Below are 62,132 nucleotides of genomic sequence, written 5' to 3'. Positions count from 1 at the left end.
GTTAGAACAAATGGGTTTGATTTTCATGTGATTCAAATAGCTATCCCTCTTGTCCATGGTTGAGAGCCAGCCCTTCTTTAAAGACAAGCCCTGGGACATAGGGGTCTGGGTTAAAATATGATAGGCTTAACTCAGCCCAGATCTTCTGGAGCCCTCCTGGAACCTACTAGGTTCTGGTGGCATCGGGTGATCTCTCCCTAAAGGATCCGTGACTGTTACAAGTGTGTACCGGCATCCAGCCTTACTCTGAAAGCTCCTAGTGGAACTTGATCACAGATAAGGAGGAAGAGGCTAGATTTAGGATACATTGGACCCCTAGTCACACTGCTAGTGCACATGTGTGGGGTCACTCTGGTGGTAGTTTGGTAAATTAGGTCAGCAGAGCATTTTGGATTGCCCATTACAAAGGAATGTCCTGCTTCCATGCCACTACCACAGTCTTCCCTCTCCAGAGAGAAGCTGTGAACAGACTCCAAGCTTTGAGGGATGCAGGGCCCACCCCCAAGCCCTACCCTGTCCCCTATTTCTCTTAGGTTCTCAGTGACCCACTGCAAACCTCCTAGAAACTCAGGCAGAACATGGTGCAGCAGAGGCAAATCTGCCCCTGACTCTCATTGTCCCCATTGTCTGAGACCAGGGGCTGCCTTACAGGCCACAACTGCCCTCTAGAAACAACAGGCTGGTCGATATGGAGAAGAAAGATTTATTGTTAGAGAAAGTCCAGAGTCCAGAGAAGGGAGGCTACATGCAGAGAGGAAATGCAGAGAGAACCCCCTGTAGACTGGGAGGCCCAGAGGGAGAAGGGAGCCTGGGCGTCCAGGCGCTGAGTCTAGACGGCGGTGGCAAAGCCCACCCTGTTGTTGCCCAAGTCATAGACGGAGTAGTAGGACCTGAGGAAGACGTCCCCAAGGATCCACAGGGGCTGGCCATTCTGGGAGGGCAAGTAGGTGGGCTCGACCCCCAGCGTGCAAAAGCTGTCGTCGTACTGCACAACACAGAAGGGCAACACTCATTCATCCGCTCCCACAGTGACGGGGCACTGCTCGGCCCAGAGCCCCAGGCCAGCAGCACAGATGCAGAAACAGGTGAGCCGAAGTTTCTGCCCTTGAGGGCTCACAGGCCAACTGAGCCTCCAGAGCCAGAGTCGGGCTGGTGGGGGATTCTGGCGTGGCCGAGGGCAGGCTGCAAAAGGCCTCCCTCTGCAGGGTCTCCTTGACTCCCTCCTGTTCCTGATTTGGAGCAGGTCAGCCTGGCGGTAAAGTCTTGGAACCAGACCAACTTGGGTTCAAAGCTTAGCTTCACCCTGACTAGCTCTGTGGCCTTGGGCCAGTTACTTAACTCTCTGAACCTCCAAGTTTTTGTTTGTAAAATAGAATCAGTATCTCGCTCATTGAATGTTGTGACGAGTAATCAGGGAAATGTAGACAAAGTGCTTCACTCAGGGGCTGACTCTCATAAGTGATCAACAAAGAGCCAGCGCCCCTCCCCTCTAATTAATAATAATCATTAATAATAGGTGGCACTCTGCTCTTTCATAGCCGCGTTCCAGAGACGGGGGGTTTAGAATCAATGGATGGGGAAAAGAAATCAATGCTGCAAGGCATCAGGAAATGGCGCGAGGTAAGGAGACCCAGCGTTTCTGGCTACCCACCCCTTCCTCCCACCCCTCACCCCCATCCCCCATCCCCCACCCTCCCGATGCAGGGGCCAGGACTTACATTGAGGATGTAGGAAGCGGGTGACAGAGGGAACTGCACACCGTTTATGATGAAAGTGAGGGTGGGCAGGTTCTGGATGCTGTTACAGTCCACGAGAAACTGCAGAGAGGAACAGGGCCCGGGATGCCTCATCTCCCCCCTGAGAGGACCTGCCAACCCCATCGCCTCAGCCCCTCAGGACCCGGGCCTGAGCCCCAAGCCTGCTTTGGGACTGGAGGCTGCAACACCAATACCGCTCGTGTTACACATGAGGACTCACGTGCAGAGGGTGGGATCTGGGGGGACCTGAGCATCTTTCTCACCCCCAAACATGACTCTTGCTTGAATTTTCCCCATGAGAGAGATTAAATCTACACCCCTTTCTCTGCAAGTGTCCTTTTAAAACACGCAGGTCTGTAGAAAGCATGGCCCATCAGTCCACCAAAGTTAGTGGGAATGCATTAATTAGGCAAACCCTTTGGTGGGCTCAGGAGGGGGCACGGGGCAGAGAGCATGGCCCTGTGGAGGTGAGGGAGCTGTGGACTGAAGGGTTACCCCTTGTCACTCATGGGCTTGGCAGCACAGTCTAGTTGTTTCCCTCTTACTGCAAAGCCCGGCAGGTGTGTAACCTGTTTCCGCCAAGGGGCCGAAGCTCAGAGGAAATTCTGCCTAGTAGTGACCTCCCCACACCCTTTTAGCACAAGCATCTGGCTCCCCTGGATCAGCCTTCGGGCCCCCAGCCAGCTCCCAGCCCCAGTCATCCTGGGGCCCCCACCTCCAGTGCCTGGGGGCGGCGAGAAGCACGGAGGCCAAGAATCAAGCTATTCCTGTGCTCCCAGGAAAAACCACAAATGCCCCCTGACTGGCCTCCCCCAGGGAAGGGGCACACCTCCGCCACACGCACCTGTCCATACTCGTTCTCCTCGGCCCCTGTGGCCTGCAGAAGGGAGCTCACGAACTGCTGGGGCACGGTGAGCAGAGACGTGCCAGTGTCCACGACGGCCTGGCAGCCCTGGGAGCACCAGCCCGTGGCCTGGTCACCAATGAGGAACCTGAACGGTGAGGAGATGGGCGGCCTCAGCACCTCCCAGCTCAGGGCAGCTAGGGGATAGCTGCAACCACAGAATCAAGGTGCACCTCCAGAAGATAAGGGCCCTGCACAGGTCAATCCAGCCATCCTCCTGCCTCATACCAAAGTCTGTCAAAGGCCACCTAAATGGCCTTGGAATCTCTTTCTAAAGAGTTCCAAGGATGGTTCTAGAAACACTGAAGGCCAGGGTTACTGATTCATTGTAAGTACTTTGAGCAAAATAGTCCCTCCCCCTCACACACCCCAGTTTTCTAATGTCTAAGCCCCTAGGGTTGGACTACAGGGTCCAAAATGTCTGGGATTCCCAGTCCTGCCCCTTCCTATGTTGTCCCCACCCCACCCTCCTTCTCCAGGCCGACCTGGGCCTTGAAACCCCAGCTGAGGGCAGCTGTGGCTTTGCAGGCGCAGGTCTCTGGGGTCCTCTGTCCCCCCGCCACCCGGCAGTACCCGTGTGACATGAAGTGCCTCAGAGCCTGCTCTGAGGAAGTACCCACACCCCCAGGGCCCACCACAGACTCACTCCTCAATGCCAATCTGCCAGTACAGCTCCTGGGTGACGGGGGCCCAGTGGATCTGCCCCGTGTACAGGCTGCTGTCCACACCTCCGAAGATGACTGCTCCCCCATCCTGAGAGCCCTGCTGGCTGCAGGACGCAAAGCAAAAGTGAGTCAGGCAGTGGCTGTGGAAAAGGCAGGAAAACAGAGGTCCTGCCCTGGCTCCAGACTGGGGCTCCCTGAGGAACGGCTGTGTCTCCCCTCAGACGGGGGCTCCCTGAGGACGGGGCGGCGTCTCTCCTCAGACCGGGGCTCCCTGAGGAACGGCTGTGTCTCCACTCAGACCAGGGCTCCCCGAGGGCGGGGCCGCGTCTCCCCTCGGAATGGGGCTCCCTGAGGGAAGAGGTTGTGTCCAACCCGCACCCCCCCGCCCCCGGCCTGGAGCTCAGACTTCCCAGTGCCTCAGGCTCCCAGGTGCTCCACCAAGCGCTGCCTCTGGGGAAGCCTCTGGTCGTCTGGCCCCGCACCCTGCCACACACCACGTTCTCCATTCCCTTTCACTTTGTGCTGCTGGTGGAGCGTGTCCACGGGAGCCTGACCCGGGCCCAGCTTGTTATTTTTCTGCTGGGATCGGAGGGAGGTAGGGCCCAGGTAGAGGGGAGGGCAGGGCCTCCCCTGTTAGACAGAAGACGAACCTGAGTGTGGAACTGGGCAGAGCTCCTACGGGCTAAACTCAGAGTACTTGTAAACAGAGGCCAGCAACCGACGTAACAGGATAATGTGGTTGAAAGATTCAGATGACTAAGCCCCAGAGAGTAGATATTGACTATCTCTAGAAGGTAGTTGTCTAATTCTGGAGAGGAAAGAAAGTCCACCCCAGGCGACGCCCCCACCCCCACCCCTCCTACTGCCTGGCACCGGGGCCCATCCACATAAATCACTGAGTTGGCTCGTGTTTGTGGTAAGAATAACAACTCGTTAGGAGTTCATGGTGGACCTAGACCAGAAGACTCCAGGACCTGGCTAGAACAATAGATCAAAGGAGATGAAGCAATAGATTTCTACACAAAAGAGGTGTCCAGGTAGAAAACATTTGGTCAGAAGGAAATGAGCTAACTGGGGCTCTGGGCAGGAGGTAAGCCCAAGAGGTATGGAGAAAGCAGTAGCAATGCTCAAAGAAGAGCTCAGCCGGAGGAAGGAGAGACACTGTCGTGGCCAAGAAATACAAAGAAGAGGCCGAGTGGGCAGGGACAGATGCAGGGGTTGGGGAGGGGAGGAGGAAGAGTCAGAAGCCCAGGAGGAAAGGCCCTGCCAGATATGCCTGCTGGGAGGCCTTCAAATCCCAAAGTGTTGAACCTCAGCCATCCAGGGCCACGGGGGCAATGGGCTGGGAGCTGGGGACCGCCAGGTGGTTCCTTACCTGCCGAGGTAGAAGCTAAAGACTGGGCTGGTGAGGGCACCCTCCTGCAGCATGCCCTGCAGGGCGGTGCGGGCCCCGCCCATGGACAGGGCAGGGTAGGCCATGCCCATGATGCCATCGAACTTCGCATAGAGGAAATTGGTCCCCGGCTCTTCCTCACTCAGGCCGAACTCCTGGTTGGGGACCTTGATGCCCTGGACCTGGAGGGGAAAGAGAGGATGGGAGATGACAAGTGTATCTCCACCCACCTCCCCCAGGCTCCCCCTCCTCAGACCCCTCAAGGGTCTGTTCTTCATCCCTCCTTTGCTTCTGCTGCCTCTCTTCTTGTCAGGTTTGCAAAAGCCACTTTCTCTTCCAAGAAGCCATCCCCGACCGCTGCAGCATTCCCCACCCCAACCTTCTTCTTCCCGAGGCTTTAAGTTCCTTAAGGACCAGGTCACCCCAACCATTGTGGTGCCCTCGGTGCCTGGCACGTGATGGCCCGCAGTGAGGGTTCAATGAGTGAATGGGTGAGCTTTTTTTTTTTTTTTTTTTGCCTGCGCCTTGTGGCATGCGGAATCTTAGTTCCCCGACCAGGAATCAAACCCGTGCCCCCTACAGTGGTAGTGTAGAGTCTTAACCGCTGGACCACCAGGGAAGTCCCTGGATGAGCCTTTATTGTACTGATTTTCTGGCCTGTACGGTAGAGCAGTAGGTGTTTCCCATATTTTTCAGGGCCTCCATCTAAGTCTCCCCATCAGACTGTGAGGACTTTGAGGTTAGAATCCAGCTCACAGCCCCGGACTACCTTCCCCACATCTGGGTGTGGGCACGGGGGCAGCCGGCAGTATCACTTACTGTCAGAGTGTCATAGCCGAAGAAGCCGGTGAGGCTGCCGCTGCCGTACTGCAGGGAGAAGGTCTGCCCATTGGTGGAGTAGCTGGAGGACAGGCTGGGGTTGAAGCGGGTGTGGCTGGCTGCAAGGGAAGGAAAATTCGGGAAGTCAGGCTGGCCCACTCTCAGGCCTGCCGGACTGCCCACCTGTCTCCCAGCCTGGGCTCACATCCTGGGGACTCAGCACTCCTCCCACGCCCCACCCCCCACCGGCCACTGAGTCAGGGGGTGGCCAGCTGACATTCCTGGCATTGGAAGACCCACAAGAACTGGCCAGCCTCGATTCCAAAGCCCCCTCTGACCTACAGAACCTTGAGATGCCCTAGGACGGTGACCTCCCTATGGGCAGGTTATATAGAATCTATTCATCTCCCTGACCCCCAGCAGATCTCCTGACACATGGCGAGTGCTGAGAAATTACTCATCGGATGAAGGAGTGAATGAACCTCCAGGGCATCTGTGCATTCCCTGACCCTCACCTCACCCCGAGCAGAAGCTGGCCACACCAGGATCCTGAGATAGCCTAGGATGGAGCCAATGAGGGACCTTCTGGACTAGAGGCGTCAAGACCCAAACCCCAAGGCTTTGGCAGGGACCAAGGCAGCCCTAGGAAGTGAATATCTCCTGTCTCCAAATACAACTACAGGGAGGGGACCACATCTATATCCTTCTCCCGTGTCCCTTGAGATACTCAGTAAGAACTTAGTAAACCATGGGGTGGAGTAGCATAGAAAGAGTGTTGTACAGTGGAGTGGGATGGAATGGCATTGCCCAGAGCAAACAGAACGGAGTGGAGTGGGCTGGACTGGGCTGGAGTAGGTGAAGGGATATGTATTGGTGAGCAGGGAAAGCAGAGGGGCCACCCAGCTCCATGGCCAGCTTCTTCCCTCTGGCTTGGGCATGTGCCACATGACCCTGGACAGGTCCCTGGTCCTCTCCGGGACTGCAGCTCTCCCCAGCAATCTTTATGAAGTGCGGCCCTTCCCCAGAGGGTGTCAGTGCCCTGCCCTGCCAACCGCCCTCCCCTGCCCAACCTAGCACTCACTGCAGGCCTGGCTCTGGCAGTAGACAGAGGGCACCCACAGGTTGGAGGAGCCAGTATCAAAAAGGACCAGGAAGTTCTGTGGTGGGGTCCCGATGCTGATCTCACCAAAGTAGGAAGCCTGGGCAGGAGACGGGGGACATGGACGGGCTGTTAGCTCTGGCGGGATCCAGGGACCATCAGGCCCAGCCTCCTCCACGGACAGAGTGACAGAGTGACCAGCCCCACAGCCCGCACCAGAAGCAGGGGCCTGAGCCTGCCCTCCACGCTCGCCCAGAACCCACAGACCTTCGGTCCAAGCCCACCCGGGGCAGCTGCAAAGGTCTCTGTGGACTCAGCTGCTAGGTCAGCAGGGGCCCCTGAGTGCTCTGCCCGCCAATGAAGTCTCTGGGCTGGCAGGTCTGAGAGATGGGGGCAGGCCCCGGGGGCCGGGTGGGAGGGTGCAGAGAGGAAGGGCGCAGCTCACAGCCCAGGCCTGGCCTTTGGCAGCAGGGAGATGGGGAGCCCCGGGGAGGGTCAGGACTCACGTCCATGTAGTCCATGGGCTCGGAGGCCACGCTGAAGTCACTGAAGTGGTACCTCTGGGCGGGGTCGTACTTGTGGGTCCTCAGGAAGTCCTCCAGTATCCCCTTCTCTTTCATGGTCTCACGGATGGACTTTAATTTCTTCACGGGGACTCTGCGGAAGGGCTGGGGTCAGGGCAGGACCTCCCTCTTTCCTACAGAGGCTCTAATATCCCAATCTCTCTCTCTCTCCATCTCTGTTTGCCTCAGGCTCCTGCCGCTCTGTCCCCCGGTGTCTGCGGCTTGTACGTGTCTGTGTGTCTCCCTCTTTCTCCATCTCTGTCTCAATCTCTGGTTCTCTCTGGCTTTTTCTCCCTCTGCCTCTCCTTTTCTTCCTCTCTCTTTCTCTTTCTTTCAAAACTCTTCTCAGGACTTGCTCTGAGATTCAGGAAACAACTGACTTCACCCATGCATGCCCCCACCCCATCTCATGGGTCCTCATCCCACCCTGGTCCTCCACTCTCAGATATCCCATAAACACTTTCCCAGGCAGCGGAGAGGAACTTCAGACATTACCCTTTGTAGGATTTGTACATTTTTGTTCTGTTTTTGTTTTTTTGGCTGTGCCGCGTGGCTTGTGGGATCTTAGTTCCCTGACCAGGGATTGAACCCGCGCCCTCAGCAGTGAAAGCGCGGAGTCCTTAACCACTGGACTGCCAGGGAATTCCCAATTTGTGCATTTTTAAAAAAGGTTTCAGAGGGACTTCCCTGGCATCCAGTGGTTAACACTCCGCACTTCCACTGCAGTGGGAGCGGGTTCAATCCCTGGTCAGGGAACTAAGATCCCACATGCTGCACAATGTGGCCAATAAAATAAAATAAAAGTTTCATAGATGGCAAAGTTCACCCCAAAGAAAGTCCTCTGGTACAGTGGCTGTCAGGCACCTGGTGCCGGTTGGCTGTGACAGAGCACAGGACCAGGGGAAGGGCACTAGACTGGGGACTCAGAAGACAGGGTCCTAGTTCTGCCCCTGCAGCGACTTGTCTGGCCTGGATCAGTCACGCTCCTCTCAGGATGCCGGGACAGTGGGGAGGTTGGCCTGGTTGGTCCAGAGCCCAAATCAGCTCTGGAACTGTATGTACTGAATTATGGGTTTCTGCCCATGTCTTCGCAGACCTCCTTGCCGCCATTGCCTAGGGGTCTCTGCGGGTCCACCCAGGCCTTGTTCCAGGCTCCAGAATTCCTGCTGCTTTCACTTCTTTCCCCATCTCTTCCCCATTCCCCCAAGACCCTTCAGCGTCCAGAAATTCTCAGCTAAACCCATTCACCTGGAGCCATGAAGGCTGATGGCTGACTGCGCCCCATCACAGTTACAGAATTTGCATATTCAAAGAAGTTTCTGAGAGGAGCCATCTCTTCGCCAAAAAAATCACTCTTTAGTGGTAGAATAGCAAGCAGAGTGGCGGGCCGGGAGTCCTCCTGATGTCCTGTGAGCTGTGCCGCCTCGTTCCCTATCCCCTGACACCTCCGCGTGTAGAGATTACATGACGGGTGTTTCTGCTTAGATGATTTTGGCATCTACCAAATCAATTGGGGGCCTTAAGGAAAATGCTAGCAAACGTCTCCCTATCTAGAAATAATTGTACCGGCCGTTCAGCACCTGCTTGGGTGATGGTCACCCTTATTCTCCCTGTTTCCTATCCATCTTTTCTCATCAGTGGGGGAAGAGATGGGGCTTCTCCCTTTGACTGGAAGTTCCCTGAAAGCAGAGGCCATATCTCCTCCCACCGCTGAGTCCTGTCCTACACCGATTCAGGGAGCCTTCCCTGTCCAGAAGTCCCAGAGCAGAGGCAGATCATACACAGAGCTTCCTTGTCCCTTCCAACATGTGAGGATAGCAAAAAGATGGGGATCTATGAACTAGGAAGCAGATTCTCGCCAGACACCAAATCTACAGGCACCTTGATCTTGGACTTCCTAGCCTCTAGAACTTGGAGAAATAAATTTCTGTTGCTTATAAGCCATCCAGTCTATGGTAGTTCATTTAAAAATAAAAAGGCTGCCCCAGCAGCCAGGCCCCAGACTCACTTGATCACGGCCGCCTCCAAGGTCTGGAGGCAGACCAGAGCCACCACCATCCACTTCATGATGCCGATTCCCAGCTGGCCACAGTAGAGAAGCAGCTCAGAGTTGTGGCGTCAGTGGAGTGAAGACCTGAACACTCCTTCCTCCTTTATACCCCGAGGACCGAGCCCAGCCCCTGCCTCCCTGCCCTGCACCAGCATGACCTCAATCCCCGTCATACCCTGGGCTCCACGTATCAGTTATTTCTGTGTGTTTTCCCTTGTGAGGGTGGCTGCAAAGGACTTTTCATCTTATTGACTTTTCAGTACAAGCAGTGGAGGCCAGGAGGTGCGAACGATAAGAAATCAAAGTTGCCGTGAGATGGATTGGCAAATATGACTTCTTGTGCAGGAACCAGAGGTGTGAGGTAAGCCTTTTAGGGTGAGGGCCAGAGGAGGGCAGCGTGAGGGCCGTAGGATCTATAGGCAGGTTTTTCATCCTCAGTACTTCCGACACTTTCAGACAAAACACTCTTTGCTGTGGACACTGTCCTCGGCATTGTAAGATGTTTAGCAGCATCCCTGGCCTCTACCCACTAGATGCCAGCAACAGTCCCCCAGTTGTGACAACCAACAGTGTCTGCAGGCATTGCCACATGTCCCTTTCGGGAGCAAAATTGTTGAGAATCGCTGGTCTATAGGTGATGCACTCAAAGATTCTGACTTAAGTCCTGGTTCCAGCACCCCCAACCCCTTGGGGGAAGCAGTTAGGAGTGTCGGGGGTTGATGGGGTCGGTAGCTAGGAGGATGGTAATGATGATGGTAGTGGTGAGCGTGATGCTGACCATGGTGATGTTGGCGGTATTGTTAGCACAGATGCAGATGGTGGGGCTGGGTTGCCAGTGGCTGAAGTCAGAGCTATTGGGGGCAGCTTTGGAGGTTTTCCTGGTCAAATGGGACATTTGGAGCAATTCTCATCATAGTTCAGCAAGCACTCAGGACACACCCACAGAGTAAGCCGCACTGGCTTCTGGTTGTGCCACTGGCACTGATCTGCAGCAACAGGAGGCCTGGGCAGGGGCATGGGAGGAGGGGACATGCCAGCCCCTGCTTCTGTTCTTCGTTTTCTCTCTTCTTCTGTTGCATTGAGACTCCGCCCATGTCTTTTTTTTTTTTTGCCTCACTGTGCGACATAAGGGATCTTAGTCCCCCGACCAGGGATCAAAACCATGCCCCCTGCATTGGGAGTACTGAATCTTAACTACTGGACCATCAGGGAAGTCCCTGCCCGTGTCTTTTGTTCTCCTAAAATGCCTGTGTCCCCCATTACCCTCTTCCCCAGCTCTCGTCTGTCCTCGTTCCTGCTCCCGAGCCTGATCTGCCATGTCCTCTGTCCCTCATCTCCGGGTCCTGCCTGCTTCCCAGCTACAAGCTTCTCATTGCCTGAGGTGACCTGGAGCTGGCCCAATGCCTGCCAACCTGGCACTGGAGAATTCTCCATTCTGGGGTGAGTGGAAAAAGTCCCCACGCCAGTACCCTCTCTGCCACCTCACCCCTCACTCAGGGCTCCAAACAGATTTGTCAGGCTCTTGAGCCCCAGGCAGAAGGCCAAGACCAGGCCTGCCAAACACCGATATAATCCAGCCCGTGGGGACTTTCCACTCTGGCCACCTCCACCCACTGCCCGGCCAGAGCCCTGGAGTCTCCCCTGGCCCTGGATGGAGGAGGGGAGGGAGGGCACTAGAGGTCCACCCGGGCCTGGCACAGAGAGGGAGGTACCTGCCTGGTTGTGTCTCAAGGCCAAATCAGCTCCAATTCCTCCCTGCAGTCTCCAGGAACACTGGAGTGGAAGGCAACGTAACGAGGGAGTGCTTTCCCTGGGGTAGGGGAATCCGCAGGTTTGGAAGATCAGGCAAAAGAAAGTCATAGGATCCTTGGAATCTTGCCACATCCTGTGAATATAGCAGAATCCATGGGGTCCCCTAAGTCTTGTGAGGCCAGCAAGACTCCACAACATGGCCCTCCAGGGACCCTTTCCTTATCTGGCGGGACCCAAGGAGTCTGATGGCTGTGGGCTAACTGTCCCCAAACCCCAGTCACAGCACATCCCTTCTGAATACCCCTGGCCTACTGCATCGAGCCAGGGTACCCTGCTTGGCAGCCAGGCCCTGGGGCTTTACCGCCCCACCTACCCAACCTGACCTGACAGCTCAGTCAGTCCCCTCAGTGTCCCCATACATCCTAAGTCCTTGTCTGCCCTGGCTGCCCCGCCACCACCCAGCCCCCCATTCCTGGAAAGCCCATTTCTCTTCCTTCTACATGTCCAAGTTCTGCCCATCCTTCAGGACCTCTCCTCCTAGAGCAGGGATGTACAGAGTCTGGGGACACTTTAGAAGTCATCCAGGGCTACCTCCCACCAAGGACAGGAGCCCCAGTAAGCCTGACCCACTGGCTGCCCACCAAGTTCATCTTCTACCCCTAAACACTGCACACCCAGCTGGTGCCCTCCCCTTAGTGCCGGATCACACACTGTCTAGGATTGGTCTCCAGTTGTCTTCTGGTGTGCGTTTCCTCACTCTATAGACTGGAAACTCCTAGAAGGCAGAGACTGTGGCTTCCACCTCCCTGGGCTTGGCCCAGAGCTCAGGAAATCCTGAACACTAGATGGATCCCATGGGATTGTTCTCAATAGGTCTTGGTTATATCTCCCACACCCCATTATCCCAGTGCTCTGATTTCCACCCCACACTCCAAAGGGATCGTGTCAAAATCCAGGGCCTGGCGTCCTCTCATAGTGATGGTTTCCCAGGAAAGAGGCATTATCTCATCACCCTCTGGTGTCCTCTCCCTCTAAGCACCACCTGTCTCAAAACTCATCAAAGACTCCCTGTGGCTAATTAAATAAAATCCAAACTCATCACCCTGACCTTGAGGACACACTCAGGCTGGCCCCTTCCTACATTTCCACACTCATCTTCCACTACTAACCTACACATGCTCTGTGCTCCAGCCATAGCAATCTCCTTGCTTTCTCCCAGGAGACCTGTTATTTTCCAACCACCGTGCCTTTATCCATGCTGTGGTCTCCATCTGCAATACCCTTCCCAGCCTCTCCACCTGCAAAATCTCATCCTTCAAGACCCAGTACAAAGGCCATAAAGCCTTCCCTACTGTGCTCACCTACTCTCAAACTGGTTCCTATTGTGGAGGACTTTGCTTTTCCTCCCCTTATGGTATTTATTTCATACTGTCTTATATCCCAGTGACTTGCCCCAAATCCTATCACTTGTAACTAAAAGAAAAGGTCTTTTCCCTCACCTGGCTCCTTAAACAGCTCATTCACCTTTCAGAGTGACTACAAAAGTGACACTGGTTGCTGGGAGCGTCTCGAGAAGAGATGGCAGCTACTAGCATGCACACTGCCACTGCTAATCCTCCACCCATGGCAGACATCGCTAATCAAACAGATCATTCTCTTTCATGGTGCTGAGACATGGCCTCAGGATCCTTCCCAATCTAGTGTTCATACACCCATTCTCAATTTTGAAATGACAATCCCTGAGTCCCTTAATGGAGGATTTTTTTTTTTTTTAAATTCTGGATACTAAATTTCATTTAAATTCTGTACATATACTACTTTTTAAAAAATCAAAATGACATGAAACTACAATTATTTGCACCATTCTAAATTGTAAAATTATATTCTAGCTCCTAATGTACACACTGAGATTTTAATATAGCTGTAATCAGTGTGTAAATACTACTTCTGTTCTGTTCTTGTTACTGAAGATTACTATATACACACATCCATGAATTGAGATAGGCCACATTCTTATCACTCTTGGTGGCTGTACAGTGCTCTATTATCTTGGTAGTAACATTACTTAGCCCTATTCATTTGGGTTGATTTGAATTTCTCATTTCTATCGATAGTAATTGGGCACAAAATAAACATCAACCAAACGAAGAGAGTAGTGAGCTCCTTGTCATCAGAATCATTCAAACAGAGGCTAAAGGAGCACATTTGGAGGAATCCTGGAAGTGGGGTCTCTTGCAGTGGGTGTGAGATTGGACTAGGGATCTGAGTTTCACTGTGTATTCTAACCCTGAATTAAGTTTGCAGAGCTGAGAGACCTCACCTCAGATCCCAGGACAGGTACTTTATAAACCTTAAGTCTTCGGCAGCTGTCTACATGAATTTTAGTTACGACTTCGGCTATTATCTTGGTTTTTTAGTTTTTTCCTTAAATTTTGTGTGTTTTATACTTACACCATTATATTGGTTTAATCAAACTTATTGGGGGCAAACTGGAATGGAAGATTTTTTTTTCAAGCTCAAGGATTTATGCTTTTTTTTTCTTTTTCTTTTTTTTTTTATAAGCAGAGGGCCCAGTGTAAGCTGGATTCGTCTGACTTGGACCTCCACCTCTGGCTCATCCTCCGACCCCCTAGTTTAAAGCTGCCAGGTAAGGCCCTGCAGTTGGGGTCCTCCACAGCGCTCTTTTTCTTTTGATATAATTTTTGAATTACAGAAAAGTTACATAGTACAGAGAGTGCCTGTACACCTTTCATCCAGAATTCCCTAATGTTAACATCTTACATCATAACCATAGTACAATGATCAAACCCAGGAAATTAACCCCGATCTGATACTATTAACCAATTTATAAACCTTATTTGAATTTCACCAGTTTTCCCGCTAATGTCCTTTTTCTGATTCAGGATCCAATCTAGGTCCCCACATCACATTAATTTTCATGTCTTAATCTTCTCCAATCTGTGACAGTTCCTTGGGGTTTTTTTTTTGTTTGTTTGTCTTTTATGACCTTGCTACTTCTAAAAAGTGCTGAGCAGTTATTTTGTAGAATGTCCCTCAGTTTAGGTTATTCTGATGTTTTCTAATGATGAGATTGATGGCATGCATTTTGGAGCAGAAACCACAGAGGTGATATATCCTCAGTGCATGATATCAGGAGGTATCTGACTGTGGATGGGTCTCATTGCTGGTTATTTAACCTTAATTACTTGGTTAAGGTGAGGTCTACCATGTTTCTCTACTGTACAGGAATTATCTTTCCCTTGATAATTAATAAGTATCTTCTGGGGAGACACTTTGAGACTACGCCAGTCTCCTGTTTTTCATCATTCTTCCGCCCACCAATTTTAACATCTATTATTGGTCCTTGCTTGCAACAGTCATTATGGTGGTGCTTTTCTATGTCCATCATCCCTTCTACATTTATTCATTAGAACTCTGCTGTAAGGAAGAGCTAGGTTCAAGGTTTTGAAATGGACTCTTCCTCCCCTACCAAAATATCCCATCATCGACGTTGTGCCAAGCAGGGTACTTTACATTTGTTGAATCAGGCAACCTCACAGCAACCCCACTAGGTAGGTTACCTTATCCCCATTCAATAGTGGAGTCCATTTTATCTGTCTGTATCTCAAACAGCTGGAAATCGATCCCTGTGTGTATAAATGGATAGACAGGCTGATTGTTTTTTCTCTGGTCTATTGATTGATGTACCCTTGCTTAAAGACAGCAGCTTGCTTGTCTGCCTTAGGTGGAAAGGGGGATGCATTGGATAGATGGTGAGTCATATATTGCAACCCAGCTGCAGGAAGAGGAAGGATGGGGCAGAGCCTCGGGGGTCAACTGAAATCTGGGATCCAAACATTATCAGGACCTTTGCTTCTCATTCCTGCTTCACTTTTCTCTCTCTCTCTCTCTCTCTCTCTCTCACTCACTGTAGGCTGCCTTTCTCCACATAACTGGCCACCAGCACCCGAGTTTTACATTTCCAGAGGAAGCATGAAACCAAAATTCCCGAGAAAGCTCTCTGATTAGCCCATCTTGGGTCAAATGCCCACTCTTGGACCAACCAACTGTGGCCAGCAGGCAGAGCCCTGTAAGAATTTGACGTCTCCCTCAGGAAGCCTTCTGAAGTGTTTAGACAGGAGAAGTCCCCAAAATAAGTAAGGGGATGTTTCTGCTCAAACAATCAGAGATGTCCATGCAGATTTATTGCTGATGACCTATGGACCCTACTTCAAACTCTTCATTCACCTCTCTTTGTATATATTTAAGAATGTGATGCTGATGTGTGATATGGAATTGACTTTAGGAGACCAATCTCCACCACTTGTTGACCATTTGACCCCGATAACTCACTTACCCTTTCGACCCTGAGTTTCCCTGACTGTAAAACAGGGATAATCATCTGTCCCTCAGGGTTGCTAGAATAATCCAATAAAACCATGGTTATAAAAGCGCTAGCACAGAGCAAGCCCTCAATAGCTATCAGCTGAGTCAGAATCTTTTTCTTTAAAGTGGGCAGGGGGCTGGGGACAGGGGCTGAAGAGGAAAAGGGACCTCTGGTTAGCGCCGATGATGTTCTGCTTCTTGACCTGTGTTCCAGTCACGTGGGTCTGTGAGAAGTCAGTACGGGATACTCATGATACATGCACCTTTCGGTATGTATGTGTATTAAACATCAATTAAAAGTCTTACGTTAAAACAATTTTTTTAAAATTTATTTTACGCTGTGTTGGGTCTTTGTTGCTGCATGCAGGCTTTCTCTAGTTGCGGTGAGCAGAGGCTACTCTTCGTTGCGGTACGTGGGCTTCTCATTGCGATGGCTTCTGTTGTTGCGGAGCACCGGCTCTAGGCGCACGGGCTTCAGTAGTTGTGGTGCGTGGGCTCAGTAGTTGTGGCTCGCGGGCTCCAGAGCGCAGGCTCAGTAGTTGTGGCGCACGGGCTTAGTTGCTCTGCGGCATGTGGGATCTTCCCGGACCAGGGATCGAACCTGTGTCCCCTGCATTGGCAGGCGGATTCTTAACCACTGCACCACCAGGGAAGTCCCTAAAGTCACATTTTAAAAAGAAGGAAGGTAATTCCCTGGTGTCCAGTGGTTAGGACTCTTGCGCTTTCACTGCCAAGGGTTTGGGTTCTATCCCTGGTTGGGGAACCAAGATCCCGCAAGCCTCACAGAGCAGCCAGAAAGAAAGAAAAAAAAAAAAAAAAAGAGGAGGAAGAGAAGGAAAAGGAGCAAGGAGACAGAACACCTGTCCTCAGAGACACCCCCCACCAAAGATGAAGCGGGGAGGCAGCCCCAGCTCAGGGAGTCCTGGGCTGATGTGGGCAGAGCACCTTCACCTGGGCTAACATTGTCCACAAGAGTAGAAAAGGAGAGATGATTTCAGGTGCAACAAGGATGAACATGTCTTTTCCACATAGCTGTGTATTTATTATCATCTATTTTAACACAGATACACATCGGACACATCACACCCATGATTTCACGGACTAGGGGTGTTTGTGACATCCTCCTAACGGAGGAATGTCAGGAAGCAGCAGAATTACAGCCTGAAATCCTTGTCACTGAGGAGTTAGTCTTCTAGGCTGGCCACTGCGGGGAGGGGCAGAGCCTCAGTTACCCGAGGACCCCAGGGCCCCCAGCCCTAGAGTCTAGGTGTTAGATTTCTCCTCTCCCTCCACCTCCCCGGCCCTGGGCCCCATGGCTGGGGACAGTCTCCTAGATGTGAAATCCAGCCAGGAACTCCCAGCCTGTCCCCCCACCAGGGCACTGCCCAGAGGTGGCCCTCTCCATTTGACAGGCAGGACAGCTGTGAGCACAGGGTCAGCCGTCCTGCCAAAGCGGGGGCTCCGTGTCTGTGGCTCTGTCCACACTGCCGGCTCAACGTCCTCCCAAACTACTGTCCCACATCTCCAGAAATGGCAGCTTGCACAAGCCAGAGAGCTGGCAGGGAAACCTGACCAGGCCTCTGCCCCACCCCCCCACGCCAGCAGGTTCTAACCGGGGGCCACACTCAGTGCAGAGATCATGAGGGTGGTATTTGAATGACTAGATCTGGGACCCACTGACCTGTATTGAGTGGGCATGAAAGTCGAACTAATCTCACCCCCCTATTTAACTCCCCAGCCACCCACCTTGTTCCCCAAAGCCAGAGCCTACAGCTGCTTTATTTGGGGTCTCCCAGCTCTCAGCCCTGAGGAGCAGAGTTTGGCTAGAGCGAGTGAAAATAGGGGCTCTCCAACTTCCGTGAGACCCAGAGGGTGTGCCTCTGACCAGGAAGATAAGGCAGAGCCGGTCTATACAGCAGCAGCCAGGCCCACCTTGTCGTTGCCCACGTCAGAGATGGAGTAGCAGACCCTCAGGAAGACGTTTTCAGGGAGCCATGGGGGCTGGCTGCGCTCTGAAAGTAGGAACGTGGGCTGAAACCCCATGAGGCCGTTGCTGCAATGACCCGGAGGAAAAGAAGTGAAGCGGTCAGTAGGCAAGTCTGATGGGTTAAGGAAACAACGTGAGCTCTGAAATCAGAGAAGCCTGGGGTCAAATCCCAGCCCACCTCTGCCTGGCTTTGTGACATTGGGCAAGTCACTTAACCTCTCTGAGCTTCAGTTTCTCATCAGTTGAGGGAGGGAGATAATATGACCCATTGCTGTGTTCTGCATGATGAATACAAGTTAGGCTGGTGAAGAGAGTGAGAAAAGAACATTTCTGGCAGGCAAAATAGCACCTGCAAAGGGCCTGAGATAGGAAAGAGGAAGTGATGGGGCCAGTGAGGCTGGAGTATAGCAGTGAGAGGGGTCCCCTGAAGGAGGCAGAGGCCCAACCACCAGAGCTGAGGCTTTCAGGCTTTTTTTAAAACCACAACCCACAGTTAGAAATATATTTTACATCATAACCTTATATACACATACATACAATGTATAATGAAAACAAAAGCTTCACCCCCCCATAAAAATTCTAGTCCGTAGTACATGGGATGCACTCAATTTTTCTATTCTATTTGTTTCTAAAGTGCTGGTTCCAATCAACTGAACTGATTTCTAATGTGCTGTGAGCTGCGATTGGAAAACACGGACGTCTATGGCATTGAGCACATGTGTGCGCACACATACACACAGTCTTCCACTCTCAGCTGTCATCTGTCACATAAACAATTAATCACAAGTGTTCAGAGAGCAGGGTGGTGTCTCCTCCCTCCTTTGTGTCCCCCGAAGAGGAGGTCCAGAGGATGCTCCACGTATATTTGTTAGTTAGGAGCAGGGTGGAAGGCTGGGAGAGAAGCAGGGCCTGGCCCACCACGTTTGGAGGTTTGAGTAATCCAAAGAGGACCCCGTGACCACCATCCTTGGACAAATGGAATGGGGACCACCCACACGTGGTAAGGGCCAAGTTTCGGGTTTAAGAAGGGGCTGATCACTACCTGTTGGGGTGATAGCGGTACCCACTTCCAGGATTATCAGGAGGATTTGAAGAGCAAATACACACAGAGCCTCGGCTCAGCATCTGAACCAGGAAGAGCCACCAGCACTTACAGGGTGCTCAGCGTGTGCCTGGCCCTCTTCTAATCACTCTAATTCTACCAGTCTGTGTAATCTCACCAGGACCTCACTCATAAGGTAAACACTGTATTGTCCCTATTTTACAGATGAGGAAATGGAGGCTCCGAGAAGCTTCGTGACTTGCCCAAGGTCACAAGGCTCCGAAGTGGCAGAACAAGGATCCCGATGCAGACAGACTGGACCTCAACCACTCCACATACGGCATCTCAGAAAGTTCTGGATAAATGGTGGTTCCTGGTATTACGCTTGTGGAAGAAGTTGGTAAGATGATCCTTAAGGTCTTATGCAAATCTGACATCCCAATAGCTCTACGGGCTCCCCGCCTCCATGCCCAGGTATGAAGGAGAAGCGGGAGAGAGATGGGGAGAGTCGTAGAGATGAGGTGCTGATGGCCCAGCAGAGAAAGTGGATGCCACTGATGGTGAAGGGGCTGGTGAGTGGGCTCTGGCCACTGCTGTAGTTGGTGACAAACTGGAGAAATGATATAAAGGATGCAGAGACAGGTGGTCAGAATCTGCTCCCCCAGGGCTCTGGGGACAGAGGTGGCTGGTCTCACAGCCCGGAAATCCATCCTGCACCCAAATCCTTCCTCCCTGGTCCCTCAACCTCCCAACCTTCCTCTCCCCCACAACTGCAGACATGGCCCCACCCCAGATGATGCCCCAGTGAAGGCACCAAGATGGAGTCCAAGCAGTGGGGCAGAAATACGAGCAAGGGCTGTTGCTAGGGGAGCCTTTGAGGGAGAGGGGGCGGGGAGGGGGCAGGGCAGGGAGATCCCGCTGCACCTGGCATGAAGCAGCGGGCAGGGAAATGACATGCACACCCTCAGGGAATTTGGAAGGAGCGCCTCAGGTGAGTGTCCTTTGACTTCCCAGTGACAGCGGGTTGGGATGCCTCCCTCTCCTTGGCTGTTCCCTGGGATCCCAGTGAGCTGTGTCAGCTGACCACAGATCTGCTCAGGGACAATGATGAGGGAGTTGCCTGTTTCCATGACAACCAGGCAGCCCTGGGAGCACCAGTCAGTGAGCCAGTGCCCTATGGATAACCTGTAGGAATCATTAGAGGTCAGAGGTCATGTCATCCCTCCCCCAGCCTCCATGCAGGCTCTCCCTTAAAGCAGTCCCTGGGTCTGCCCTGCGCTGGGAGAAGCCCTACATTTTTCCCAAAGGAAGCCCCCCAGGCCTCCTCCCTTAGTGGGGGGTTAGGATGTGAATCTCCCCACCCGTGGAAGATGATCTGCCAGTAACTTGGGCGACCACAGGGCTCCAGTAGACCTCACCTGTGTACAGCTGGCTCTTCTCACCACCAAAGGTGACTTCTCCCGTGGTGATGTCATCTTGTCAGCTGCAGACCAGAGACATAGACTGTGGAGGAGGCAGCTGTGGGGTGACTGGACCCCCATTTCTGGAGCCTACTCTCTGAGTCAGCCCTCTTGTACCTCCACAGCCCCTGGCTCAGGGTGAGGCTTCCGGCCAGGTCTCCAGAAGCCCCTGTCCAGTACCATCTGCAGAGAGAAGAAGGATCTCCGAGGCAGCGGGGGTCCTCTCGCCTGGTAAGAGAGACGCTGACCACGGGCTCTAGACTCAGGCTCCGTTTGAAAAAGCCATCCATGCCCGTGGTAACCCCACTGCAGAGATGGAAGAGGAGGCCAGGCCCTTTATCCCATCAAAGTGGATGCTTTCAAAGGTGGTGTCCGGCTCCGTCTGGCTTAGGCCAAACCCCTGGTTGGTGATGGCCAAGCCCTGGATCTGCCCCGCCACAGGAGGAGAATGCCCCTGGGGGTGGCCCTCAGGAGGCCAGGGCCCTGCAGCTTCCCTCAGCAGGAAGGAGGCTCTACCCCCAGGACTCGGTGAGAATGTGTGGCACAGAAGCGGTGGCCTCGGCGAGGAGTGTGTCCGTGGAGGGCTCACAGAGCCGGAGGTGTGTGTACTTGAGCGTCAGGAACAGGCATGGAGCTCAGGACCTCACTCCTTCCCTCTCTCTGCACTTCCACAGCACCCCATCTGGTCCCTGCAGTGACCTGAACCCCACCTTTTGGCTCCAACAGCTCCCTGCGGGCCTGACTTGGACTCTTATGCATGACTGCCCAATTTTCTTGACTCTTTAAGTATATCCCCCCGGACTGGGGCTCCCCGAGGGCGGGGCCGCGTCTCCCCTCAGACGGGGGCTCCCTGAGGGAAGGGGTTATATCTCGCCCTCTGGGGCGGGCGGGGGCCCCATGGGGGCTGGGACAGGGTCTGTACTGAGTTGTTGGGGGGCGTGGAGACTGGCGAGCCTTCCGGGGAAAGTCTGCAAGGTGGCCCTTGGAGCCAGCGAGCTGGGTGGGGCCCGGGAACCCCTTGCTGGGTGATGCCCTTGTATAAGGAGGCCCTGAGGGCCCCAAGTGTCCTCGTTTGGGATGCCTGAGAGAGGGCAAGGGGCCACCAGGCCTCGCTACGTGTCGCAGGTCATCACCGAGCACCCCCTGTGCAGACCCGCTCAGCAAAGTGCCGTTCAAACCGAGGGTCTCATCCCATTAGCTGATGGTGAAGCCAATCTGGTAGATCCTGAAGAGGGCTCTTTTTTATTTTTATTTTTTTAATAAATTTATTTATTTTAGTTATTTATTTTTGGCTGTGTTGGGTCTTCGTTGCTGCATGCAGGCTTCCTCTAGTTGCGGCGAGCGGAGGCTACTCTTCGTAGCGGTGTGCAGGCTTCTCATTGTGGTGGCTTCTCTTGTTGTGGAGCATGGGCTCTAGGTGCGAGGGCTTCAGTAGTTGTGTCACATGGGCTCAGTAGTTGTGGCTCGAGGGCTCTAGAGCGCAGGCTCAGTAGTTGTGGTGCACGGGCTTAGTTGCTCCGTGGCATGTGGGATCTTCCTGGACCAGGGCTCGAACCCGTGTCCCCTGCATTGGCAGGTGGATACTTAACCACTGCGCCACCAGGGAAGCCCAAGGGTTCTGTTCTAAATGCCACTGACTGGAATAGAATAAATCAGAGTGCATCCAGACAACATGGCTACGCAGTGCTTGTGTGTGTGTGTGTCTGTATCTGTCTGTGTGTGCGTGTCTGTGTGTATGCATGTGTGTCCTGGCTCATGATGCAAGATGCTGAAAGGGTCCCACGCTCACACTGTCTGGGATGTACACATACAAACACACATACATATGCAGGGACACACTTGCCCGTCTCCCTGCTCACATCCAGGCCCGGGCTGCACACGAGCAGCCCGGAGGCAGCTATGTGTGTCTCCGCGTGTGCCCAGACACACTTTCCTCTAAGCTGGGCAACAAGGAAACTCTCCCATGATCCTCCTCCACCCTGTCCCTTGTCCTCCCCTTCCTTTCCCCCCTTCCCCCTCTTCCTCCACGTGGTCCTCCCTTCTCCTCTTTTTCCCTCCTCCTTCTTGCCTCCCTCCTTCTCCCTGCCCTCCTCCCTGCTTCCCCTCCCAACTGGCCATGTCCCTTCTAAGCCCTTGCTGAGAGGTAAGCCCAGGACTTCCTCTCAGTGCAGCGTCTGGACCAGGGGAAGCCCCCTCCGTGCGACTGCATCTCCTAAGGCGGAAATGAGGACAAGGGGTCTGGCTTTAGCGTAAGACAGTCAACCTCAGGCCAGACTTGACTACCCTGTTCATGGGGTCACCCCATGGATCTGCACCGCCTCCCTCAATTTCTCCCCCAGAGAGAGTGGCTCACTTGACAGGAGGGGCTGGAAACTTCCAGAGACTCCCTGCTGTTCTTGACCAGTCTCCCCTTTAAGTGCCCAGACCTGTCCAAAGGGGCCAGCAACCCGTGCTCCTGTGCCCCATGTCCTCCTGAGATCTTGCGGGGGCGAGGTGAGGGCAGCAGGGTGCTAGGCAGTCCATGGGGAGAGGTTATTTGGATGGAGCTGGCCTTGGCCACAAACCAGGTCTCCGTGGGTGTGGAGTGCTGGGGTTTGGGGATTGGGTAGCAGGAAGGGGAGTCCTGTGTCCCAGATTGAGGCATATCAAAGGCCAGAGAATCTAATCAGCAGGGCCTGGATAAGGAGCAGGAACTGAGTCTGTTCCAAAAGTCCCAAACCAAACACTGATAATGGATCCAGGAAGCGCCGTCACCTCTCCCATCCCACGGCCCCTAAGTGGGCCTCAGACAGACACGGTTATGGTCCCAGGACTGTGGAGCCAGAGCTGGCTCCAGCCCAGATCCCAGCCCATCTAGTTTGGGTTTTGGAGAGGTGGGCCCGCGAGTGGCAGCGTGGAGCCTGCCTGGCCTTTCCCTCTGCTCAGGGATCCTTGTGTGGGACACCTGGGGCAAAGAGGGGGCCAGGAATTCAGGACAGGGAGCTGGGGACAGGCAACCTCGGGCAGGTACCGGCAGCCACCCCAACTCTCCCCCACATCCTGGCATCTGGAGGGCTTGGCTCCGCATGGCCACTGTACAGGGAAAGCCAAAACCTCAGGGGCTCCTCACGCACCCAGCAGGGATGGAGGAGAGAAAGGATCCGGAGGCCTGGACACTCCCCAAAGCCACCCCTATTGCATTCCTGGCTGAACATCCCCTTTTCCAGGTTCTGAGCATGTTTGGAAGGGGTCTGGCTGACCGTGGCCCAGCTTCCTGCCAAGTCCAGGCATACTCCCCACCCCCGGCCCAGATTGTAGGAAGCTGCGACCATGATCCAGAGACTCCAGGAGGATTTCTGGGGGTCTCACCTTTGTCCCTTTGAAGGATAAGGTGTCACCACTGCTCAGTGCTGGCTCCGGCCTCTAGTGGCTTGTCCTCCGGGCTCTGTCTGCCTACATGGGCCACCCTCTGTGTGCTGAGATCCCCCAGGCCTGCTCTGGACAGGAGAGCCCCCTCCCACCTGCATCGTTGCAGCCTCACCTCCCAAAGTCCTGGGGGCGGGGTGGGAGCTCAGCCTCCAGCTCTCCCCTGGTCGCAGGTCTGGCAAAGAAAAGACACAGAATCAGCGGTGCGGGAGCAGCAAGGTGGACCTCTGCAAGGCCTGGCCTGACCCCGGGGGCGCACACAGTGGAGCCCTCAGCTCTGAGTCACGGTGTCTGAGGACCCAACTTCTTAGCCTCTGGCCCCAGTGATGGGTCACTGTATCAAGGGGCGTTCTCGCAGGCCTCCCACTGAAATCTGTCCCTCCTCCCCCCCACATTCCTTTTCCATTCAGTGAAAGGCATCCCTCCCTGTAGGGCCTGGATAAGGAGCAGGTCCCAAACCTCAGAGACCTCCTTTCCCACACCTCGCCCCCTATCATTTCCCTTGTCCCATTGGGTCTACCTCAAAATATATCCCAAATCTGTCCTCTTCTCTCCTTTCCCACTGCCACCAGTGGGCTCCAAGCCACTGTCATTTCTCCCCTAGATTACGGCAGTAGCCTCCTTTCAGGTCTCCCCACTTCGGCCCTTTCTACACGCCTCCCCTCCCCCCACCTCCACACCGCAGCCAGAGCCATCCTATTAGACCTCAAGTCAGTCTCTGCTCCCAACCCTCCAATAGCTAATCCAGTCGCCTCCCCTGGCCCATAGAACCCTGCGTGTCCTAGATCCGCCCCCTGATCCTTCCCCCTCCATCACCCCTCTCCAGGTGCACAGGCTTCCTTGGACCCTGTCACTTTTCCTGAGCCCCACAGGGCCTTCGTACTTGCTGTTCCCTTTGTCTGGATCTTCCTTCCCTTAGCTGTTCACTCAGCCTTCTTCAGGCCTCTGCCCCACTGTCACCTCCCCAGCGAGGTCTTCTCTGACATGTGGCCCATTCCTTCCACTCAATCACATTGTCCCTTCTGCAGTTTCTTCAAAGTTATGTCTTTGTTAATCGTCTCACCCTTAGTAGAATGTAAGTTCATGAGGGCAGGGCCTTATTTGTCCTTATGGCTGCCGTGTCCCCACCCACCTCCATGCCTGGCATATAACAGGCACTCAATAACTATCTGTTGAGTGAGTGGACAGGTGAATGCCCACACCTGGTCTGGTCAGAGCCCCACAGCTGCCCCCTCCAATCACATGTGGACACACGGCCTGCTGTTCCAAAGCCCGTCAAGTGCAGTCACCTCCGCCTCCTCCTTCCCTCACCATCTAGCTCCCGCCCCAGCCGCTCCTCTCCTCCCAGCCCCACGCCTCCAGCTTAATTGCTGGGGCCCACACTTCCAATTCCTTCCCCAAATCCTCCCCACCCTTCATGGTCCCCTTTTGGCCAGCTTCCCCACATCACTGGCTGTTGCTATGACAACCATAGCAGAGCAAAACTTGGGCTCTGTGTCAAGCGCCCACTGAGCGCTTTACGTGTATTTTCTTATCTACCACACAACAACATTGGGAGATAGGTGTTATTAGTTTCCCTTAATAAATGAGGAAGCAGGTTCAGAGAGGTTGAGTGATCTGTCTGAGGTCACACAGATTTCAAATGGCAGAGGCATGTGGTCTGTAATCCTGTCTTGTGTGAGCCTCGCTTCTCCAACTAGACAGTGAGATCTGGGGAGGTGGGGCTTTGTCAGGACTCAGCGCCCATGACCCAGATTTTGAAACTTGGACCCGCTATGTCTAACGATGGCTTGGGAAATCAAGGTCACTATACTTGCATGACCATGCATGGGGTACCCCACCTCAACCCTGATATAGCAATACATTGATAGATTCCCCAGGCCTTTTCATCCCAAGAGGAAAGGAGCTCAAAAGGAAAGATCTTGGCCAGCACCAGCCCATCTGGGCCAGAGAGGCAAGGTGCCTCAAAGAACACCTGGAAACTTCCCCACTCCCACTCAGCCCGATGCCCGCTACCCCTCCTTCCATGGCCACTCCCATCTCCCTGCAAGCCCTCCTCAGACACAGCTGCCCTACTCTCCCCAGCCCAGGCAGCACACAGTCAAGATTAGAGGTTTCATGGCTTTTACATTCCTCTTCCCCAGAGCCAGAGTCCCCAGTCCCCCATCTCCTCACCCCCAAGTCTTGTCCCAGCCACACTCTTTCTGGGATCTTCTCACCCAGAGGGGAACCGTGCCAGGCTAAAGGAGGGGCAGGTGGAGGGAGGTGACGGGCCCCCCAAGGGGCCAGGCCTCCCCAGCTAAAAGAGCTGACCAGAAGAAGAAAAGACAGCTGAGGAAAGACCCCCGTTAATTAGCAGGCACCAGGTGGGGTTAAGGTGCTTCCTCCCCGCCCCACGCACTGCTCATTAGCTCGGTCATTATATTAATACTCCCTTAAGAATGAGCATAATGACAGAGCACAGCTGGAGCACGAGTGATACTCCCACTCGCCTGACTTCCCCAGCCCCAGTCCACAGGCAGCCACAGGGTCCCTGAGGCAGGAATGTCCATCCCCAGAGAGGCCAAGAGAGGGGTCCACATGGTGAGCAAGGTAAGTGGTAGCAAGGCTCCCTACCAACCATTAGCAGGCAGAGTGAAGCTTCCAGAAGAGCTAGGCTGAGAACCCCAAATGGCGCAGTGAGTCCTTGTGACCCACCAACCACAGAGAACTCCCTCCCAGCCCCATTTCTGTCTTCCTGTCACTTCCAGGTTCACCGCGAGGGCTGGTGCCTCTAGATTCCAGGACAGACCCAGACGAACAACAAGAAATGTCAGCTGAATGGATGGAGGGTTCAGACATTGATTTAACAAACCAAGAACTCCAACATCAGGTAGCCGCTGGGAGGCGAGGAATGCTGCAGATGTTTATGTGGAAAGTCCTAGTGGCATGCCAGATCTAAGGTCCCAAGAGCAAGAAGGACCAGTGAAGTGAGTGCTATCTCAGGCAGAAGCATAACGTCTAGAGCGCAGGTCATGCTGGGAAGACATTCTCTTATTTGATCCTCACAATTTCTTTTTTATTTTTGGCCGCAACGTGTGGCTTGTGGGATCTTAGTTCCCTGACCGGGGATTGAACCCACGGCCTTGGCCGTGAAAGCGCGGAGTCCCAACCACTGGACCGCCAGGGAATTCCCTGATCCTCACAATTTCAAGACGGAGGAACTGTTATTGCTCCTGTGTCACAGATGAAGAAACTGAAGCATGAAGAGGTCAAGTTGTTAGCAAGCGGTAATGCTAAGTTTCAAAGTTCAGCTCCCTTAGCAGAGAGACAGCGGTGTGTGGGTCCATGAGCAGAATTAGGACCCACTGAGGGAAAGTTTTAGGGGCATCCTAAGACCCAAGTGGAGGGAGTACTTGTGAGGTTGTGAGCTCCCTGTCTGGGGAGTGTGTGAGCAGACACCTGACCAGCATCTCTAGGAATCCTGTTGAAGGGATCCCCGTATGGGTCCCAGCTTAGCTGACCTACAAGATTCCATCCTGGACTCTGTGATTCCGTAGACACAGAGCCCTGAGGGGTCCACACAGGCCCTCTCACCCCTGCCTCAGCCTCCCATGGCCTTTCTGGGGTCTCGGGGGGTCCCTCATTATAAACCCTCCTCCACCTGTATGACTCCCCTTGAAAGTATTGTCAGAGAACCCGCCAGAGCTCAGGGCCTCTCGTGGGGCTGAGATGCCTGGAGGAGAAGGCAGCGGGGGCGGGCGAGGTCAGGCCCCCTCCGGCACACCCACCTACAAAGTGGGAGCCATTCCAAGGCATCGAAAGGGTCCGTGGGTGGGCACTGGGCAAGGCCCTGGCTTGGCATTCAAAGAGATTCCTGAGTGGGAACACTGGGGAATGTGGCCCTTGCTGACACCTGGCCCACTTCTGTCCAGGGCAGCACCCAACACGCTCGCTCTCCCCACAGCCCACCTGAGGGAACTAAGTCCCTTGAGGCCAGGCTGGGAGAAGTGCCTGGGAAAGACACGACTGGCAGGCAGCCCCAGCTCAAGCCACTAATTCACTCCACCTCGTGACCTGCTTCCTCCTCTGCACTGTGGTGATAACAATCCAGCCCAGCGAGCAGAAAGAGATAAATGGTCCGTGAGGCCCCGTGGAAAGCCACCATGTTTATCCCCTTGTAAACTGCTATTATTACCCAGGGGTGGGCTCCGGGAGGGCCCCTCCTGGGCTGACCTGAAATGTCACTCCTGGACAGGATGCTGGCTCCTGTCCTTTCCTGAGGGCCGCCCAGGGGCTGGGTAGGGCCTGATTCTAACTAAGAGAACTGAGCAGTCAGCAAACATTCACCATGTTGGTGGGGATCATTGGACGATGATGGTGATGGAAACAGATTCTGTCCGCACACCACGCCCTGATGTTGGCAGGGCAGGCTCAGACACAGGAGGCTCGGTCGCCCTCCTGGGCATCACTCCCACCCGCCCCTTCCCGCCAGGAAAGCCGTCTGCTCATACCCTATCCGCTCCACCAGAGGAAAATTCCTAGAGTAGACCTTGTGGGTCAGAGGCAGTGACCTGGGGAGGGGACGGGGAAGGTTGGCGGCCACACTGGGCTGGAAGCCAATTCCTGGAACGTGTCCTGGACCCCCACCCAATGCCCCACAAATATGCAGGCTGAAGCGATTACAGCTTGCTCTGGGGGAACCGCCAGGCTCTGACCAAGACCTGGCAACCCCTGAGAGTGCGGCGGAACTGCTCTTCCTTGAGCTGTTCAGCGAAGGAGCAGCAGTGAGCCTGAGGTCAGCCTCAGGGGCTGAAGAGTTGTGATGACCAGTGGTTTTTTCCGGGGGAGCAGCTGGGTTAAGACAGCTTGCCCACGTCGGTCTGCTTTCTAAAGTGGTACCACGTTCATCATCTCATTGGCTACTTCTCACAATTAGCTCCGTGTTTTCTAGGGGCAAAAGCCGAGGCCTATTTGGGGTGACCGAATGCTCAAGAGAGCAGAGATAATAGCCAAGTCAGCAGCAGAACCCGGCCTCTTGACTCAAGCCAAGCTCCTGACTCCCCCATGACAGGGTCCACGAATAAGGACGGTCCTGAGCACACCCATGAGTCACTAGCCTAGCCAGGGGCCCTCGGCCTGGTCCTGGCACGACCATGCCTGCCCCCCGTCTTGGTCATGCTGTTTGGAGAGTCCATTGCTCCTGACCGTGGAGGCCAAAAGGAGGAGCAGGGGTAGCGTGGGAGGATGTGGAGAAAGCAGAATTGAGCTGCCTGTCTGGGTGAGCTGCAGAGAGGGGACAGTACTGCCCTACCGCAGTGTGGGGAAAAGTGCATGAATCCAGCCTGCCGCAGGTGATTCCTCTGGTCCAGAGATCAAAAGCATGTAAAGGAGAGAAGGGTTTGGTGCCAGCTGTACCCTGGGACCCTACTGGGCCCCAGGTGAAGGGCCTCTCACATCCTCTGTAGCCGGTCCTCTTCGCCCATTTCCTGAACAGAGTGACAACCAAGGTCGGGGGGGTCTGGAAGCCGGTTGGTCTAATCCCTGCCCAGGGGAAAGGGCGCTCCCAGAATTGAGGCCCAGGCAGTGGTAAGACAGCAGGAGGAGAAGGGAATTGGGTGGGGTGGGTGGGGTGGGTGGGGTGGGTGGGCCCCACCCTGGCCTGTTTCCTTGGTGTGGAGGACAGGTCTGCTCGCTCCACAGGGCAGGGAGCTGGGGTACAAAAGGTGACCAGAGACAAGAAGGCTTGTCCTACTCCTCACCAGGGCCCTGAGTGCCTCATCGCAGACACTGGATTTCCGGGAGATTAACCGTTCAGGGGTTTGAGACCTGGGGGTCTTGAGGCAGGGAGGCTGGTGGGAGGAGGGAGAGAAAAGAGGCAGCCTCCGGACAGGGAAGGGGAGCTTCCACAACCACAGCCCTGGGTGGGTGATGTGTGCAGCCCCGTACAGACCCCGGGCTCCCAGGCAGGCGTTCAGATGTGGTGGCTCTGTCAGGGGACCACCCCTGCAGTAGGTCAGAGGGGCCCCAAAGAGGCCATTCCCGGGGCGTACTTCTCTGGGAAAGGCCCACTTTGTAAGTCAGATTATTCACTTACATATTACACTGTTTTTCCCCTTTTGTTTTTTGCTCTTCCTGGGCTTTTATTAAAGCCCTGTTTAAAGGTTCTAATCTTGACCTTGCCATGTTGACGGTGCCGAAAGAGGATCCAGGGCCCACCTTTGGACCAAGGTGGTACAGGAGAGCAGTTAAGTACCCAATGGGACCCACCTGGGGGCAGAAGGGAGACTCAGTGAGGGATTCCAGAGGTGAATCTGGTGTAGGCCCCCCCCCACCCAATTTCCCCCACACATTGCCAACCTCAGAGAGTCAGGGTTTTATCTCATCAGGGTAGCCTTCCTTACAGCTCCCCTTTCTGCCTCTAGGACTCTAGCTGTCCTGTCACTTTACTTTGACAGAGCAGCTACCCCTGGCAACTTTCAGTCTGGGCCACAGCTTCTCAGAGGAGAAAAAGAAATGGTCATGACTTGTCACAAAAACCACAGTCACCCCAAATTTCCCAGAGTGAAACCCCTACCTCTGTTAGGCCTCCCCGACTCCCACCCCAGCACCATGCCAGGAAAGATTCCCTAAGAATTCGACATCATCCACCAAGTCAGAATTTAAAAATAATTATATTAATAATAAATATGTTAAATTACATTTAAAACAATAAATAGAAAAATAAACTGATAAATAAAATCAACAGGTACAAAATGTTTCCAAATTTCAACCAAAAAAACACACAGACGACAGACAAGACTGATGACATAACGAGAGGGTGCGAAATGCAATCACGGGGCCCTTCACAGTTTACGTCGCGGCTCCCTCCTCACCTGGTCACCCTCTTCTGTCCCCCGACTCGGAGAGGAGACCGGGAGACTCAGTGGCTGATACCTTTGGGGACTCCGGCCAGTGCAGGCCCTTCTGCGAAGCAACCCCAACCCCGGGCGTGCGGGTTCGGAGCACAGGAGCGGGAGGCGGAGGCTGCCAGGCGGGTGGAGGGACGTCCCTACAGAGGCAGGTCGGTGCTGTTGTGCCGGGTTTTCCTGGCTGTGCCGTCGTCGCGGGGCAGAGCCCTCTGCAGGTTGGACATGGCCACGGTCTTTTTGAGGTCAATCACAGCATAGGAGTCTGAGCTGCGGGCAGGGTGCGTGGTGGGCACAGGGGCTCGGGGGGCTGAGGGGTTCTGGGACCCCTTGGGGCGGTCTCCACCCCAGCCCTTCAGCTCCACCTGGATGTAGTTGAGCTGCCTGGGGGGCTCGGGGCCCGGCCGGCGGAAATCAAAGTTGAAGACCCTCGGGGAGCCTCGGTGGCGGCTCAGCGGCACAGGAAAGCTGCCGTGGCTGCGGAGGGCAGCCCGGGTGCTGGTGGGCTTCTGCAGTGGGGTCTCGTCCTCCTCGCCTTCAGGGAAGCCGTTGGAGGAGGGTGTGAGCCCGTCCCTCGAGTCCCCGTCATCCCCGGCCTCCTCCCCCAGCTGCTGGGCCTGGCTCTCCCACACGGGGGGCAGGGAGGGCAGGTTCTCGTAGTGCAGCAGCGCGGCCCGGCGCTGGGCGAGGCCATTCCAGCCCGGCTCCTCCGGGCTCAGTCTCCAGCCTGCCCCCAGCCGCAGCCCCCCACTGACGTTCTCGTAGGTGCACTTGGGCCGGGCTGGGCACTCGGAAGGGCCCTCGTTGTTATTGTCGTGGTGGAGCGGGTGATGCAGGCTGGGGCAGAGGCCTTGGCACTTGGTCATGTGCCGCCGAGCCGGGGTGGGGCCCAACACGAACTTCACTTGGCCCGGCTGCAGGAACACCTGCGGGTCCCGCTGTTCGGGGCCCCGGGCCTGCGGGGCAAGGGGCGCCCGGCCCTCAGGCAGGGGCTGCAGGCAGTGCCGGCTCCTGCGGCGCTCATCCTCACTGGCTGGCGTGTTGACGTAGGTGTGGGACTGGGGGGAAAGAGTCCAAGGGCAGGAGGGTCCGAGGGCAGAGAGGAAGGAGAGAACAGGGGACAGGGTGAGAGAAGAGAAGCACAGGGAGAAGGAGCTGCAGTCTCCTCCTCTTCCTTGTCCTCCTAGCCTTCCAGGGAAGCTGCCTCCCTTTCTTGGGACAGGAAGGGACTCTATCAACTTTCTTCCCTCTCGCGATCCTCACTGGGAGGAGATGCCATATTTCCTGACCCCCAGCCCCACCCAGACCCACAGGAAGACGCTGGGCAGCCACGTGCTCACCTGCTCATCGGGAGCAATGAGGGCATGGGTGGCCTCCTCCCCAAACGAGGGGTGTTGCAGGCTGCTTGTCGAGGGGCGCCGGGGCACTGAGAATCGCAGACCCTCTCCCGGGCAGCCAGGGAAGCCATTGGAGAAGCTGGAGACGGTGTAGCCTAGAGCTGGGCACACAGGAGACAAGGGGGTCCTTAAACCACCTGGCAACTACCTGCAACCGTGTGTGTGGCATCCTGGGACTCCTCCAAGTGGAGGGGAGACACTCCCAAGGCCCCCAGGGGGTCAGCCCCGCTGAACTGGCAGTCCCCCATTATCTTCACCTTGTATCTGTTCTCCAAACCCTGCCCTTTCCCTCACAGCTCCGCTTGAACCCCACTTCCCCATCACAGCCTTATCTGAAACACTTAAGGCACACCTTGTCGTCACTGGACCGACCCTTCACCTCATTCCAGCTCTGCCACTGAGCTCCAGGGAAGCCCCTCGAAATCAAGGACCGTGTTCCTATTTCTTCTGTCCCCCACGGGCCAGCCGATGGAGTGCCAGACACGGAGCAGGTGCTCAGTGTGATTCAGTGAATGAACAACCAGAAATTGTGGGAACCTCTCCAGACAGCCGTGGGCAGAGGTGCCTGCATAAGCCGTCAGGAAAGGTATATGCGTATGATCCAGTAGCCAGAAGGAAGGAAGCAAAACAGCTCCAGACTGCCGTTTCCATGGAAACCCAATGTCTTCCTGTCTGTTCCCCGACCATCCATCAATACAAGGCCCTGGACTCCCCAGCCTCCGCTTGAGTCACCTGACTGGCCCAGGCCAGGACTTATCCATCCCTAGGAGTCGTCGGATGATGGATGGCGGTCCTGGAAGCCTGGCTCACCCAGCCATCCCCTCGCCTGCCTGCCTGACTCATGCCTACAAGACTGGTGCTTCCTGGGGCTATGCTCGTGCGTGCATGTGCGTGTGCACTGGGGTGCTGAGGCGGTGGGGGGGGGGTCTCCTCACCACTGGGAGGCTGGGGGGCCCGAGGGAGGTCGAGCTCAGCCGGGTGGCTGTTGCGGGTGATGATGACTGGCTCTTCCATCACATTGATGCTGTTGCACTGCATCAGATCCTGGAGGAGATTGAAGATTTCCTCGGCCCGGGAACACTTAAATGCAAATATCCCTGAAGAAGGAGAGGAAGAAATGAGGCTCCTCTGACCCTGTGTCCTAAAGGGAAGGACTAGAGAGGCTGAACAGATGCACAGAGCTCAGGACAAGTCCCTGACCTCCAGTCCCAGGCCTGCAGAGGGGTGGGAGAGGCCCTCACACTGGGCATTCTCCCCAGCACCCTCCAAAGTCTAAGAGCCACAGGAGGAGCTGGCCCCAGGCCCCCGCGGCCCACCCTAACACACTCTATCCATTACCACCATCTTAAGATCTAATACTTCAGCTACATTCCTCCGAGGTTAAATCCTTTTCATAAGGATGTGTGTGCACCAGGGTGAAGGGAAGCGAAGTAAAAAATCAAAGCAGAAGGGACAGTGTCAGATGAGTGACCACTCCACCTCACATGCTGCCCCCATCTTCCTCTGCCTGCCGCCCCTTACTCCCCAGAAAAATGAGCTCCGCCAGGGCACCAGCCCTCAGCTCTGTGCCCAACAGCCTCTAAGCTCTTTGAGGGTGGGAGGGTCTGTCCTCTTCACTGCTTATTCACTGCATACTTAGTCCAGTGCCAGGCCAGAGAGTGACTGTCTACTGTGTATAGGCCCCTGGCCTTATGGAGCTTGAAGTCTGGTGCAGAAAGGAAGGGTGGGCTGACTAGCTAAAGGACAAACATGGCAAGGCAACCATGTGGCTCCTCCATGCAGCCAGCCTTACAGCCCCTCAAACTCTAAGGCAGCAACTCACGGTCCTGGCACAGCAGGACTGGGCTGAGCACACACGACTCCGGGGATCCAAAGATGCTCTTGGGGTGTTGGGCCGGCCTGGGATTCTGCACTCCCCCTGTGTAACAGTGGGACCCAGGACTCAGGGGAAGCCACTTGGGATGTACATGGGCATGTTCCAAACAAAGACAAACTAGGTTGGGGTATGAGGTCTGCAGGAATGGGATTAGAAGAATAGAAAGGAGGGGAAGGAATAGGGCTATTCTTTTCTCATTCTATTCTATTTATTATAGCTCATTCCAAGATATGTCAAGAGCTTAGAAAAGGTTAGGAAAGCCTGGAGTTTTAGAAGAACCCTGTGTCGGGGCCTAGGGAGCTCTTCTGGGATCTCCAGTGTGGATTAATCACCACCGGGAGCAGAGAGGCCCCTTCCTCCCCTCTCTCTGCTCAGCCAGCGTTAACTGCTTCTGCCTCATGAGTTCCAAAGGTAAGGTGCACAGAGGGGAGGGCTCCCCCAGCCAGTACAACCTCAGAGACACACTGTTGTGTTGGTGGCCTCATCAGAGGAGCTTGCTCATTCCATCCCTGCAGTCACACCTCCACACTGCATTGAACACCATCCCTTGTGGGATTCCTTCTAGCAGAGCTTAGGCCTGTGTCCTCAGAGAAGGCCCAGACCATGTGACCCCTTCAAAGAGCCCCGGCTGGCCCCAGCCTTGACTTCATGGAGCAACCCACCCGTCCCTGACCTCTGGCTGCAGGGAGAAAGGGGAAGAAGGCAGAATACATCACACTGCATCACCCACAAGGGACAGGAGACAAAGATTAACCTCGTGGGGGTTACTCTGTATACCATGGACCTCCCCAAATCTATCATTCCCACGCCACACAGCCCCAAGGCAGCCAGAGCTCTTGCCTGACCTTTCATTATACACAGGAACCAGGGTATATGACTTGGGGCTCAGTTTGTTCCTACTTAGGGGGCAAGAGGGACCCTGAAACTAGAGTAAGAGAGGGAGGAGGAATCGCTTGCTTTCCCAGGTCTGGGAGCACTGGCTCCTTCCCATGGGCTGTGCAACAAATGACCTCACAGAGCCACCCAGGCCGGAGCTGCAATGATCGAAGACAAAAAGCACTGGCCTGGGAGTCCACTTAGTTCTGTGTGCTCTTGGCCACAATCCTTCCCTTCTCTGGGCAACACCTGCCAAGTGGACAGACTTCCCCACTGTCCCTCAAGCTACGACTTCCAGCCCCAATACCTGTCCCAGGCGCACAAGCCCCCATCCCAGCGTGAGGCAGGGGCTGGTACTCACCCTGGCCAGTCTGACACCGGCGGCCACTCTCAAAAGAGAAGAGGTTGGAGTCGTAGCCATAGCGCCGCAGGCAGAGGTAAGGCCAGCGGACAGCCTCGCGCCGATGCAGGTGCAGCACCAGCTCGCTCTGCGTCAGCTCCATCACTCCGGAGCCCAGCTCCACCCCCTCATCATCCACATTCGTCACCTGGCAGGGGCAGGGGACAGAAGGGTTAATGGGTGAGTCCAACAAGTGTGTCCAGGTCCGTGAGCCACTGGGAATGCCACACGATTACCGGGACACGGATGAAGCGGTGCCACTGACCCACTACAGTTCCCTAGGCCTTAGTTTTGTCATTTGGGCAGTGAGGGGAGGGGTGGCTAGTCGACCCCCAAGGTCAGATGGTTAGACGTGCAAAGTTAGATGACCCCAAATGGTCCATGACCCCAAATGGTCCAGATGTTAATGGGAGAAGAGGTTCTATTGTAAGTTCAAAATCTTAAGACCCTGGGAGAGTCAAACCCAAGCAGAACAAATATAAAGGCCTCCACCACCTCCCCAACTGCAGGACCTTGCTGAGGGTTCCCTCTCCTGGTGAGCAGGAGAAACCTGGGCCTCAAGATGCCGAGGTGGGGAGGGGGCGCCCCCTACAGGGAGGTGGAAGGAGCAAGGCGGGGGTGCACACAGGTCCACTGGGCCCGGCCTCAGCTTCCCAAAGCAAACAGCAAACACTAATACTGTGCTTAACATGTGTTAAGCACTGTTTGAAATACTTGACACATGTTAATTCACAAATACAGACTTTTGTTGTTTTCTCCGAAAAGTTATAATGTGAAGTTACAAAGATACACTGACAGGAGTGAACATTCTGAAAGCACAATCTCTGCTACTCTATTGCAGCATTTCTTCATTCTTAGTAATACCAAGAGCCACGAAAAAGGCAGTGGCCTGAGCCCGTTTTCCTTGGTGCTGCTCAGAGGTCCTGAGCTTGCGAAGCCCACAACCTCAGCCAGTCATTTCACCTTCTCTAGGGAGGCTGAACAACTCGACAGCTCGGGCCGAGCCCAGGAGGCCGTGCTGGGAATGTGGGAGAGGAGGGGGCTGTGGGTACCTTGAACTTGCTGGGGTGGTTGTCTGGGACGCTGTCTCTGTTCAGGCAGCTGCAGCAGCTCCCCATGGTGTCAGAGCAGCCGGCCCGCCCTAGGGAAAAACACAAGGGACAGGAAGGTCATCGAGGTCAGCTCCCAAAAGCCCTGCTCTGGGGAACACTGGCCGAACCACCTCGTTTTGATCACCTACTCTGTCTAAGACTCACAGTCCCTCCCTCAAGGAATTCACATTCTCAATCCAGGGCCAGACACACACTGGATAAACATTAATTCAAGTTAGGACGCGTTAAGGATTAATGCTGATGGGGGGATGGAGAGAGCTTCATAGGGGCAACTTTTGATCTGGACCTTGAGAAGTATGTAGGATTCTGACTGATGTAATGATAGGGAAGGGCAGCCTGGGCAGCAGGAAAAGCATGGTTAAAAGTAGGGACCCAGATGAAGTGACCTGCATCAGGAGTTGGGTGCCAGCCCAGTGCCCTCCTCCAGATTCAGTGAAGAAACTGTAGTTGGGAGTCCCAGACACTTTGGCCTGGACCCTTCTCCTTGTTCCTCCTTTTCCACCTCACTCCTCCCACATCATCCAAATCCTCTCTTTTCTTTCCTCACCACCATCCCAACATCCACCTCAAATTTATCTTTTTGATGTTCTCTTCAAATGAGATGTTACGTTATGGTCAAGAGATACACTCAGAAGACTGAACATTTAAAACAGAGCACTACTTTGATAACCTTGAGTTGGTATTTCTTCATTAAAAAAAGAAACGCTGGGTTTGCTCCCCTTTGTCCAAAGGGGAGAACAGAGGCCTTAATATCTGGATTGTTCCTCAAGGATGATGGCACTCAAATTAGAGGTCACAACAGTTGGGCCTGTGCCTAGGATGGAGGTGATACCACCAGGCTCCAGTGACCTAAGGGAGCAAGCAAACACATGGGCCGATTCCCAACCAGAAATTATGGGTTTGCAACTTTCTGCAAGAAATGAATCAGCAGGATTAGATATCCTTCTAGAACGCCTGCTGAAAGTGTAAAGCCTTGAACAATGCTGACTTGCACCCTCTACTCCTCTCAACTTGGAAAACTCCAGAAAAGTGGCTCCTATACGCAGCTCTCACCTCACCCAGGCCATCGGGGAGCTGACCATGGGAGGGGCATGGGGAAGGACCCCCACTTTATTCCCCCTGTTCTTGGTGGGGTGTCATGGCAAGCAGTCTGCAGAGAAGTCACCTGGATCTCCCTGGGACACACCTGGGGCTCACCTAGCATAGGAGACAGAGACCACAGGTTAGTGGAAACCTTCCATTCTCACCCCCAATTGTTAATGAAACTGACTTGCCGTCAGTCCATCCCACCTGGATATCTGTTCCAGCCCTAATGGGATAGAAACACCAATGAAGGAAGTGAGATCAAGAGCAAAGGGACCACAAATTCTAAGCCCCAGAGGCCCTGAGAGGGACAGACTCCCCTCGCATCAGTGACTTTGAAGTCTGAGGCAGCCCAGGACATTTTAAGTCACCTCTAGACCCCACCTGAATCCTGTTAAAACCGATACCAAGATCACCACCTTACCTTTGCTGAGAACTTGAACTCTACAGAGAGCTTTCTCAAAAGGACACTAAGACGTATTAGAAAGAGCAATGGCTTAAGATTCAGGGAACCAGTAGTCTTTTTTATTGCTACTAAGTATCTGGGAGAGTCTGCCAAGTAGATTCTCCATCACCACCCCCAACTCCCACCCCAAGGCCTTAGTTTTGAAGGGAAACATCTGTCAACTGTGGAACTTCTAGCTTCAATAACCTTTAGAGGTAAGTTTGTAGGACAAACATAGCTAAATCAACATTTTCCTCTTCTAGGACAAGCTCCTTCAATCTCACACGTGGAAGCTTGATAGATTTTCTGTTCTCCAAACTCTGCAAGGCCTAACAGTTAACATAAATGCTAACCATCAATCACAATTTCAGGAATCTGAGCCCTACGTGGACAAGTCGACAAGCCAGTACCCTGGAGATCCTTGAAATCCCACCCTCCTGCTCTGGAAAAACAATGTCATTTCCCAGGGCCCCTGGTGCTCTGCATCCTTGGACACTTCCCAGGTAAAAGGACCCCTACCCTCTTGGTCTGGCTTACTCTCTGGAAGGGGGCAGCAGGATGAGGAAGGTATGCACAGCCTAAAGGCAGACAGCTGGGTAAATACTGGGGCTTGAGCCACCAACAGGGAGTCTGGGGGTGAAGCCAAGAACTACAGGGTGCAAGATGGGGGAGGGTGCTGCACCTCTTCCTGTCCCCTTCACTTCTCTTTAAGATACCAGGACATATCACGACAGCCCAATGAGGGGGGTTACATCGGGTGGGAGGAGGAGGGGTCGCTGGTCTGAGACAGGTGTGGATTGGGGGTGGGAGTTTGAGGTTATAGGGACTCAAAACGTATGAGAGGGATCAGGGAAATGTGGACAAATTTTTTGGACTTGAGCACGGTGCAAGGAGAATGGGGGGCATGAAGACTCAGAGGAATTTCAGGGCGGTGGAAGCATTTGGGGGCATCCAGGAGAGAATGGTGCTCTGTGAGCGTATCAGGGGAATTTGCAGGAGTGAGGGGTTCTGAGGGCTCCAGGACACATGAAGGTGTGTCCGGGGGTGGGGGTGGGGTGGTTCTGGGGGCTTAGAGACAGATTTAGGTAACAGGCGAATTTCTAGATACCGGGAAGGAATAGGGGAGGTCAGGGCCGCCCGTTGTCTCTGGATCCCCGCCCCCAGGCCCGGGTTTCCACCGCCCGCCCGCCCGCCCGGGGCTTCCTTGGGAGGGAGTGGAGACTGCGGCGCGGCGCGGTGCGGCCTCGGCGGAGCCGCCTCGCCCCCGCCCCGCCGCGCCCCGACTCACATCGCCCCGCGGCCCGGGCGGCGCCGGGCCCCGCTCCCGGGTCCCGCTGCAGCAGCCGCCGCCCGCCCGGAGCTAAGGCCTCCCCGCCCCGTGGCGGCGGGGTCAGAGGTCACCGGTAGCACAGACGAGACGCTGCGGGCGGGCGGACCCGATCGGGGGTGACCGGCGCGCAGCCTAGAAGGTCCCTTTGGAGGACTTTGCAGTAGGGCGCAGGGAGCATGCGCAGACGCCAGAGGGCGCTCAGGGCCAGTGACTGAGAGAGCCTGGCGGGGGCGGGGCGGAGCCTGGGGCGGGGGCGGGGCTAGGGGCGGGGCTGAGGGGGGACCAGAGGTAGGACCAAAGGTTTCCACTCCCAGGATCAGAAAATGTACCCGAGCGGCGGGCGGGGCGGGGGAGAAACACGAAAGATTGGGGGAGGAGCCTGAAGGGATGGAAGGAAGAAGGGCAGGACTAGGGACCCCAGAAAGGGGCTGGGGACAAGGGGGAGGGAACTAGGTGGGGGTGGGGACACACAGAGAGGGGCGGGGCTAGGAGACCAGAAGGAAGGTCTGGGGGGACCTAAGGGCTCCGAAAGGCGTTCTGTTCCGCGAGTGCTAGAGGACCCGGCATAACGATGGCTCCCGAGGGTCTGCTCCGCGCCCGCCGGGACGCGGTCCCAGTGCTAAGCCCATGGGCACGGAGGCAGTGGAACCTGCACACTTTCCACCCGAGATCCCTCAAATGCTTTCCTTCAGTCGGCAGCTCTAGGCCCCGCCCCCCGTCCGGCTCTACCAGCCCCAGAGGGGCTGGCAGGGCCCGCGGGGGGCGTGGGAGCGGAAGGCGCGCTCCCGGGGCGGGCAGAGGCTGGTATCGAGACCTGAGAGTGGGAACTGGGTGAAGGGCCTGACGGCAGGGTCTGTCCAGAACTGCCCGGACAACAGCGCGCAGCGAGGGTGAGACCCCGGCGGAGTTCCTTCCCTTCCCCTAAACTCCCAGCAGCCAGACTGGGAACCCCAGGTGACTCGGGAGCCACACCGCTTCCCACTTCGGAGGTGGGCCCCACATGCCCAAGAAAAAACCGGGGATCTGTCGAGAGGGCACTTGGCAGGACCAGACACTTCTCTTCTCCTTCTTCCTCTCACTGTCCCGGGAAACCTTCCATCCCTTACACCTTCCCCCTCCCCCGCCACTTCTCAATCCCTAGACTCTGCCCTTCAAGGCAGGGGTGGGTTGGGAAGGTAGAACTCCTGAGACTGGTTACACCTGCGCGGGGGGCGGGGAGGGGGTTCAGTCTTGTCCCTTTTGTAAGGGGGGAGGGGAATTCTGGAAGGAATCCAGCACGTAAGTGGGGTCCAGTGCTAAGTGGACGTGGAGTTATGCCTCCCTGGGGGGATGAGGGTGAAGGGTGAAGACTGATTTCTGAGTGTTGTTCCTGTGTGGGATGACTTCATGCAAACTAGAACTAATCTGGAAGAGGGGTGCAAGTTTCCTCTGGGGACCCAGATACCCTGCTTCGATGCCCACCCCCTCCCCCAAGCATCTCTTGCCTCCTGGAGCCCCAGGGGAAGTGGCTACTCCTGGCCCTGGGTGTGAACAGCCCATCCTGGCTGCCTTCCACAGGAAACCTGATCTGAGGGACAGAACAGGAAGGAAGCAGATGGGTGTGGAGCCAGGAAGCAGGGAAGGGTGGCACAGGGCGGGGCTCCGGGCTGGGAAACACTATAATTGTCACAGTCCAAACCCTGTTCCCAGCCCCAAAGCTGGGTCTTATAGAGGCCAGGGATTTGGTGATGCCCTCCTGTGCCCAGCTGCCGTTAGAATCCAGCCCAGCTCTCAAAGGCAACCTCCTCCTCTAAAGCTTCCCTTAGCCTTCTAATGTGACCTCAGGCAAGTTTAACCTGTTTGTTTCAACCGTAAAATGGGATAATAGAAACTACCTCACAGGATTGTTGTGAAGATGGACTATATTATGTAACATGCTGGAAAAGTCCCTGGCACAGGGTAAACATTCTAGAAAAGTTTACTCTGTTTTTTTTTTTCTTCCTAGGGTGCTGTGTATATCTGCCCAGAACCCTGGCCCCATCCTGCCTGGTTTCATCTGTGCCTTACCCAGTAGACTATGAGCTCCTTGAGGGCAGGGCCCATCCCTTTTCTACTTCAGTAGTCACCTCCTATCCCCAAGATACTGTGGCCATACCAGGGCTTGCCCAGAGGAGGGCTGAAGAGATGCACTTAGAATTATCCAATGAAGTTGCCACTAGAGATAGAAGATAGAAGCACAGGATTTTATCTGTCCTGGAGGAGCTGATAGACTAGATGAGGAGCTGAGAGAGACACAGGGAGCAAAGAGAAACATTAGGTGCTAAATCTTGGGGCACCCACTGTACTTATTTCTGGAGCTCAGGGAAAGGAGAGTTGGTATAGGCTGGATAGGCTGAGAAGGGCCTCCCGGTTAAGTGCTCCTTTCACCCAGCCCAAGCCTACAGTGGGAGAAGCAGGGAGAGGTGAGGAAGTAGGTTCACTGGGTGCTGCTGAGTGCACAGTGAGAAGTGGTGGGAGCTATGGCAGGGGAGGTGGGGAACAAGGGGCCAGTCTACCCAAAGGCTCACCAGAAAGGCAAAATGCCCTCTCCTTCCACTATGGGCCTCCTGTTTCCTCCATCCCAATCTTGGGAGACCCCCGAGTTTGAGCTTCAGAAACTCTGGAGCTGAAAGGTTTGGCCTCAAGCTCTGGCTCTGCCATTTACTAGCTGTGTGACCTTGGGCAGACCATGTACGCCTTCCAAGCCTCAACTGGGCCATCTGTAAAATGGTGATAAGAATACCACCTGATTCACATAGCTGTTGGGAGGACTGAAGGAGATAACGCCCAGAAAGCATTTAGCCTGCCTAGCACACTGTCGTGGCCCAATAAATGGGAGGCGTCTTGTTTTCTGTGCAGACTTTGCCACCAATGTCACTGCTGAACTCTGGCTCGCCCCACCGAGGGGAGAGGCTGACCCCTCCGGAGCCAAATCCACCAGTCAACTCAGACAGCAACCCAGGTCACGTGCCAGAGGAGGACCCTGAGGAAACCTCTGCTCAGGTGGTAGGGGTCCTGCCCTTCCCTCTGAGACCAACATCCCCTCCATCCTTTGGACCTCTTCCCATTTCCACCAAGTGGGAGGTAGTTAGCCTTTGTGCCCAACTTCTTGCAGCCCTTTCTCTTTGCAGGAATCCCTGTCCCTACAGCCCTCTCAGGACACAGGGGTTCAACTTCTTTAAGCTTATCCACATGAATACATGAATACTCTCCTAGGGGGTCTGTGTTGTCAAAGCAGAACCTAGGGACTTTGCCCCTAAGGAGTGAAAGGGGTGATTTCAAGCATAAGAAGGAAGCTGTTTTGCAGTGTGCCCCCCCTGACCTGCCTCAATCAGACCATAAACATGGGAGTGGATCAGTTGTCCTTGTGATCTTGAAGGTGGATCCTCCAAATGGAGGGGGGTGCTTGGATGTTGTTCCAGATTGGTGAAGAGGTGGCAATGAAGAGGGAAGGAAACAAGGGGAAGGAAGGAAAAGCGGAGCTCTGCTTCTCTCCTTTTGCTGCGTTTCCTCAGGATCCTGAAGTCCTGAGCTTGGGGAACCCTGGCCTGGACATCAACCAAGCCCCCAGCTGGCCTGGACTGCGGACCCTCCTGCAGCAGCTCCCTCCGCAGGACAGCGATGTGGGTCTCCCTCTCCCCAGCTTTCCTCTCTCTTGCCTCCCTTTCTTTACTTACCGTGGGAAGAAGTTTGGTCCAAAAGGCAGGGGACACGCATTTAAGGCCTAGCTTTGCCACTAATTGGGGGAAGTCATCCCCCACCCCCAGCCTGAGCTTTCACAACTACATAATGGGTGCAGTAACATCTGCGCTGCCCACCACAATGCTTAGTTGAAGAGCAAATGAGAAAATGGACATGACCAGCTTTTGAAACTGATAATGGAATGTACAAATGTAGAGAGTATGGTGGTTAAGCATTTATTGAGGGCCTCTGTGTGTCCAGTCTAAAGGCTTCCAGTTCAGCTGGGGAGGCGAGGCAGGAGAATATGGAGTAAATAGGGAAAATACAGTGGGAAGTGATATTAAGCTACAGCTCATTGGGAGCCAGGATCTAAATATACGGAGATGGGCTAAGTACTGTAGGGCTGTCAGGACCTGAGCGATCACCATTCCTGGGGTGGGGGGAGTGAGACGGAGGTGGACTTATGCCAGTTCTTTCCCTCCTTCCCTCTCCTCAGTACCCTTCTGTGCTGTTATCTCCTGCACCTCCCTGAGGTTTCACAACCTTCCTTTGACCCAGCAGCTAAACCTCCCCTCTCCAGTCAAACTTCAACCTTGCCTGCTGGGGCTCTCCCGGTCACAGTGGACCTCTGTTTCTGCAGGAGCGCTATTGCCTGGCCCCTGGGGAGGAGGAGCTGGCTGAGCTGCGGCTCTTCTGTGCCCAGCGGAGGCGGGAGGCCCTGGGACAGGGGGTGGCCCGCCTAGTACCTCCCAAGCTTGAAGAATGCACCTGTGAAAAGGTATGTAGCACCCTCCCCCCAATATTCCCCTTCCTCCTCTTTGCCCTCTCACTTCTTCAGAAGGGGCTGGCTTCTGGGACTCTGAAGGGGGAAAAGGGGTTTGGGGATTGACAGTTTGGCAAAGCTTAGGAAAAACGGAAACCAAATTTAGGGGTTCTTCGTGGAGCCTGCAGTGGAGGTGGGCTTGCCAGAATATGGGGAGAACAGTTAGGTTGAGGCTGGGATGGAAGAGCCAGGAGAGAAGGTAGGAGGGTGGTGTGGCCTCTGACCAGCGCAGCACCCGCACCCCGCAGTGCAGGGAGCGGCTGAGGCCAGGGGAGTACGGAGTGTTCACAGCTCGGGCAGGAGAGCAGCGCTGCTGGCACCGGGCTTGCTTTGCCTGCCAGGCCTGTGGCCAGGCCCTGATAAACCTCATCTACTTCTACCACGATGGGCGTCTCTACTGCGGCCGTCATCACGCAGAGCTGCTGCGGCCGCGCTGCCCGGCTTGTGACCAGGTACAGCCTCGAGGGGAGGGGCTGGAGGGGGTCTGCCCAGGGTCCAACGCGGCAGATGCAACGGGACACCTCTTCCAGTAGCACGGAGTGGGGAACAGAGAACTAGGAACCAGCCTGGGAACTTTGTATTCCCTTTGCTCTGACTTGAGCTCTGGGCACCTGGGACTCGTTGCCTTTGTGCCCTCCCTCACCGCAAGCAGAGTCTCCCAAATTTTCTTGGACTGAGAGGATTTCTCCAGAGCGGGAACTCTTAGACAGACGTTCATCTCAGTACGTCGGGTGCCCAGTGCTGGGCCTGCTCCTGCGAGGAACTCCCTCAGTGTCCGCACAAGAGGCTGCACGGAACCCTGGGTGGGGCGTCCAGGAGACCCAGGTCGCACTTCTTCAGGCTGTGCCACCTGCTAGCTGGGGGATCCTGGCTAAGCCAATCAGCCCTCCCCGCATCCGAGAGTGGTTGAGTAGATCAAATGGGAATGTCTGTAGACGTGCTTTAGCGTCAACTGGGTATAAGGCGTGGTTACTGGATGAATGAATGAGTGAATGAATGAATGAGCCGTTCCCCTCTCCCTCTCCCAGCTGATCTTCTCCCGCCGCTGCACCGAGGCCGAGGGACGGCGCTGGCACGAGAACCACTTCTGCTGCCAGGACTGCGCCGGGCCCTTGGGCGGGGGACGTTATGCCCTGCTGGGCGGCGGCCCCTGCTGCCCCAGCTGCTTTGAGAGACGCTATTCGGATGCCGGCTCGAGTCCGGCCCCGACAGTGGAAGGCAGGGCGTCCCCGGGTAAGGGAGGAGAAGGTGCAGATCAAAGGGGAAGGGGGCAGCGGCTTGGGCTGGGCTGAGGGGGGGTTCTCCCGGGCTGGGACCCTCGTCCCGGTCCCACGCCGTCCCGCCCCTCCAGCAGCGCCCCCGCCCCCCCCACCGCACCCCCAGACCCGAGCCTCGGGGCCCGCAGCTCTCACCGCGCGTCCCTGGCCGGAGCGCTCCGAGGGCCTCCAGAACCCACCCCGCGCCGCGGTTGAGGCTGCGGCGCGGGACTCGCTCCTGGGCTGGGGCCGCGGCCGCCCTCTGCTGGGCGGAGGCGGGGAGGGGCGAGGAGCCGGGAGAGGACTCACCGCGGCGGCGCGCAAGGCCCGGAGGCGGGGCGGGAGGCTGGGCCCCGACTGGGACTGGCTTCTGGCGGCCGCCCCGCCCGGATCTGGGAGAGGGAGACTCGCGGCTCTGAGATGGGCGTTTCTGACCCGGCCCGGAACAGGGGAGGCGGAGATCGGCGGATTTGAAGATGGGCACCGCGCCCCGCGGAATGCCGCGATCATCTCCCGGGCAGCCCTTCTCGCTACTGCTGCCAGCTCCAGTCTGGAAACCCACAGGGGGATGCTTGGCTTCAGCCCGGAGCAGGAGTGTAGAGCTGGGGACCAGGAGGAGACACCCAAAGGGCAAGAGCAGGGATGCCCAGAGACTCCCCTTGATCCCAAGGAGGACGCTTCCTGCCCCACCTGCTCCTCTTCCTCTGAGTCGGAACCCGAAGGCTTTTTCTTAGGCCAGCGCCTTCCCCGGCCCTGGGAGACCCCCGGCAATCTCCGAGCTGGGGACAGCGACACCTCCAGGAAGCATTGCACCATTTGCTAGTGGCGCGGCCCGGAGAAAGGGTGGCTGGGGAGGTAATCTGTACGGTGAGAGAGCAAAACTCTCCTCCCCCTATAAAAATCCTAGACTGAACACCATCAGGGCCCATGGCTGGGAGAGGCGGCGAAATGACAAATTTGGAGTGCTTCCTTTTAGCCCGCGCATTCTATGACTTTTCATGGAGACTCTTGGGGAGCCCCATTCCTTAAAGCTACGCATCCCCTGCTGAGTGAGACCCTACCCCACCCCCACAGGCTAGGCAGCCCCATCCTCAGCATCCTCCTCCTGAGCCAACGAAGTGATCACTCAGAGACCACCTGTGACTGGCGGTGGGCCAGCCGAAGGCCAGGAGGGAGCCGGAGGTGGAACCCGACCAGGCGAGGTTGGAGCTGGACGGCGCTCCTTGCCCGGCAGATGACGCGGACTCGCAGCCCGGGAGTTCTCGCTCCCGGCGTCTTACCAAGCTTAAGCCAGTGCGCCCTCTGTCGGCGAGTAGCCAGCGGAAATGCGAGGCCGGAAGTTGCGTGATCTGCTGGCGCCGACAAGCGGCGTGGTGAGAGACCTTGCGGAGGGTTGTGGTGCTGCTATGGCTTCCAGTGGGGCCGGCGTGATCGCTGCGGGCTCGGCAAATGAAGCTCCCGAAATCCCAGACAACGTGGGAGACTGGCTTCGGGGCGTCTACCGCTTCGCCACCGATAGGAATGACTTCCGCAGGTAACCGAGGCACGGGACCTTGGTCGCTCTCCTGCCCTTCGCGCACGTATACATACCGGCCAGGTTTCCTTCTTCGCCGAGCCTGGGCCCTCCGGATTATTTACACCGCCAATATCTCGGCCTTTTCGTGGCTCTGGCTGTGCTTTGCTGAGGTCCTTGACCGGGAGAGTTCCCGTGCGGCCAGAGCGCTCCTTTCAGTCACCGGGCTCTGTCTAGAGAATCTCACCCTGCCCGCGGAGACCCGGGGAGAGGAGGCGCCAACACGTAAACAGGCTTTTCGGCCCTGGACGAGTACCTAATTGGGTTTTGCATTTGACCCTACTCTTACTAGACGTAGAAACGAACCTTAAATAACCATGTGGGTCTTGGGCAACCTATTATGTAACGATCGATGCTCTTGCGATTCTAAAGTGTTTTTGCCTTGGGAGGGGGCGGTTTCCAGGGTGGTGATGGGAAGCTTCCCCCCACCCCCCAGCCCATCTTTTACTGACCAAAGACACGTGACTCAGTGACCACAGGGTTAAAGGGATGCATTTTTTCCAGGAACTTGATCCTCAATTTGGGACTCTTTGCTGCCGGAGTTTGGCTGGCCAGGAATTTGAGTGACATTGACCTAATGGCACCTCAGCCTGGGGTGTAGCCGTAAAGGTAAGCATTAACCAATGTTCTGCCTGTTTTAGGAGTCCTAGAGACTGGGATAAGAAATAATTTATATCAGCTATTCACAAAATAATAGATAAGAGACTTGATGTAAAACCCTTGGCTATTCCTAGTTAGATGTGTCTCCAGATGTTCCAAGGGATGAGTCTCTTACCAATTTCCCTCTAGTGATTTTACATTTCTAATGCCACGTGTTGTCTGACTGCAGACACATGGAACCCGTGCTGTACTCGAACCTTCCAAAAACAGAGCCTCCGATCTGTGACCGTCACAAGACTTGCCCTGATGGCGGCTGAAGTTTGATTCAGATGGGCACCTTTCCTTCCCTGCTTGATTTCCTTTTCTTTGCTGGGTCCACTCAGAACACCCTTCTCTGGTCAGCAGGTAGGGTTCAGCTAAAGTGTTGTCCCGTGTTCTGTAAAGTTCTGTACATAGTTCCAAAGTTTCTGCAGGGGATGATCTTTGCTCTTGTCCTGAGGAATATTCTAATGGTATTTTAACAAATAAAGACTGTACACAAAGACAGCCATTTTATTCTTTTAATAAGAAACTTCGGCTTACAAAAACAAGGTGTAAAAAGTCAAGATTTACAAAAATCATAAAAACATGATTTATATTTCACACTCGAGAGAGACAGGAACAAGCCCCAAACATGGATTGTAACAGAGATGGTTTGCTTCATATTAAAAAAGAAAAGGAAACTGTAGCCACCGTTCATTGATGTTAGCATAGGATGAAGCATATTGTTGAGGAATTTCCATTTTTGAGCAATACTAAGGGAAGAAGTCATTTGGTGTTGCATAGCATTTTAGTGCACTGGGTGGGTTTTCCAGGCACCAGGGAGGCATTGTTGCTGTAGTACAGTGGGATTTGAGGGCAGTGAGGTGCAGGTAGAGGCAAGGGGTAAGTAAGCCTGGGCAGTGGGCACTGAAGTGACACTGCTTGAGGAAGCTGCTTCCTTCACAAGGAAATAGATTATTTTCTGACCCTAAAATTCATGGTAGTGCCACTGTCCAGGAGTGTGGGGTTCTTTGGAAATGGAATATGTAAGGAACTGGCATGGAAAGAATCACATAGGCTTAGCAAGGTGTGGACATAGTGACAGGCTCCCCTTGGCAATTTTTCTAGTTGATTTGCTCTACTAGGCATTTAAAAAAAATACATACTACTTTTCCGTGCCGAGTCTCTTACGGAACTGGTATGGGATTAAAGGACATGAATTGGAAAGGAGGGTCAGTATAAATGCACCACAGTGGCCTAATTGTTAGTTGACAGGTGTTGTCTCTAGCAATCTGTTCACTAAAGGTAAATAGAATAAAATGGTCCTTCTTGATCCTGCTGGCATAAATGTGGTTAAGAAAGCTGTTAGGGAATTAGATTTTTTATATGTTAAAGAAAAGCACCATTCTCTTATGAGCATTAATCAGGGAGGAGGTCCCATCTCTCGGGAGGAAGGAGTTTGAGCTTGTATGAATTCAGGCCTGTGGCTGGCTTAACATGAAGGCAGGATCCTTTAAGAGTCTACACGGGGACCACAGATGCTCTGACAAGTTCATATCTGATGAGGAAAGGTAACATACGTAGAGCAAGGCTTAGGTTTAAAGCCATCACCCCCGCAAATGGTGACCAGGAAGGAAACTTTTAAATCCCTTCAGCCTGCATCAGACCACTGTGCTAAGACTAGAAATACGAGCACCTCCTGTTCTTTATAGGAGTGAAACGTACATCCTTGAAGTCTGCTACCTGATCTATTCATAATTGTGAACAGTTCTATTTGATAAAAATTTTCAAAGCTAAAAATCAAAATCTGGCCAAAATTAAAGACATGGCAGCTTCCAAAAGCATAATTCAAGTTTCACTTAAAATTTAATGTTTTAGCTTCAAGTAACAGTGCCACTGTTGGTTTATAAAGCCATAAAGCTGGTAAGGTAAAGTTTCATTTAAACTGCCTTAATTCCCGAAAGTGATAAGAATTTTGCAGATTAAAGCTACCAAATCTACAATTTCCTCAAATTCTGATGAATAATTATTCCATAAATGAAAGTGCTGGTTTTCATCATTTCAACACAACATTTCTCCTCAAGGGAATTGTTTCACATCCTGTCATACGGTGTTTAGCCCAGGCTAGTTAACACCGTGTGACAGGATGTAAACACATAACATAGTATGACAGTACTATGAAAATCTCTTACACAACCTAGTTAGATTTGAAATAGAAACATGCCAGCAGAATTCAGTATGGAGAAAGTCCACAAAAATGACCATTCACTTCAATGCTCTAGTGGCTATGGTGTACTTAGAGCAGTGTTTGGGTTGAGTACACAGTGGTTAAAGTCAAAGCCCTAGACCAAGAAAATGGTGAATTTAAACGTGGAAGATATAAAATAAACTCACAGTCATATTCAGAAGGCGCTTTTCAGCTTTAGTGCTAACTTCAAAAAAGAATCTGAACCACCAGGGAGATTCATACTTACCTGGTAAAGAAACTAAGTGGCCATGGGAGGTTTTATTCCAAAGATACAACCCCCTCACCTAATTAGGCTGAGGGATCCAATTATTATATGTGCTTCGAGTGGTAAGCTTTTTAAACACCCTTTGGTGAAGTCTTGGAAACCTTAAGGTGGGAGTAAAAGGAACATGCTGTGTTTATAGCCCTGCAGGTGAGCAGGCTGGGTCTCTTCCCCTTCCACAGCCACTCAGCACCATCCCAGTCAGCAGCTGCCAGGGAGTGGGGCTGGGGAGCTGGGACGGGTTCTTTGAGCCTTCTTTTTTGCATATTACACAGTGCACTGGCTTGCCTTACAATCTAAAGTTTCACATATAGGGGACTGTGTTCTACACTGCTTCCTGAAATTTTGTGCAAAAGAACTTCAGAACTAATGAAGGTACCATTTCAGGAGGAACCGTTTCTGTTTGACTTCTACCATACGTTGCCCAGCATTAGAAAAACTAAAAGACCTTCTTCTGAATATTTGTGCTCTCCCAACCAGCTGGAAAAGCAGCCCTTCCACTTATAAGATATAATCCCAGATAGGAATACAGTATATGTTTAGGAAGGGGTAGCCCTCCCAGCCTGATTTTAAAAAGGCCTGAGCTAATGATTGGAACATAAAAGGGGTGGTAAAAAAGAATGGGGTACATAGTCTGCCTTGAAAAGGAGACACTGATGAATAATCAAACACAAAGATTTTGGATATTACAATTAAAATTTCAGAACTTGCTGGTAAGAATAATTTGCTTTTACACACACAAGATATGAAATGCTTTTAAAAAGTCTGACACCAAATGTCCTTTACACTATACAGATCCATTTGCCACTTGAAACGACAAGAAGGAATCCTTTCCCTTAATCTTTTCAATCCCATGCAAACCATAATTGGGTACAAGGCACCAAATTTTATGAATTGTATAAAATTAGTTCACAAAGCTTTATCAGTAAGTAAAACAAACTCCATTTCTCCCTCCCTGTCCACCCACATCCCAACCCCAAACACCCAACCAGGTTTTCATTCTGTACTACTGTTGACCTCTCTTGTGTTTACGCTGGGACCTGGCTAGGGCCATGCTCCACTGCCAGTCAACCCACCTCATTAGTTCTTGCACTCTGATGGAACTGTAAGCATAGCCTGAGCGGGAAACTCATACAATCATTGACTCTAGAAGCCTTGCCATTAAAAACAAAAATAAACTCTGCTATTGAGTCCATAGGACACATTAACACTTCTATAGTTTCCAATTTTATTCATGACATTGTAAGAGACATCTGGAAATTCTTTACAGTGTGGCACTGCCCCCATCAGCCTGAGAGGGACTGGATCAAAGCAGGCAAGAGGTCTGCCCACCTTTAAATAAGAGTTCAGTTCTTGGCCATTGAGGGCATTCCTAATCTTTTTTTTTTTTTTTTATAAAAAAAAACAAACACTAGCATGGATGCTCTCAGAGGCAACCACAAGTATGAGGGTCAAGCTAGATTGAGGTAAAATCCTTTTTGAGGGGCCAGGGTGCATTCACCTTGGCTGGCTACAGCAAAAAGTAAACACACCAGCCAACTACAAAGGGTTCCTAGAACGGGACTCCAACTACTTGTCTGGGAAAGAAGCAGGCTCGTAAGGTTCAGTTAGGAGATCTTGGGTTTGATTTGGCAGCATCTAGTCAACTTCTACCCGGTTCTTATTTTCTTCTCTTTACAATGTTTCGACTTAAAGTAAGATGCAACTAAGAAATTCATCTACTTCCAGTATGTAAATAAATTAAAGGCAAAGGGACATTTCCCTCACAACAGCCATTGGCTTATGCAGCAGGAAACTCTTTTCTTTAATTAAAATCTCCATAAATACTAACTTCTCAACAGCGTCTAGTGCTGCTGCCTCTGGGTACCTGAGGTGTCTCACTGCAGGGGCACCTTCAAGTGTGTGCAGCTCATTGAGGTATTGGTTTCTATTCCAACTCATTTTAAATGATTTTGTTAATTTGATACAATGTGTGCTCAGCTAATTTAAGCACTTATTTTACAAAGTCCTTTGCTTAATAATCCTTAATACTTGGTATAAAACTATTTTTAAGAATTAAATTTGAAGATCTTTTAATTTTCTATTAGATGTTTATTTTTCTTGTTTTCCCCTGGACAGCCTGAGGGATGAAGTAGATGCTCTATTAGTACTTCTCCATTTGTAAGTTCTCTTTTTCTAGAATAATAAATATAGCATTCAATGGAAGATGAGGCACAATTTATATTTTCCTTCCCTTTTTACTCCCCTTGGGTTTTTTTGAGTTAATGCGCTTTTCTCTTGCCACCAAAAGTCATCACCAATCATGCCAACTTAAAAATACGGATCTAGAGGATACAGCCTCACATCAGAGCCTCTGACAGCATGGGCAGCTGTGACACTTTAAAACAGTGTCCAGGTGAGGGTAAGCCCGGGCCAAGCTTGTACAAAGAAGCCTGCAGTAGACAATATAAACCAAATAGCATAAAAAATGCCATACGCTATCGCTTCCAAATAAAAGCTAAATATTACAGAAACCTCACAGTGTTGGAAAAAGCAAGTTTAATTTAAAATATAGTCACTCCTCTTCCTTATCAGGGTGAGCCATTTTCTGTCTGATTTCCTCCAAGTCTCAGTGCTGTCTGGCAGGTCCTATGGGAGAATTCATCTCAAAAGAGGTCAACAGCAAATGCTACAGATCTGCTTGGGAAATGTGGTTCCTCAACATCGCTAAACCTTTGAATCTCATTCTTCAGCCTTTCTTTTCCCAACTTCCCATCCCTCCCCAAACTCCCTTCACATCCATCCTCTTCAGGTGGCAACTGTACTTCTACCTGAATTGAAATGTTAGTATGACATACTCAGTCAAAAGATGAGCATTCAGAGTGACAGGCTGAGGCGGGCTGCAGCACTCCCACAGTGAGAGTTACGGTTTGCATTCACTTTTACTAGTGAGTCTAAGCGAAGGACTGAGAAGGGAAATTCAGTGGTGCCTGATAGGGCAGAGAGTTTCCATCTGGGCAATTTCATGCCACTTAGAAACTGACCCAGTTTAAAAAAGAAAGATATATTTTACTAGCACTGGAGTTAAGGACAGGGCACTCTTGCTTTTTTCTCTGATGGATTGAGTGTGGGTGGGTAAAGAAACAGTAGGGATTAGCAGATTTTGGAGGAAACAGGCCAGGACTGTCAACAATAAACTGTTCAGACATACAGGAGGAGGATTCCTAAGCCTTAGAAAAGCAAAAGCTCCCACATCTTGTGAACAGGAATAAGCTGCAGGTTAAGAAAAGCTGCATGCTGCACCAGGGTGAAATGGGTGACGGGCATTTAGATAAGCCCTGGGCCACTGGCTATCCCCCCACCCCCACCCCCTGAGTTCTGAGAAGGCCTCAGACAACTGACCCAAAGACCAATTTAAACCAAACTATGTGCTTGCCCTAGACCTGAACCAGGGATTTGCTACAGAACTAGGTAGCCAGGAGTGCCCTTAGGCTCAGTGTGCCACAGAGAACATGTCATGTACCAGTTTCTTGCTTCCCCATGTGAACTGCTCCTTCTTTAGAATGAAGGCATGTTCATGCCATCTCAGAAGATGTGGTATGATTAAATGACAGCAGCAGCCAGGGAGAGTATGACACATGAAAAACCTCCCATTTCACATGGAGAAATTTCCTCCATGCATCTCATTCCATTCTTCAACTGCTATCCCCTAAAAAAGGAAGTCTGCAGATTTTTAACCCTTGAGGGCTACTTCCTTCGTAGGAAAAAATCCTTAGACTTCACCTTCCGCCTTGGAACCAATCCTATCCAGCAAGCTGCCAGCCCAGGGCCCCTCCTTGCGTGCTCTGTCGAGGGCTGCTCACATCAGGAGGGTTCTGGTGCTGCAAGAGTCCTGATTAGCAGGGGAATCATGTAATAGAAAGAACATGGCTGGATATGACCAATTTACTCCCTCTTTCCTCCACCCAGATCCCTCTATATTCAGAAGCAACTGATGAAAGAGTCTTCATAGAAGTTACTCCTTTTGATTTGTTTTAACGAAGGAGGGAATTTCTAAACCCATTTAAAAGAAAGTTGCTACAAATTTTATGATAGCACACGAGTCACCTGGCACCTTCTGCTCTAGACCCAGTGACGCAAACCTAGTAATCTGTTCCTGCAGTAAACCTTATTTCCTATACGAGGAAAGATGTATAGAAACCAAGAGTTTAAAAGCAAGCCAGTCCTCGATACGTGCCTCCCATTCAGGGGAAGGTCCGTGGTCTGCCCTCATCGTTGTTGCTGGACTGCACCTGAGTTTGGAGTTGGGTTTCTGAGATTCTTGCATTGCCCTGAACTGTTCTTTGAGTGTAAAAAAGGATGTAGGCTTGAGTTTTGCACACTTCCTCGACACTGCATACATTCAGCTTTGAGTCATTGCAGTGGACCCAAAAACCTAGGAAACCAAATGAAAGAAAGAGAGAAAATGACTACCCAACTTATATTTCAGTCACCAGGCAAACAAGGAGATGAGGAAAGGGACAGAGGAGCTCTGAATAGATCCAACCCTTGATTGTTGGTGGTGGACGAAGAGAAAAGTAAATGAAACCAACAGACTTCCCTGAAACCACTGGTTTTAACCCCGCAAGCCCCACCACAATACTGCTTGCAGTATCGACCGACTATAATTTTTGTCCTCATTTCATTTCATTCAGTCTTCTTCACTGCCCATTAGGGTTTTCTACAAAGACAGGAGACTGGGGGCTAAGAGATGGGAAAAGGAGGAGGAAGAGAGGGGGAGTGTAAATAGAGAGAAGTGATAAAGGAACACTTAGAAGGAATAAAAAGTTATTTTTTACAGGCTCCCTCTGGCTACCCCAAGGGCTGAGGGGTTCAGGATGGGTACACTACTGAAAACACATTCGCAGCCCACCTGCCTCAGCGCGGTAGCTGGGAGGCTCTGCTCTGAGGGCAAGGACTGAAGGCTCCTTGGGAAGGGCCTTTTTAGTAAGTGCTCAGTAAGTGTCCTCAGCTTTGTTATGAGCTGAGGCTAGTGAGATTCCATGAAGTTAGATGGGTCATATTGTTTCTGCAAAACCAAGAATGAAACTGAAGTCTGCAGCAGAAGTATTAGTAACAACAATAACCTCTAACATTAACTGACCATTACATACTAGACACGGTGCTCAGCACTTTTACATGTTAGTTCCTGTCAATTCTTAGAACAATCAAATGTTGTTACTTAGTGATATATCCAAAATTTGAATCCATCTTTCGTAATTCTTTCCCCTGGATTTTAATGTATGTAATATCCCCCTATAGATTAAATAAAAGGAATGAAATGTGGACAAACCAACCCTTTTTTGTGTCCCCCACCCCACAGAGTAAAGCGCACGCACCTCCCTCTGTGTTGTAGCAATAGGCTGTGTAGTGTCCTGAGCCAAACCCTTTCCCGTGATGCATGACCACTGCGGAGAGATCATAGGCAAAGGTCTCTTTGTCAAGAGAGGAGAGCATGTCCCTGCAGCAGTAAGGTTCCATGGTTAATACCTGGTCAAAGACGACATGGACCCCAATCTTCTCTCGGTGATTACGGCCAGACCACCTAGAACATGGATATAAACTTCTTACTAGTAAGAAATGGCATGTGTGATCAGAGGCAGAGGTAGGTTAAACAGGGAACGGAGAAAATTTAACCTTCTGGATTTGGTTTTCTTTTACAACAAGACAGTGGTAATCAATGTTCACATATATTTCCTGTGAATATTGCATGTTCTCTGAAACTAGAAATCCCTGAACAAGCAATTCAGGCAATACTCTTTTTGTACTTTACCTCCTGCCCTCCTTTTCACAGATTATCTCATACTTTATTCTGAAGATGAATCTATAAAAGCCTAAGCGAGGCTAGGAAATGTTCAAGCACAGACACCCAAGTGCAGGCTAGCTGATTAAATAGGACCATGAGAGCAGAAGCCCAGTCCTGGCCCCCGACATCAGCTTGCTTCACTGGGCATGAACCATACACTCCATGGAAAGCGTGAGGCCTCTAGGAAACAGGCTTCTCCTCCCAACACCGAAGAAGACATCTGCCTTTGCCAAAGCCTTTGAAGTAGCTATTCCCACAGCTCACAGCCACCTGGGATGCCCCAGAGCAAGCTCACCTGAATCTTTTAAGGTGCAGCCGGAGGACCTGAGGTAGTCTGTAGATCATTAACTGCTTTCTAGCTTCACTCAGAACAAGGGGTTTTGGATTGGATTTTCGTCGTTTGCCTATATGGTTTGGGAAGGCATAAGACATACATTGTGAGGAGACTCATTCTTTCCGAGCTATGGCAGAGACAGTGACTTGCCACTCGATATGCATTCTTCTTATTTCTCAGTATTAAACCTCAATTATATTTGGGGCAGCAATGTGACCCTAAGACTGCATTTCCCAGCCTCGCATGCCTGCACGGAGTGGCCATGGAAGTTCTGGTTGAGATGAAAGGAGTGATTGTGTGGCACTCTTGGGATGGCTGCTTAAAGAAGGCTGACTCAGTTGTAAGGTGCATCCTTTGTCCTTCCCACTGTCTGAAAGGAATCTCAGTTTCCTTTCCTGTGAAATGGGGGATAATGCATATATTTCAGCCTTAGGGAAAAGGTAAGAGGACACAGGATTACTAAAGGACAGCGTGTTTAAACAGATTTTTCCCCCATGCTTGTGGCCTATACAAATATTTAGAAAAGAAACTGCTGGTTTTATATTTTTATTGTTTTTTTAAAAAATATTTATTTATTTATTTGACTGCACTGGGTCTTAGTTGTGGCATACATGTGGGATCTAGTTCCCTGACCAGGGATCGAACCTGGGCCCCCTGCATTGGGAGCATGGAGTCTTACCCACTGGACCACCAGGAAAGTCCCTGGTTTTATATTTTTATGCCATACCTATTTTCTGAAACATGTTTCTTGGTAACAGCACACTGCTAGACATGCAGGACAAGGCTGACAGGCTGGCCAAATACACCCAGTCCAAAGCAGAACCAGTGCTTGAGACTCCAATTTTGTTTCTAAAGATACTGAATTGTGGGTGAAATGCGTTTCTAAATTACAGCAAGCAAACAGTGGAAATGAAGTTCTCTTAATTTCCATCAGAAGCCTTCTCTATAACCATTTACTGATGACTGCTCTGTTACTATATTAATTAAATCGGTGAATGGATGGGAATATAAAATTAGTGGTCCACTGTGGTGCCTGCTGATTGTCTTTGAGCTGTTGAAATCATGGTCTCAGTGTCTGAAGAGCTTGGCATCTGATTTCGAAGTCCTGTCTGTACCACTCGTGAAAGGTAGCAAGTCACAGCCAGGTGACGTATCCAGGAGCTTTCTGTGACAATACGATGTGGAGCTGTTGCTTCTCATAATAGACTGCAGCTTTTACTAGGGCTGGTAGTCATGATATGTGAGAGCATGAGCGGAAAGAGAATTCAAAGAGGGGCCTGGCCTTATTTTACATTCCTGTTCACCAGCAGATTTTTGAAAATTACTGCAGCTCTGCCTGGGAATCCTGGCAGTGACTGCTACTCTCAGCAGAGGGAGTAAGTGAGCTAAGATGAAGACAATAATAGAATATGGCTTTGTTTCCCTAAAATGAAATTCACAAAGAAAAAGATATTACTGATTCAATTGAGATTGATCAGTTCTGTCTCCCATTTGATTAAGCTGGCCACACAGAAAGGTGGAAGACTGAAAGTTTTGAAACTTTCACAAGCAACAGATCAATGCATCTCATCCCTTCACCATAGCTTTCCTTCCCTGCTATTTGAACCTGTCTATAGAAATACTGAAAAACGGGCACAAATGGCAACTGGAAAAACAATCCTTTCTTGCAAAAATTAAAAAAAAGTACTTCTTGCATAATCTATCAAGTCCAAGAATGATATAGTTAAGGCTGTTAACATCCTTCTGTTCCTTACAAGTACAAAGCTTTATGAATCACTATTTTAAAAAGAAAAAACAATGTGGCAACCAGAAAAACAATCCTTTCTTGCAAAAGTAAAAAAAAAGTATTTCTTGCATAATCTATCAAGTCCAAGAATGATAGTTAAGGCTGTTAACATCCTTCTGTTCCTTACAAGTATAAAGCTTTATGAATCACTATTTTAAAAAGAAAAAACAATGTTCTAGTAAGATAATTTAAGTCACTGCCTTTATATCTCAATATGGAACAGGATAGGTGAGTTTATGGTTAACCAAATACAGCACTTCAAATTTTGTTTTAAAATGGCAAAATGATAGCAGGTGTGACTTGATTTTTATCCTGATTCTTCACAGAGAACAGGTTTCCCACGGTGTACTACTTTAAAAAACCATGTGCAGGAGTATTAAAAGGGCTACCGTAAAACTGTCGTTCCCAAAACTTGTAGTCCAGACTACAGTATGGCTGCAAATTGATTTCAGATCTCTCAACAATCCATTCATCTTAGTTTCCAAATCTCTATATGCCAGAAACCCAAACATCAGCTTCAAAGTATTTGCTCTGCACTTCCTCTGTCCATGCTGGGTTAGCAAAAGCAGTAAGTGTTAGTGTGGTAAGACATGGGGGTGGGGATGGGGGGTGCATAAGATACTCACAGAGCCATATAGAAAAAATTCCACTTTACAATTAAAGCCATGATAGAGAAATACTTCCTTATGACCCTTCTGAGATGTGAACCTTTCAGGCATGTGACAATAACTATGAAGCTGCCATAGAGCAATGCACCATATGACTTCCTTTCTTGGTTTCATTGTACTTTAAATCTACAAATTCAGGACAAAAGCACACTTTTCTGATACTATAGCCTCAAACAGGCTATGCCACCTGAACTTTAAATAAGAAATGTCAGGGCTTCCCTGGTGGCACAGTGGTTGAGAGTCCGCCTGCCGATGCAGGGGACACGGGTTCGTGCCCCGGTCCGGGAGGATCCCACATACCACGGAGTGGCTGGGCCCGTGAGCCATGGCCGCTGAGCCTGCGCGTCCGGAGCCTGTGCTCCGAAATGGGAGAGGCCACAACAGTGAGAGGCCCGCGTACTGCAAAAAACAAAACAAAACAAAAAAACCCACTCAATATGACAGTGTTACTTTTGACTAAAGTGGCAAGTGAAACACCTTAAACTGATATTCCAGTTACACACACCCACCCCTACCCCTGGCACTCACTGTTACATTGGTCACAAGCGTAGATTCTCCCTTCCAGAGCCTCTGTCTCTGTGAACTTGGCCAGCATCTCAGTGAGCAGGCACTGAGTCTGATTCAAAGGGATAAACCCCTTTTCTATGCAGTGATAGCGTTCAGGGAATTCCAGGGACAGATCCCAAAAGGGCTCGATGGTATTGGATTTGTAATTGCATGATACACATGTGACCTAGAGTGAAAAGATTGGTTTACAGGTTATATAACTTCCAAGCTTCCCACATACATTTTTGCTAGCACATAACAACCAAAACTAAGTGCATAGTTTTCCAAAAACATTTAACTGTAATATTAAAATAATAAACATAACTTTAAGAGAATTAGAGCATATTACTTCTGGTATGTATCTCTAACCATGACGCTAGCTGGAACTGGAAAAGCACACAGCAGTTATTACTACCTACCCCTTTCTCTCTTCTCTCATAAAGCATGCTTTGCCATTCAATGCTGCAGTATTACAGATGGAAGTTACCATGGAGGCAAGGCATCATCAATCTGAGATGGAGAATTTGCAGATTCCTGTCTGCTTCTCTCATCCTCATACTCTTGTTCTCTCCAGACTTTGCTCCTTCCATCCAGTCCAACTTGCCTCTTTTTGCCCTGTTTCTTGCAGCATCCCTACACTGATCCCTTGTGATTAGACCTCCTCCCCCGCTCAAAGTACCTTGTGATCAGACCTCCTCCCCCGCTGTAACCTTCCCAGATGCACCTTTCTTCCTACAGACCCTCAGAGGGGTAGAGGAAGTGCTGAGAAACAGTCCCCTTTCACACGCTGAAAAATAAAAGCCTAAATAAACTTCCTCTTCCCATCCTACTCATACTCATCATTCTTTTAAAACCCTCAATACCCGGACACAAAACCTCAGTAGGATAGTGTAGAGGTTTTACCTGCATCTCTTTAAGTTGCCCACCTCTTTGCCTCTACAAATTCTTTCTGCATATTCTCACAAAGCCTTATCTATGAGTCTTCACTCATGTCCTTAGATGGCTAAGGAAATGAAAGGTAATGGGGAACAGGAGGGAGACTTGCTTACCCTTTGGCATCCTCCGAGCCACCTCCCTCCCTTGTATGTAAAGAATGCCTTGGAAGGAAGAGTGCTCTTTCACAACAAGCATGGAACCAAGGTTATAGGCAAACTTCAATTTCCTAAAACTGATCAAAGGATGGCATGCCAACAATGGGTACTTGATTATAACAATGGGAATACTATATTACCTGTATCATCATTAAAGATTAAAGACATTTACTGAAAGTGAAATGATATGGCAAGTTGAACTAAAAATCTGCCTGTTAAGACAGGAGGCAAATTCACCAACAAGGCCGTCGCACAGTATAGTAAAAGGTACAGTGGCCGCCCTCAGCTATGCATAGTTACAGCAAATGTTGGCTACCCTAGTTAGGCCAACAGCCTGGGGGAGCTACGCACGGGAAGCCTAACTACTACATCAACCCGTTTCCAGTGTGGTGGGCAGCTGGGGATGGGCTGGGCACACACCTACCTGGCTGAGTAGCTGCCCGTGAAATATGGTGTTCACCACCTTTAAGACCTGTTTGGTGAGCTTCCTCTGGGAGAAGGGGATGAGGATCCGGCGCTTGGTGCCCTCGGACTCGAGTTCCTGCTGCACTTTGTGCAACAACTCGCAGAGAAACTCCTGCGCGTCCTGTTGGTCGTAGCCGCGGAAGGCGGGGATCAGGCTCCACACCGAGTGAAGCATGGCGAAGGGCGACACCAGGGCCCACCTCCCGGACCACATGACGCGGAAGAGGGTGTGCAGTTCGTGGCAGAGGGAGATGTGCTTCGAGCTGGGCTCCTTGTTCTGGATGAGTTCTAGGCTCCTGCTGAGGGAGGCCCCGCCATTCAAGCAGAGGCCCTCGCGCTCGCAGGCCTCGGCCCCGTGGCTCCTGGGCGACAGCTCGGTGGCTGAGCTGCCGGCCGGCCTGCCCGCGAGAGGGGCCTTGCCGTTGGCGGCCCTGGGAAACAGCTGCTCCGTCTTGGACGGGTCGAGGTTCAGGAAGCACTCACGGAACTTGCGCAGGTGGCTGAGCACCTGGAGGATGGAGTTCATGTAGCAGGTGTTGCCCAGGTTGCGCAAGCCCGTGACGCCCGGCGCCATGGCGGGCGCGCGGCGCGGCGCGGGGCGGGGCCCAGCGGGCGCGCGCGGCGCGGCGGCGCGCGGCGCGGCGGCACGGGGCGCGTGCAGCAGGAGGCGCGCGCTCTTGCGCGGAGGGGAGCTGGCCAGCTCCTCCAGCAGCCGCCGCTTCACTTCGCGCCGCCGCTGCCGCGCCGCCTCCTTCTTGCGCTCCAGCGCCTCCTGCCGCCGCCGCTGCTCCAGCTTGGCCTGGCCCCGCGAGGTCTTCTCGAACCAGAGCCGCAGCGTCCGGGCCAGCAGGCGCTGGCGCCGATACCACAGAGCCGTGAGCATCTGCGGCTGTCCCTGAGGAGCGCGCTGCGGCGGGACGGCGTCCTCGCCCGAGGCCATGGACCGCAGCGTCCGCCCGCGCCTCAGCGGCAGGTCCTGCGTCTGGCCCCTGACCGCCAAGAGGGAGCTTCTCAGCAGCTTGAGGTCCCCTTCGGGGTTGTCGTTGAGCACGTAGTCCTTGCACAGGTAGCAGAACACGTAGAGGTCCCGGACCTCCATGGCTAGCGGGTGTCCAGTCTTTTCGAAGTGTTTGAGGGCGTGGTCTTCGATGTAGCGGCCGCAGGCCACGTGGGAGCACTTGAGACAAGCCCACACGGACTCGGTGGTGGCGCACTCCCGGCAGCACCACTTCTGCGGGTTCAGGATGGAGTGGTCCTGGGCTAGCCGCAACCGCCCTACATGTTTGCATCTATCCATGTCGTATGGAAGTCTTCACTCTTTCAACCTGTCACGATAAGGGCCCTCGAAGAGAGAGAGAGAGAGGAAGAGAAAGCTTTCAGCAAAATATTTTCCTAGAAAAAGGCTTGCAACCGGCATTTTCCACTCAGTATTCATTTGTTTTCAATTCAAAACTGGTTCTTTTGGAAGGAAGTTTAAAAAAAGAAAAAGAAAAGCAATTTTGGCATAGACTGGGTATAACAGAAAGACAGTTAAGTTCCTTAAAAAGAATCATAAAATACTAAACGACAGACCTTAGCCCTAATGTGTAAGTTTACATTTTCTAAGGCTGTTTTAATTCTTGAATATCAGCTAATTTTTACGTAAGGCTGATTTGGAAATGTCATTACCCTTATTTCACATTGCACCCAACTGGCCACCAGGGGAAAGAAACTTGTATTCTGAACCATCTCTGAATTGATGATGTCCTGGAAGTGAAAGCCTCTCTGTCTCATACTGACAAGATCCTGGCTGCATGCAAAAAGGAACAGGGCAGAGGAAAGGAGAGGAGAGACATAGACAGCGTTTCACATACCAGTAGGAGAGATGAAGACTCTCAAATAAAAAGGCAATCTTAGGTCGGTTTCACTGTGTTTTTCAAAGTAGAGATAAGAAGATAGGGTAAAAAAGATAAATGGTAAGAAAGAAATTCCTCTGCAGTACAAAGTATTATTTTTATTTTCTTGAGTCCAAAGATCTGGCTAAGTAGGTAGACTGAGCCTCAATCTAACATTTTGTCTTTTGTGGTCTGAATGTTTGCACCCCATTCATATGCTAAAATCTTAACCCTGAAAGGTGATGGTATTAGGAGGTAGGGCCTTTGGGAGGTGCTTAGGTCAAGAATGGGTTGACCCTCATGGGATGAGCCTTCAAGAATGGGATTAGTGCCTTTATAAAAGAGCTCCCTCACCCCTTCCTCCATGTGAGGAC

At 52.6% G+C, this 62,132-nt stretch overlaps 5 protein-coding genes across 6 annotated transcripts; 2 read left to right on the top strand and 3 right to left on the bottom strand.

Moving 5' to 3' along the window:
• Positions 1-709: 709 nt before the first annotated feature.
• Positions 710-9,267, bottom strand: PGC (progastricsin; the record flags this gene model as incomplete). The annotated part of the gene is given in 10 exon segments (XM_082663763.1): positions 710-829; positions 833-985; positions 1,719-1,817; positions 2,602-2,749; positions 3,308-3,430; positions 4,702-4,901; positions 5,539-5,657; positions 6,620-6,737; positions 7,144-7,305; positions 9,217-9,267. Coding segments are annotated over 10 exon segments (1,293 nt in total).
• A 20,820-nt stretch (positions 9,268-30,087) lies between these two features.
• Positions 30,088-35,836, bottom strand: FRS3 (fibroblast growth factor receptor substrate 3; the record flags this gene model as incomplete). 2 transcript variants are annotated; one of them, XM_082663203.1, is made up of 5 exons in its annotated part: positions 30,088-31,227; positions 31,510-31,667; positions 32,502-32,663; positions 34,680-34,866; positions 35,771-35,836. In XM_082663203.1, 5 exons carry the CDS (start codon positions 35,834-35,836, stop codon positions 30,313-30,315), a joined length of 1,488 nt encoding a protein of 495 aa, XP_082519329.1. In that variant the 3' UTR covers positions 30,088-30,312. The 2 variants fall into 2 exon arrangements, with proteins under 2 accessions (XP_082519329.1, XP_082519330.1); XM_082663204.1 differs by having other exon boundaries at positions 31,510-31,661.
• Positions 35,837-41,562: 5,726 nt separating this feature from the next.
• Positions 41,563-45,304, top strand: PRICKLE4 (prickle planar cell polarity protein 4). Its single transcript, XM_082664703.1, has 6 exons — positions 41,563-41,712; positions 42,222-42,329; positions 43,028-43,165; positions 43,459-43,662; positions 44,239-44,443; positions 44,916-45,304. Exons 1-6 carry the CDS (start codon positions 41,578-41,580, stop codon positions 45,287-45,289), a joined length of 1,164 nt encoding a protein of 387 aa, XP_082520829.1. The 5' UTR covers positions 41,563-41,577; the 3' UTR covers positions 45,290-45,304.
• Positions 45,305-45,641: 337 nt separating this feature from the next.
• Positions 45,642-47,196, top strand: TOMM6 (translocase of outer mitochondrial membrane 6). The gene is made up of 3 exons (XM_082664704.1): positions 45,642-46,000; positions 46,544-46,648; positions 46,869-47,196. The coding sequence occupies exons 1-2, from the start codon at positions 45,792-45,794 to the stop codon at positions 46,638-46,640; spliced, it is 306 nt and encodes a 101-aa protein (XP_082520830.1). The 5' UTR covers positions 45,642-45,791; the 3' UTR covers positions 46,641-46,648; positions 46,869-47,196.
• A 6,017-nt stretch (positions 47,197-53,213) lies between these two features.
• On the bottom strand, positions 53,214-61,181 carry USP49 (ubiquitin specific peptidase 49; the record flags this gene model as incomplete). The annotated part of the gene is made up of 5 exons (XM_082663967.1): positions 53,214-53,584; positions 54,528-54,733; positions 55,290-55,398; positions 58,311-58,515; positions 59,844-61,181. The coding sequence occupies 5 exons, from the start codon at positions 61,179-61,181 to the stop codon at positions 53,394-53,396; spliced, it is 2,049 nt and encodes a 682-aa protein (XP_082520093.1). The 3' UTR covers positions 53,214-53,393.
• Positions 61,182-62,132: the final 951 nt, after the last annotated feature.

Source organism: Grampus griseus (genome assembly GCF_964374135.1).
Source record: "Grampus griseus genome assembly, chromosome: 10".
In the NCBI taxonomy this organism is placed as follows: domain Eukaryota; kingdom Metazoa; phylum Chordata; class Mammalia; order Artiodactyla; family Delphinidae; genus Grampus; species Grampus griseus.
The sequence above is the reverse complement of the archived record's forward strand: the minus strand, read 5'-3'. Positions and strand labels throughout refer to the sequence as shown.

Excerpts from the sequence above, each read along its gene's own strand:
- TOMM6 (XM_082664704.1), top strand. The coding sequence starts at position 45,792 with ATGCGAGGCCGGAAGTTGCGTGATCTGCTGGCGCCGACAAGCGGCGTG. Across the intron at positions 46,001-46,543 it reads GATAGGAATGACTTCCGCAG|GAACTTGATCCTCAATTTGG; the intron begins GTAACCGAGGCA and ends CATTTTTTCCAG.
- PRICKLE4 (XM_082664703.1), top strand. The coding sequence starts at position 41,578 with ATGTCACTGCTGAACTCTGGCTCGCCCCACCGAGGGGAGAGGCTGACC. Across the intron at positions 43,663-44,238 it reads GCTGCCCGGCTTGTGACCAG|CTGATCTTCTCCCGCCGCTG; the intron begins GTACAGCCTCGA and ends TCCCTCTCCCAG. Across the intron at positions 44,444-44,915 it reads GGAAGGCAGGGCGTCCCCGG|GGGAGGCGGAGATCGGCGGA; the intron begins GTAAGGGAGGAG and ends GGCCCGGAACAG.